General features: G+C 40.5%; 2 protein-coding genes across 9 annotated transcripts; both read right to left on the reverse strand.

Moving 5' to 3' along the window:
- Positions 1-3,742: 3,742 nt before the first annotated feature.
- On the reverse strand, positions 3,743-13,923 carry LOC105035005 (uncharacterized). 7 transcript variants are annotated; one of them, XM_073250723.1, is made up of 5 exons: positions 12,459-13,922; positions 12,211-12,349; positions 6,539-6,638; positions 4,352-4,440; positions 3,743-4,259 (listed from the first exon to the last, which is right to left on the reverse strand). In XM_073250723.1, the coding sequence occupies exon 1, from the start codon at positions 13,763-13,765 to the stop codon at positions 12,494-12,496; it is 1,272 nt and encodes a 423-aa protein (XP_073106824.1). In that variant the 5' UTR covers positions 13,766-13,922; the 3' UTR covers positions 3,743-4,259; positions 4,352-4,440; positions 6,539-6,638; positions 12,211-12,349; positions 12,459-12,493. The 7 variants fall into 7 exon arrangements, with proteins under 7 accessions (XP_073106824.1, XP_073106823.1, XP_073106820.1 ...); XM_073250722.1 differs by having other exon boundaries at positions 12,211-12,365; XM_073250719.1 differs by having other exon boundaries at positions 12,211-12,373; positions 12,459-13,921.
- An 18,493-nt stretch (positions 13,924-32,416) lies between these two features.
- LOC105035004 (SPX domain-containing protein 4) lies at positions 32,417-38,042 on the reverse strand. 2 transcript variants are annotated; one of them, XM_010910385.4, is made up of 3 exons: positions 37,416-38,042; positions 33,128-33,287; positions 32,417-33,043 (listed from the first exon to the last, which is right to left on the reverse strand). In XM_010910385.4, exons 1-3 carry the CDS (start codon positions 37,668-37,670, stop codon positions 32,574-32,576), a joined length of 885 nt encoding a protein of 294 aa, XP_010908687.1. In that variant the 5' UTR covers positions 37,671-38,042; the 3' UTR covers positions 32,417-32,573. The 2 variants fall into 2 exon arrangements, with proteins under 2 accessions (XP_010908687.1, XP_010908689.1); XM_010910387.4 differs by having other exon boundaries at positions 37,425-38,037.
- Between the last annotated feature and the right edge of the window lie 34,047 nt (positions 38,043-72,089).

The following is a 72,089-nucleotide window of genomic DNA, read 5'->3' on the forward strand; positions in this document are numbered from 1 at the left end:
TTTAGAGCTCCGACGAGCCTTAGAATCTTTTTCTTTATCGAACTTGGGAGAGGAGGCCGATTGTCATCGGCAGTCCTCTTCAAATTTTTTTTTTCATTTTTTTTACTTTAAGATTCATGTAGAAAGATTAAAAAAAATCTAGGCCATTACATTCTCCTCTTTTAAAATAATTTTATCCTTGAAATTAACTTGCTTGGAGTATAACTTTCTTAAAATAATTTTATCTTCGAAATTAACTTCCTTGAGGTATAACTTCAAAGTATACATCCATTATATCATCTTTGACTTCCCAAGTAGTTTACCTCTCAGAGTGCTTGCTTTACAAAATCTTGATATAAAAAAAAAATGTGGCATTTTAAAACTAGATTCTTTCATCCATAATATATATCAAATTATCTCGATCTCTCTCAAATGAATACTAGCATCTAGACCTCAAATAAAAATTCATAATTCTTTGCCTATGAAATGTATTGCTTTTGGTTAACTCCATATAGAATCAGGTTTAGCCCAATCTACTCTAAATAATTTAGAAGGTGACTTGAACATTGAACACTCTCCATGATCTATAGCTTTCTTTTTTTTTTTTGTACATGTGGCAGATTTGGAGGCTCTGCCAACACAGATGCCTCTAATTATATATATATATATATATATATATATATATATATATATATATATATATATATATAGATAGATAGATAGATAGATGATAGATAGATAGATCAGCCAATCTGTTCTTGGAGCTTACTTTTTGGATCTGATAGCTTCGGACTTTGGGTTGGATCTGAAAGTTTTTTTGACCAAATGGGCTGCATGAGAAAAAGACAAGAGAGCCCATGGGGAGAAGACAGACAACGGAGTGGAACCTTTCGATGGAGCGGGTGGGAAAGAAGGGGCTGAGCCGTCAATGAGCTCCTGGATCTCAACTCTCCCTACCCCTCTTTTCTCCTCACACACCTAATCATCACCCACTACCACGCACCCATCAGCTAAGATCACCCCACCGAATGACTCACATCCTCTCTTCCTTATCCTCTTCAAACCCCATCGCTCTATCTCTAGGAGGTTCGAATGCCAATGAGATAGGTCTCCCATATTTTAGCATTGGTATTGTTGTGTCAAGGGCTGGGATGGCTTGAATGGATTAGTCTCTACGCCCGTCTTGGCAAAATATTTTCACTTTGGCCTGCTGCATAATTTTGTCCTATGTAAACAGCATCTCACTAGGGAGAAAAAAGACTCCAATCCTACATAAACTAGAGTATCCCTTGACTCACAACCGATGTGGGACTAAAGGTGCCATTCTTCCACAACAGTAGCCTTCTCAATCAAGGAGAACTCTATGTGCGTCGGCGGGAGGTGGATTCCATAGACGATGCTAATATTGCGGTCAAATATTTGAATGGCTTAAATAGATCGGATGGGTCAGTCTCTATGCTTGTCTTAATGAGATATTGTCCGTTTTGGCGTATATTAGTTGTTGCATGATTTTGTTTTATGTAAAAGGCATCTCGTTAGGGGGAGAGAAGGCTCTAATCTCATATAAGTCAGAATCTCCCTTAACTTACAATTGATATGGGACTAAAAGTACCACCTCCCATAACAGGCATCATCACTGTCTTCGTTATATTAGGCTACATTCCCTTCAAATGCTTTTAGGTTGATGGCTACTATGACAATACTTATTGGGTTCTGTCCTTCACGTAAGCATTTATAGCTGTGTTATGAACTTTATCGATAGTTTTGCAAATGAAGCCAGAAAGAACTTGGGCTTCTACATTAAGGAACAGTTAGGTTAGAGAAGGCGATTGCAATGGAGGAGATTGAAGGATGGAGTGATGGCCCATGTTGATAGCATTAGAATGCCACCTTCCGAAGGATGAAACTCCAAACCCTAGTCACCATCTCCTTAATCAAGTAAACAGGGCATCGGATGGGTCGTGGCTATACACACACATATACATAATGCATAATGCATAGACTAGGGATTTTCAAAGTATATGACTTTTTGTATACAAGTAGTTTTGATGTAGTATATTACATCCAATAGTTTAGATCATCGATGTAAAATTCCTATTATTTAATTTTAGTTTGATTAGATCTGCATCCAAATTCGGTTGATCTTACTCAAATCTGCCTATATATATATATATATATATATATATATATATATATATATATATATATATATATATATATATATATATATATATATATATATATATTATCTCGATGGAGTAGGAGGCATCCCTATCGTCATGTCCCATTTCTATGGTAAAATGAGAATAAGATGGAGTGGGAACTCCAAAATCTATTCGCACAGATAGAGGAAGAAAAAGGAAAGAAAGGAAAGAAGAAATAAAAATGAGAAAAATGAATGAAAAAAATGAATGGGGAAAAAAAGAAAAAAAAGAAAGGAGGAAGGAAACAAAGAGAAAGAAGAAGAAAAAAGAAAAAAGAAAGAAAGAAAGGAAGGAATGAGAGAAAAAAAAAAAAAGAGAAAAAGAAAAGAAAGAAGAAGCGGACAAAAATAGAGGATATGTAGTGGAATATACGATCAAAACTACTATCCCAACAAGTTGAGATAGTGAGACATTTCATTCCATGAAGAAATCAGAACATCTTTGTCCCATGAAATTTAAAAATTTACATATTATATAATTTCAAGCTCAAGTTAGGCTCGGACTAACCCAATGCAAATCCTAATCAAATCTATTTAATAGATGGACTTAAATTTCAGACAAGGTCCGACCAATGGAACTTAAAACTCAGATCCAAATTCATCTAAAACTTTCTGGGCTAGAACGAGCCGCTCAACCTATCACTCAATGCTGCATTGTGCCGATCATAGGCACCTAGATCAACACAAATAGTGGGACAAAACCTCTGAGACTACAGCTACCAAGCATCGCGTCCTGCCAATCGCACGCACAGATAGGGCCACGGGGCATTAGCGCTGGCTGCAGCCACGACCAAAAGTAGCTCCCTCCAGTGGATGCCTGACTGGTTTGCTCTGGTTCCCCACTTTGGAACTCTGAGTTGTCATGACACCTTCCTGGGCTAAGCTGGATCCAGTCTTGTTTGGGAGAAATTATTGCCTGGACCACGCCTAAGTAGATCCACGCAAATCTCGGAGCACACGCACATAGATAACATGTAATCGGGAATTCGTGAAATACAAAGGTTAATGTGGCATGTTATCCACCTTGGGATTTGGGTGGTCTGCCTGCGAATGATCGAGGTAATAATTTCTCGTTGTTTGGACTGCACCTCCACAGACCTTATATGTTTTCTATAGCCATGCATATTCTGAAACAACTAAAAAAACCCCATTCCTGTGCTCGTTATTCATGACTTGCTTTAATAGTATAATATATCTTGTTTTATGCACGGCAGAACAATAATATCAAAGATAATGTAGAGACTAAAGGTACATTGATTTACATGCAGTAACTGAAAGCTTCAATTACCCCAACATCATCACGAAGGAATACAGCCAGTTTTTACGTGAAACCATCAAACCATTCCATTGAACTAAGTATTCTGGACAGCTTTTAGTTTTGAAAGCTGAGCTGAATGGATATTATTTTTGAGCTGCAAGTGGAAAAATTTTTTGTTTTGAATAACTCTGCCACCATCATTGGATAACTCCGTGACAATACGAGGCAACTGAAAACCTATCTACTCTTCTCTAACATTTGAACTGTGCTTCACCTCCCAACTATAATGGTAGTGTTGCATGTTTATCGAAAAGCAAACAATGTGACAAATCGAATAGCATCATTTGTTGCAAAACACTCTGGAGACTGAGCTTGACAAATCCCACCAGCCCTGCAGGAAATTTTATACTCTGACTGTCTGAACTGTTCTCATGTCAGAGTGGTGTGACCGCCCATATATATACCAAAAAAAAAAAAAGAAAAACCAAATATTTTGGACTGTCTTCGTTCGAAAGATTAAACAAAAATATAACAGAGGGGGGAGAGTTTTTTGCTCTCTCTTATCAAATCATCTAAGAACTTCAATCAGCCTAGAACTGCTACCTTTCCCATTACTCCTGCCTTGGACTACAAGAACTGAACTCTTTGCTAGGAAGTTGGTGTTTCTGATGCTGCTTACAGTTTTGCCACTAACTGGAGAAGATGAGTTAGAGATGCATAAAGTGGTATGATAACCGGTTGCTCATGACTGGGATCCTGCATTAAAGGATAAAGCAGCTTGAGAATATGCATATCTGGCAGAACCTAGCTTTCCCACACCTGCACAAGAACATCAAATAAGCGCTACTTCATTCTCCACCTCCAAAACATTATATTCTCTTAAAAAAATCGTGATATCAGCAAGCAATTACCTGCTCACCAACGTCGATAACGGCAAGGATATGACCAATCAATTCGACCATGGGTGCCTAACCTTCTCCTTGATACACGAAGAGAGAAACTGTCATATGCACCATCACAAGTCACAACATTATCTACAAAATACAAGATATAAGATTGCACGAACAAAAAGGAAACATTAAATAATTTAGTTATGCTTTATCAAGCTGTGAGTATGGGGTTGAGTGAAATACCCTCCAGAAAAAACGAGCAAATTAAAATAGGGGTTCAACGGTAGAATCTTATTCCCAAGATATAATAGTTTTATCGGAGACTTATCCAAGTTATCGGCAAGAAGAACCAATTCATAAATCACATTACTCTAGGTTTCCATGATTGGACCTAAGGTTTCCGAAACCAGTACTGGTAGCCATATCGGTCGGCCGACGGTACGGTATGGTATGATTCCGTACCGTACCGAACCGATGTGAACTGATGAAGGCATAGGACCTGAACCGGAAGAAGAAAAAAGAGAAAGAGAGAGAAATAGAGAGAGAGAGGGAGGAAGAAAGAAAAGGAGGGAGGAGTTAGAGGGGCCGCCGGACAGCCTCCGACTGGCCGCCATAGCCACCGGATGGCACAGTCCATGTGCGCGGCACCGTGGGCATAAAATAGAGGCGACGCCCCTGTTTCACGGCTATTTTTTTAAAAAAGATCGAAATAGTTGAAGCCGGCAATTAGTTTGCCGGCTTCACTAATTGCCGGCTTCACTGTTACCTTTTTAAAAAAAAATTTCAAAGTGAAGCCGGCAAATTGATTGCCGGCTTCACTATTCACCTTCATTTTTAAAAAAGAGCGATGAACAGGGGCTGTTGCCCCCATTCCGCAGCCGTGGCTTCACGTGCCCACTTTCGCCGTCCGATGGCCACAACGGCTATCCAACAAACACCGACGGCCCTTCCGCCGGCCTTCGTCGCTCCCCCCCTCTGAACTCTCTCTCTCTCTCTCGCTCTTGTAAAAGCCCCATCGGACGATAATCAGGCGCGGAAGCCCTCCGTCGGCCACAGTTGGCCTTCGGTGGTTGTTTCCCTCCCTCTCATCCTCCTCTCTCTCTCTTTCTCACTTTCCCTCTCTTTCTCCCTCCTCCGGTACACCGATTTCATCGGCCGAACCGTGCCGGTTCTCCGCCGGTCCGATACGGTACAGGGTGTACCGGCCGGTTCGGCATGGTACAAAAAATCTTGATTGGACCACTTATGAAGTAGTAAGCATGCTCAAGATCTAGTGCTGATAAACATGACATAAAAGTGAACAACAGAAGCTCAACACTCTAGCCTCAGAGGAGTTCAGCTCAACTGTAGATCATCATCTCAGCTTAACTATTGGAACAAAAAGCTTCAACTGTTGCTAGTGCTCTTTTCCATGATATTGATAAATAGTGTATCAATGAACAATCTTCTTTGTGCAAACTGAAGCTGATTTTGCAAAAATAAACGAAAAAAGACTATAAGGTTACTATTGCCTTTAAATAAACTAGCACTTGATATGTGTGATTCAGGTGACTGGTTTATGGATGACCATGATTCCTTCACATGCAATGTGAATAATGTGGCACCAGGATTGGGAAGAAAAAAAAAAGCTCTTGCTGACAATCATGATACTGTGGGTTTAAGTCCTAGAGCAGTCACTTTGTTGGGGGGGGGGGGAGGAAAAAGAGCAAGGGTTAGGTCTGTCCCTAGTCCACCCCTCACAGGAACCCAGGTTGCCGGAACCATAATTGGGTAAGGAGACCATGATCCCATCACATGCAGAAAAATGGTAAATTAATTTAGGGCGAGTGGTCAAGATTTGATACACCAGACACTGGGCTTTATATATGATTCAATTAGATAACTCCACCCCATCATAGATAGGTCAAAGGAAAAAAAAAGAAAAAAAAAAAAGAGTACCTTTACTAGCCTCCATTATATAAAAGGAAAAAGAAACACCAGCAAAGAAAAACATGAAAGTGAATGTGAAATGCTAAGCAGGAGGATGAATCCCTTATTCAGGTGGAGTTGGAGTCATAGATTCGTGTAAGAGTGTCCTTTTATACAACACAAATATGTAATGAACAATGAATGGAGCAAATTAAGATGAGTAAAAACTAGCCAACTATGATAAAATCAAACCAGTAGTGCAGAAAATATACAATTATGGCATGCAAAATCAGCACTTACCCGAGATATATTCAGTAAAATAATGTTGGAACATGAAACTTTGTTCGACAGTATAATCCCGACCCCATTTATAATCCAATTTAGCTATAAACTTTATCCCCTGCACAAGTTCAAGAGTATAATCCTGACCTCATTTAAAATCCATAGCTATATTACGATAAGTGGATTTGCATCACAGTCTGCCTCTAATCATTTATTTGATAAATAATGCCTGTAAATAGAAACTTAACAAACATCGATACTTGAGCCCAAAAGGGAAAAAAAGACATTGAATGTGAGTCCTAACATATATTATGGCTACATATCCCACAGAAAAAGCACTTCCTATTTCTTTTTCACCTTTTATAACCATCATTAAAATTTGTACTATTCTATGTGACTCGTCTACGAGCTCTAGTTAACAAAATAGGAAACAATAGATGTCTATAGTCGAATATAATTCTTGATTGCTACCTTCCCCAATATACTTTCTACAAAATCATACTATTTGCATGCTAAATAACACTACACACAAAGGCCAATATGAACAAGAATAAAATAGCTTCTTCCTTTGTGTGTGTGAGAGAGAGACGCAGTCTACTAATAGATAGCCAAATGCATGGTTTAGATTTTTCATGCAAAATATGCAATCAATAAAGACTTCCATTCACAGATGTATCACATAGATAACTCGAAGGCCAGATTTCTGTCACTAAATTCAGAAATGTGGGTTATGTTGCAAAAAGAAAAGCCTTTTTTTAAAAAAAAAGAAAGCCTTCTAGGCTTGGTATATCCTTTAGTTATTTTTATAACATTAACAAAAGCAAGGATCAATCTTGCACACAGCCACGGACAATTCTTAGTCCTTATCACAATCAAAACTCGGGTTATCTAGTTTAATAATTTGAGTTTTATGGTTCATAACTTAAATTAGATTGTCTATCCTATGTTTAGATTATATTACAACAATAGCTTTAAGCTGTATAACTTAAGATCCAAGCATAAGTTTTAACCATATTATATGTACTAAACAAGCTTGTTTTCACCGAGTTAACAAGTCTGAAAATGTGAGAATGGGATGAGGCACATCTTTTTTCTAAAAAAAAAAAAATCAATTTTTTTTACAAGGTTGTCAAAAGCCAAAGGTGCCTTTAACACATTGCCTGAGGCATGAGACACCAAAAGGTCCTCATCTCAACCATTGTTACCTAGAACTTGGCACAGATGCCAAGTGTGTAAGTGTCCCTGAGCATCTAACACAACAACCTCCCAAAATCTATGCACAAGTACAACACATATACATATGTATGTACACAACCTGAGATAGACTCTCCTCTTGAGAGGAGAGGATATCAACTCCAAAAGCAATAATGGGGCATCCAAATCAAAAATCCAAATTGTTGATCATGATTTATGCTACTAAAAATGTCTAGAAATCAAAATATGATGTGTTTTGGTGGTCTTTAACCTAAGCATGACAAAAAAAAAAAAAAAAAAAATCATTGTGGTAGCATGCTAAAATACATGAAAAAAGTATATAAATTGAGAATCTACATTATTGATCATGATCTACACATGTTAATATACATACATCCATACATACATAGACACATAGCATGCATGCATGCATGTATGCTATGAATAGAAGTATGTATGTCCGTGTGCTACAATCAACAAACTCCATCCAGCATTGTTCACAAAATTATGGGTCTAGAGGATGTATACATACAAGTCAACCGGCATACAAGTTGACTGATTTTGATGTATACAAGTCGACTGATTTTGATATATGTGCATACATGCATGCATGCATGCATCCATACAAGTCAACCGATTTTGATATTTACATCATAACAAAACAGTCTCATATCATTTTAATAGTTCAATTCTATGTCCATAAAATGCATAGTTAAGAGACCACCAAAATACATGATTTTGTTTATAGGCATTTTTAGTGATATAGATCATGATCAACAATGTAGATATTTGATTTGGATGTCTCATTATTGATTTTGGAGTCGAGGTGAGTAGATACATTCTTTTCTCGAGAGATGCAAATTCCATCTCTCTCTCTCTCTACATATATGTGTGTGTTTGTAGTTTATGGGTCTTTTCGTGTATGTATGTATTTTTGTTGTGTGTTCATGTCTTTTGATAATTATTCCAAAAAAAAAAGAACTTAAAATTTTAGATGCTATCTAACAAATAAATTAACATAATACCAATGGCTTCGCAAGTTTTTTAATTTGTTTTCTAAATTCATTTATGATGTGTTAGGTTACTTAAATCGATAACTACTTGTGATACATATAAATTTAAAATATAGGACATTTTGTTTAAAGTGTTCACATAACTATGATAGCTTTATATTAAAAATTAATTTTATATTACAAACATAAGAACCTTTGCTTGAGGTGTCTAGAAAAACTTAAGAACGTTTCTCGAAGTGTTTAGAAAACCTTAAAGACACTTCATTGAAAGCAGCCAACACGAATACTAAGAGTCTCTTACATGGCACACAAAAAAAAAAAAAAAAAGTCTCTAAATGTTGGACACTTTTTGCCCACATCAATAGGACACTTCAAAGTGGAACATCCAGCTACATTTAGTCGTGTCTTGCCATATTTAAGTGTCCAAAGGTGCCGACACTTCTAGACAGCTTAAAAATGAAGTTTCTAGATAACAAGATCTGAAGAAAGCAAATATTATCAGATTAGCTATTTAGATCTCAACATTCTAAGTCATAACCATCTTGAACATTAGATGTCATATTGTACATCTTTTGAAACATCATATCAAAATGCCACTTTTTATAACAGGTTATAAACAAAAGTCAATAAAAATAAGCCACTGAACATCCTAGAGTGGCCTTTAATTAGGGCTCCCATAGACCAAAATCGATATCCAAATAAATCTAAGAGATCTTTAAAGAATGATAAAAGAGGACAGGAAGAATATTGTTGGACATCGAAGAGGTGCTTGGTGGTCACCCCTTGTTTTGTCCCAAGCGCTCGCCTAGGCATCGCCTTACCAAATTTGCCTCTGTTGGGGATTGTTGAGGTGCTTAGGTGTTGCCTTGCCTAGCCCACACACCTAGGCAAAAATCTAGAGTGCCTTTGACTACATTGTTTCTTTGTTCATAAGTTCAGTACAAAAGGTAGGATCAACATATGTTTGGCTTTCTTCAGTTTAAGCAATTATCAAATATGCATGTAGGAGAAAGTTAAGCCCATATCTTAAAGAAAAGTTTTTGTCCTTTTCCTTTCTTATCCTCCTCCCTTTAATATGGCTGCAGAACATTTTAAACAAATCTATAATAAATTTCAGATAACCTTTATAGGCTTTTTTTGATTATCCAAGATTGGTTCCGCATTATCATAGGACAACATTTAGCCTTCAAAATTTTGGATGAACATGAGCTGACAAGGGATCCCAATCTTGTCATTTTCGTGCCTTAAAAAGTGACATATATAGTGTAAGAATATTACTTCAAGATTGATAAGACCATGAAACTTTCTACTTTTGCAACTAAGAAGAGAAGAAAAAGGTAAGAGCATCAACATGGAAGGGAAACAATAAAAAATAAGGTTAATGATTAGATATAAGTTCAAATTTTTAGACTCCGATACAATATTAAGAGTCCAAGTTACAAACATTAGAATAAAGAGGCTTGATTCAGCACTCAAAGCCATTTAAAGAGCAGATATTTAAGCAGCAGCAATCTCAAATAAGAATATATATGTCCAGAAAAGAAAAAGTAGAACATATAAAAACATACAAGAAAGTGTGTCCCTTAAGTTGGATTTGCACTTCTCTAATTAAACCCATGCATTCATCATGCTATTAATGACAAGGTCTGACAAGCCATGCCGAACTGGCTGATTTGGGCATACCAAATCATATTAGTCGATTATCGGTAAGATCAGAGGCTCGAATCAACAAGGTCACCCTCCCTCTCCCACCCAGCTCTCCCAACAGTTCGAATCCTCACCTCCCCTCTCTCTCTTTCCCTATCTCACCTCCTTCGATACCTCTCTTTGTCAAGGTTTACTCAAAGCCCTCATCATCGGATTTGGCCTCCCTTCTTTATCATGAAGCTCTCAAAGCCCTCCTCTTTATTTGGCCTCTCCTCCTTGTCACAAAGTCCATGAACCCTGTCGAAACCCTCCTCCAAATTCAACTTCTCTCCGACCTCTCTACTTCGTTGCAAAGACCTTGAAGCCTATCCAGATCTATCAAAGTTAGGTCAACTGAGCCCCCCCTCTCCCTCCCTCTCCTTCATCCTCTCCCCCACCCTCCTTCCTCTCCCTTCTCTCCCCTTATTTCGATATGCTTCAGTATGGTACAGTATGGACCGTACCATATTGAACTGATTGCTGGCTAGTAAGAGCTTCAGTACCAATCCAAAAAACCTTAATTACAAGTAATTAAGTGTACAATAAATGTCTTATGTGTTGTCTTTTATTAGTTTTTTATGTCTTTTGATATGTTGTACATTCATCCCTTTCATGTCAAGGATGAATTAATTATCTTCTTAATTGCAAAGAAGCATGGATATCCCATGCCTATGCCTAATGTAGTTGTACTTTCAAAATGAAATGGACAAGTTATTTGGAATTTAATTATCATCTTTAAGTTAAGAAGTATGATCTTCTGCGATTGCTCTTCTATTATCTCCTCTACTTCTCCAACGTCTGACATCAGAAATAGAATGCTACAATTTACTCATCACCGTGTCTCTTGGTATTGGTAACAGGGTATAACCTACTAGAGGCCAAAAGGTAGAAGTGCCAATAGTAAGTGGCTGACTTGTCTTATTACAATCTAAAATCATATGGGCATCGTATATCTATATTATGTCCTAGTTACAGTATAAGTTAAATAGTGCTATATAAAATATCACACAACATCATCTATTAATACAGATCTGCATCAACATGTATCAGGTCATATTAGACAGACGCACTTAGAAATCTGCCACAATTGTTATGCATAATACTGGCTCAATCATGACCCACCCTAGCGCATATCAAAAAATTGAGATAAACAACCCCACGATTTAACCTTTCCCCCCTTGAGTAGGGGCAGAGAGGATTGGTTATTCCTAAGTAATGGGCGAAATTGATATCACAATATCTTTCTTTTCAAGCTTGTTCCTTATTCTAGGAATTACAATTCTACATGGGAATAGAAAAAACAATCCTGTATTATACTCTTCTGCAATCAAATGCAACCTAGGACTTGGGTACTTGTTAAAAAAAAGTGTCTCTTGATACATGGTTATTTATGTGCTGATATGTGTGCATCCAAAATTCCACTTTGCATAGTTTCATATAGTTGGTGATACACGTTGGGGTGTTTATTTTTCAATATGTATACAACTTGCAAATCTAGGGTCTATGACACAGTTCTATGCTGACCCTTCTCAACATGCATAAGAACTTGAGACCATATCTAACATCCACATATAGAATTTGGCAATAAAGACAGAATAGTCAAATATATATTCGAAAATCAAAAAGATCCAGCCAGATACTAGGGTTGCTAGGATAATTTCAACAGGGCCTCTTGGAACTGACTTCCATTCTTAATTTTCAAACAAGATGGCAGTTTACAAACCCTGATATGGTCTACTTGATGAATTAACGAAGCAAGGCTCCAGTAAAATTAGAGAGGAGGGGGGGAAGGATTACAATGCATGCCCTTTGCAGTTCTCAGATTATGACAGAATAACTTAAACAGCCAGCTGCGTATGTCTCTATCGCCAGCTTCTTCCTGCTGCACTGACATGACCACAGAGCAAAAGAGTCGAGGACCACTCTTCTAGCTCCACTGCAATGAAAGAATTCTGAATACCTAATTGTTTTAGAAGCATGGTGTGCTTGATTCAGCCAACAAGCTAACTAAAAGAATGAAAACGAACAAGCGATAAGATGCTTACCACATCTGATCGGAGCAGCTTTGATATCCTTATAATTAGAAGGGGAAGCCTTTGTGCTTGACCGAGCGTGACGACTCTGCCAACCGTCCCGACCCCTTGACGCTGGCATAGTACTCCATAAGGGCCCCAGCGACGTCCTCCTGGTGGCACCGCACGAACACCTTGAGGAAGCGCGGCTCCTTCATCCTCATCGCCTGGACGAGGGCGGGCCCCTTGATCCGGGGCTCAAGGCCCATCTCCTGCAGCTTCAGGCCGACCAGGTACCGAGGCCTGAGCACCTTGTCGAGGTTGCAGAACAGGAGAAAGGGCTGGTCAAGGACGACGCGGGCCGGGAGCTTCATGGTCCCCATGATGTAGGTCATGTTCCGCTGGACCTTGTCGACGGAGAGGGTGAGCACGTTGGGGGTGCGGGCGAAAAGCCCCATCACCTCGTCAGGCGAGAAGCCGAACTTCTCGAGGTTGGCGAGTTTGGCGCGGAGGGTCTCGAGGCGGGAGACGGCGACGATGGAGAGGGCGTACTTGTACATGGCGGCGGTGGTGGGGAGGCGGGTTCGGTGAACGAGGTCGAGCTTCTCGTCGTCGAGGGAGGACCGGGGGATGATGGTGGGGCGGGAGACGAGGAGGCGGCCAAGATCGCGGCGGGCGACGCCGAGGGCCTCGTAGAGCTGGACGCAGGGGCGCATGGTGCGGTCGACGTCGTAGGTGAGGAGGGATGGGTTGCGGACGACAGCACGGCGGAGGGCGGCGTCGGAGGGGAAGAGGGTGCGGAGGAAGTCGAGGCGGGCGTCGAGGCCGAGGGCGAGGCTGCCGAAGAGGAAGCGTGGGCGGCAGGTGATGATGCCGACGAGGTCGGGGCCAAGGACGCCAAGGCCACGCAGTACCTGGAGATTGGACTGGAGAGCCGGGAGGCTCACGCGGCGGAGGGCGGGGCGGCGGCTCAGTATCTGGGACACCTCGGACTTGGTGCACCCCCACCGCCGGAACACATCGGTGGCGTCCGTGGGGGAGGAGGCTCCTCCTTCATCTTGGGACGGGTAAGGTAGGCCGAGGCCGTTGTTTAGGGTTTCAGTCTCGACGCTTTCACCAGAATCAGCTGGGTAGGAGGAAGCAATGGAGGAGAAATAAAAAGAGGAAGGGGAAAAGTAAGGGACGGAACCGGTGAAGAAGAGGAAGATAGGGCCTATGGATCCGTCGCCGCCGCAGCCGCTAATAGGAGGAGTGGGATTGGGGACGAGGATAGAGGAGCGGTAGCGACGGAAAGGGAGGCGAGCGAAGAGGGCGGTGGCTGCTGCTACTGCTCCCCCCATACCTCCTGCGGCAGCATTAGCACCACCACACCAGCTATTTTCGCGACCGGAAATGAATGTTGCTTGACGGGACACCGACACCTGAAACCTGTTCTTGCTCTTCGCTGGTCGCTACCATTGGATGTGGTGCGGCCCGAATTCAAACCTTAGTTGCCAACGTTAGGGCGCCAGACGTTAGCAATATGCCCGGCTACGGATAGGATTGACAATTAGGTTGGATCGAATCATAAATGAGTTAAATTAATATAAAATAAATTAAAAATAATTAATTTAAATTTAATTTATTTATTAAACAGATAATTCGATTCGATCTATTTAATTTATTTATTAAATATATTAAATTAAATTAAATGAGTTAAACAGATTAAACAGATTAGATTAAATGAGTCAGAAATAGATTAAATAGATTTTAAATGGATTAAACGAGTTTTAAATGGATTAAACATGTCAAATAAATTGGATTAAATAGATCAGAAATAGGTTAAACAGGTTAAATGAGTTATCTGACTCAACCCGATCTGAATATTAAATAGATTAAACAGATTAAACAGGTCAGATATGTAAAACCCAAATCCGACCTAATTATTAAATAGATTAAATGGATCGATGCGTTTATGATCCAAATCCATTTAACCTAAATCCAAACCTATTTATAGCAGGTCAAATATGGGTTTGGTTGGCGGGGTGGGTCATATTTTGCCAACTCTAGCTACGGATAGAAGCGACATAGATAATATTTATTTAGATTTATTTTTTGTTATAGATCTATACCTCGGTCTCGATCTAAATAATCTTGTCATCGTCGAGCAAGTTATAGCTAAGCTATACGAGATAGTATTTGCTAGATTGGACAGATATAGTGATTACCTAGTATAATTTATTGGATTAGTGGTAAGTCTTCTTCCTTAGTCTGATTCCTTTTCACCTCAACAGCCAACTCACTTCAAGTCAATCAACTTCAGATAGCAAGATCCTACATTCCTCGATCATGGTGACCTACCAGGTCAGTTTTTGTTGAGAAAGACTTACTAGATCGACCGTTGCCGAGAAAGATCTACTGGGACCGTCTTTGCTGAATTATTACATCTGTCACAGACTCTTCCTCTCCAAATCTGGAAAGTCCAAATAAGGTAGGATTTCTTTGCGATTAGATCTCCCATAAAAGAAAAATCTTTCTATGAATCTATCTGTCCGACAAATCTAAAAATCACTAGGATTTCGAGTTAAATACATCTCAAACTCTTCTCCTATAAATAAAGACTCTAGGACCCTCTAAGGTATGCAATCAATCAACTTCTAATTCTCTCCTCTCATCGTTCTTCATCTCTTTGACTTGAGCATCAGAGGGTCTACACCAGAGCCAACCCCCCGGTGTGGACTTGTTTTGTAGGTGTTCAAGTAAAGCTATAGTAAAAGATCAACATCGGTCGTGACTACTTCAGCATCCGACCTCAGGCTGGGAGATCGGCAGTAGCATTTGGCGCTAGAGGAATGGTCCTCTTCAACTAGTCTTGAGATTTTACTTTAAAGCTAGTCCTGAGGTCCTATTTCGAGAGGAGAGGAAGCCCATCACCATTCGTCAATCACCATGAGGATGCACAGAGGAACATCAAATGCGTTGTAGTGTTCCAATAGTCGACAGGCCAACAATGCTCCACCGACCAATGAAATACCACCGGCACAGGAGAATCCTCCACCCATTTCACTAGCAGCACCAGTAGCACCCTCGGCATCGGCCATTTCCCACGACCAATATAATAGCCTCGTTCAACAAGTATGTACCCTGTCAGCTATAGTGCCAGGGATACAACAAAACACGGAGCCTCCCCTCGTTGAAGAAGACGTACAGCTAGCACGAGGAAGATCGCCAAATCGGCTCCCTCACAGCCCAAGGGCAAGGACTAGTCATCATAGCCGATCTTCAAGTCCTCCTCGTCGCCGTCATAGGTCTTCTACCCCTATCTCGAGAAGGGATTTGATCCCAGGCCATGCTTCTCCTCGGTGCCGACAAACTAGGGAAGATGAGATGGAAAAGAAACTTTGGGAAATGCAATAATAGCTAGATGCACTTTGGACACCGAAGCAATCAGAAGATGACCTGAGATTCAATGTCGACCCACCTTTCACTCAGAGGTTGATGGATGAATCTTTTCCACCTCGATTTAAAATACCTCAAATGGAACCCTACGATGGAACAGCTGATCCGATGAATTATTTGGAGAATTTTCATACTTTGATGCTTTTACAAAAGACCAACGATGCAACTCTTTATCGAGTTTTTCTTTCTACTTTGAGGAAAGCAGCTCGTCACTAGTACTCCAACCTACAGTCGGGCTCCGTAGATTCATCCACTAATTGAGCTGACTCTTTGTTGCACACTTCATTAGCAGTCACCGACAACGACGTAATTCAAATTTTCTAGTCAGTATTAAGCAGAAGAAGAATGAATCCCTTAGAAATTATATAAGCCGGTTCAATATGAAATCTAGATCAGTCCGTGGTGATGACTACGTTCAAAACTGGACTTCAGCAGAATGACATCCTTTGCTCCCTCAATTTAAATTATCCAAAAGATTTTTTTAAAATATTGGAGCGAGCTGAGAATTATACTCAGGCCGATGAAGCTTGAGATCAGCAAGGAAAAAATTTTGCTCGGACATCTCATCAAAGCTCCGGATAAGAGAAAAAGAAAGATTCCCAATGAGTGCAGTATCAACATCCTGAACTTAAACCTCATCATTCTCGAACTCCACCTCGTAACAACCGACCTAGATCTCCTGCACCGCCTCGCCGATCTAAGTCCCCTCCTCAGAGATTTCATTATTTCACTCCACTGAATACTCCTCGATCTCAGATCCTAATGGAAATAGGCCGACAAGAAGACCTACCTCCTCTAAGAAAGATGGTTATCCCAACACACAAGAGAGATCCAAGAAAGTACTACAGATATCACCGTGATCATGGACATGACACTGAAGAGTGCCAGCAACTTAGGAGAAGATTGAGGCATTAATCTGGCATGGATGCCTTCATCGATATGTTGACAAATGACAGATCTCGAGAAACCCATGTGATGAACCTCCTCGATAAGAAAATCCCTGTAGAGATCAACCAGTTGCAGGAGAGATTCATATGATCTCTGGAGGATAGCTCGAATGACACACCCCAAGTCCTAGTCGAGTTAAAGGTAAGGAGGCAAAGAAGCTAAAGGTCGGTTAAGAAGTCACTTTCTCAGATGCCGACCTGGATAGAATAAAATGTCCCTATGATGACCCTGTCGTTGTTTCTTTAATATTGTTAATTATGATGTACATCGAGTTCTAGTTGATAATGAAAGTTCAGTTGATATTTTGTTTTATGATGCTTTTATTCATATGAACTTGGATTCTGAACTATTGATGAAAAGAATTACCTCACTGGTCAGATTCTTGGGTACTGTAGTCCCAGTGGAAGGCACCATCCTGTTAATTACCATAGCTGGACGAGCTCCAAAACAAGCAGTTGCACAAATAAACTACTTTGTCGTAAAAATTCCATCTGTGTACAATATTATATTAGGTCGATCTGGACTCAATGCACTTAAAGCTATAGTATCGATCTATCATCTGATGGTGAAGTTTCTTACTCTAGAAGGGGTCGGTGAGCTTCAAAAAAATCAGTCACTCGCGAAAGAATGTTATATGGCAACCCTGCAAGGAACAACACCTGTGGAACAATCGACGGATGAGCTAGATGTACGAGATGAGAAAACTAAACAAAGAGGACAACCAATAGACGACCTGATATCAATACCCATTGGTGAAGATTTGAGTAAAGTGGTCCAAATTAGCTCAAACTTATGTGTAGAAGATCATCTACATCTCATCTCTTTTCTATGGATAAATGTCGATATATTTGCTTGGTCGACTTCAGATATACCAGGAGTGGATCCAGAGATCATGGTACATCGGCTCAATGTGGATCAAAAGTATCGTCCGATCAGGCAGAAGAAACGTCCTTTTGCCCCTGATCGACAGAAGGCCATACAAAAAGAGATGGACAAACTTTTAAAAGTCAGATTAATACGAGAAGTATATTATCTAGAGTGGTTAGCCAATATCGTCCTCGTCCCAAAATCAAATGAAAAATGGTGTGCATGCATTGACTACACCAATCTCAATAAGGCATGTCCTAAGGACAGTTACCCTCTACCTCGTATTGATCAACTGGTGGATGCGATCTCGGGATATCAGCTCCTCTCATTTATGGATGCATTCACTGGATACAATCAAATCTGAATGGCCCTTGAGGATGAGGAGAAACCTGTCTTTATTACTGACCAAGATCTTTTTCGCTACAAGGTTATGCCATTCGATCTAAAAAATACAGGGGCAACCTACCAACGACTTGTCAATAAAATATTCAAGGCACAAATAGGTCGGAACATAGAGGTATATGTCAATGACATGCTCGTCAAAAGTCAGATTGCTGAACATCATATTGTCGACCTTGAGGAATCGTTCACAGCACTGCGATGATTTCGAATGAAGCTTAATCCCAGTAAGTGTGCATTCGTTGTCACCACTAATAAATTCTTTGATTTTATGATGTCTGAATGAGAAATTGAGACAAATCCAGAGAAGATTCGAGCTCTCCAGAAAATGAAGCCGTCAGAGATGATTAAAGAAGTACAGCATCTAACTGGAAGGATTGCGACTTTGAATAGGTTTCTTTCTAGGTCGACTGAAAGGAGCTTACCTTTCTTTTAAGCTCTCAAACAGGCGAAAAATTTTTAATGGTCGAAGGAGTGCCAAACCGCCTTCGAAGATCTAAAAAAATATCTTGACTCACCTCCACTTCTTAGCAAGCTGAACTTGGAGAAGTGTTGTTCTTGTACCTTATCGTCTGTCCTACTGCAATCAGTTATGTCCTTCTCTGTCAGGAAGCTAAGGTACAAAAGCTGATTTACTATGTTAGTCGGATACTCCATGTGTTGAGACAAGATATACGAAGCTTGAGAAAGTGGCCTATGCTCTCGTGATATCGTCCAAGAAGTTGTGACCATACTTCCAACCTCATACTATTGCCATCCTCACTGATCAGCCCATAAAATCAATACTCCATCGATTAGAGACCTCAGGGTGATTAGCCAAATGGGGCATTAAGCTAAGTGAATTCAATATTAAGTACCTACCTCGACCGTCCATCAAAGCTCAGGTATTGGTTGATTTTATCCTAGAATGCACTATCCCAGATGAGAAACAGAATGCTGGGGAGATCATCTCATCAACCGACGAATGTTGGATTCTTCATGTAGATAGATCCTCAAACATGATGAAGTACTTTCAGAAGGTCAAAATCTTACCTCCAGCTTCGGTACAATGAATATCTTGCAGATACTAGGGGCGAAAAATATATAGGCCGACCTACTTTCGAAGCTAGCAATAGTAGGTGCAGCTGACCTAAAGAGGACCTCATATCTCAAAACTCTTGAAAAGTCGAGCATCGAGGAGCATGAAGTGATGCAAACTGATCCTAAGTCGAGATGGATAGATCCCATATTATGTTATTTACAAGATGGAATGTTGCCTACTGATCGAGATGAAGTTAAGAAGTTGAAATATCTTGCTACCCAATACCTCATCTACGACAGAAAGTGGTATAAAAGATCATTTACCCTACCTCTGCTTCGGTGTCTCCATCCTTGAGAAACTGAGTACGCTCTACGAGAAGTTCATGAGAAGATCTGTGGTAGTCACTTGGGAGGTAAGGTCTTTGCTCATAAAGTGCTACGATAGGGATATTTCTGACTAACCATGTAGAAAGATGTTGACGACCTGGTGAACAGGTGTGACCAATATCAGAGGACTTCAAATATTCAATACTGACCCTCTACCCCTTTGGCTCCAATTATAACCTCTTGATCTTTCACTCAATGGAGAATGGACATCCTTGGATCCTTTCCAATGACAGCAGCACAGAAGAAATTTCTACTCATTACAATTGACTATTTCACCAAGTGGGTGGAAGCGAAAGTACTAGCGACTATCACTTCGACGAAAGTTTGTGACTTCATGTGAAAATCAATCATATGTCAATTCGGTCTGTCATGAGCGATTATCACCAACAATGGACAACAGTTTGATAATCTGAAATTCAAAGGGTTCTGCAATGGATTGGGCATCAACTATAGGCTGACTTCTGTAGCTCATCCTCAGAGTAATGATGAAACTGAGGTAACGAACAGGATTTTACTGTAGGGATTAAAAGCTTGGCTCGGTCAAGCAAAGAGATTGTAGGTTGAAGAGCTATACCTGTGCTATGGGCATATCAAACGACTCAGTGGCTTCCAACAGGAGAAACCTCTTTCAGACTGGCCTTCGGCACTAAAGTCATGATACCACTTTAGATCGGCTTGCCAATGCTACGGGTGGAAGAATTTGATATAGACGATAACTCCTTTGGGCTAAAAGCAAATCTGGACTTACTAGAAGAAACATGTGAGCGGACGTAAATTCGAATGGCTAACCATCAATAGAGGATAGCTCGATATTACAACTCTCGAGTTCAAGAAAAGTCTTTCTTGGTAGGATAGTTAGTCCTTCGTTGAGCTAAAGTCTCTCATCTGATGGAGTGGTCGAAGCTTATGCTGAATTGGGAATGTCCTTACTGCATTGTTGAAATAATCCGATCAGGAGTTTACCAACTTAGGCGGCTAGATGGAACTCCAATCCTCAGGACTTGGATCGCAGACAATTTATGTATGTACCACCTTTGAACTGTAATGATTCATTATTTTTGAATCAAATAATAAATTATTTTTTTTATTTTATTGAACTATATGTTCTTTTGAAAAATATATGTTCTTTGCCCACGAGCAGAATATGATATGTTCGCCATACAGATGTTTGAAACACACAGTTCTCGACTACGATCGAAGAACAGAACGTGTCCTCCATCAACACAACATGTGGTTCTCAAGTACGATCGAGAAACATAATGTATTCTCAATCAATATAACATACGGTCCTCGGCTATAATCGAGGAATGGAACGTGTTCTCTATTAGCATAACATGTGGTCCTCAGCTACGGTCGAGAAATAGAATGTGTTCTCCATTAGCATAACATGCGATCCTTGACTACAGTCGAAGAACAGAACGTGTTCTCTATCAACAAAATATGTGATTTTCGACTACGGTCGAGAAACGAAACATGTTCTCCATCAACATAACACACAGTCCTCGACTACAGCCAAGAAATGGAATGTGTTCTCCATTAGCATTATATGTGGTCCTCGGCTACGATCGAGGAACGAAACTTGTTCTCCATCAATACAACACATGGTCCTCAGCTACGGTTGAGGAATGGAATGTGTTGTCCATCAACACAGCATGCGATCCTCTACTACGATCGAGGAACGAAATATGTTCTCCATCAGCATAACATGCGGTCCTCGGCTACAACCGAAGAATGGAATATGTTCTCCATCAACACAACATGTGGTCCTCGACTACAGTCGAGGAATGAAATGTGTTCTCCATCAGCATAACACGCGATTCTCGGCTAAGGCTGAGAAATAGAATGTGTTCTCCATCAATACAACATGCGGTCCTCATCTATGGTCAAGGAACATAACATGTTCTCCATCAGTATAACGCATGGTTCTCAGCTATGGTCGAGGAATGGAATGTGTTCTCCAACACAATATGCAATCCTCGATTTCAGTCAAAGAATGTAACATGTTCGCCATCAACTTAAACAGACTATCCCCGACTGCGGTCGAGGAACAGAATGTGTTTTCCAACAAAATGATTTTTACTCATCATTGGGAGAATTGCCTACGACTGACAATTGCGATCCCAAAGAACTTAATGAAGATTGGTAATTGATTCCAATGATTGGTCAAGTAAAGAAAACATTTTCATTGAAAGAAAAAAATTTTTACAAATAAAGATCGATCCGTTACAAAATATCTCAGCAATAATCAAGGTTACGAAATGGTACCGATCAAAGAAACTCGAACATGCCCGAGCTGGGATATAAAATAAAAGTGAAAGCAAAAAGCTTCAAGCCTGGGGGCCAAATGGATCTTTGACCTCGGCTTGGTCAAAAAGAATGATAACAGTTGAAGGTGCGGTTGAAATTGCTTCCTCGACTCTCCTGTCCTCCTACTCTGGGTTGAAGAGATCTTCGACCCACAGACCTTTATCTCCGTCCTCACCGACCTCCTCCTCCTCGTCAAACTCCAATAGACTGAGGTTGAAATCCAAAGCCATCTTCTTGACCTTTTCTTTGAGGTCGATGATAGTCTGTGCATACGAGGCAACTCCAAAGTCCACTTTGATGCCATGGAACTCAGTTGAAGATTTGAAGGCCTCAACCACAACGATCTTGGTGGCCTTCAACTCATCCTTGTACTTTTTCTTCTTGATCGATAGTCGAGCTTTAGACTCGATCTAAGCTTTAGAGAGCTCGGATTCTAATCGCTTTATTTCCTCCTTTAGTGACTAATCCTTCTCTTTGGCCTAAAGCTTTGCCAGTTGGGTGTCATCCACCCTTCTGCTAGCCTAGCCAGCCTTTTCCTCGACCTCCCTTGAGATGCACTGAGCTTCACGCATCGCCTCGGTATAGTAGTCTACATGATGGGTGAGCTAAAAAAAAATTTAGTATCAAATATCAAGATCGATAATAATCGAGCAGCATGGGAAGATCATCACTTACCCGAAGTATAGAGTCATATGCATCATGCATATGGAATGCACTGCCTTCAGCATTGAAGGCTTCGATGTCGGTCAGTAGGAGGATCAACTGGATCAAGGACTGGGCAACTCAAAAATTATTTATATTCATCCTAATATCCTGGGCCTCAACATCTGAAGATGCTCCCATTGGAGCAGAAGACCCGACCTGTACATCAGCCGATCGTGAAGACATCTTCACAAAAATTTTGGACTTGTCCGAACTCCTTTGCGATGAAGATGCAGAGGCTTGAGGGGCAGGCCCCCCTGAAGTAGCTGATTGCAGTGGCACCACTGTCCTCACTAGTGCCGACGATTCCTCGAAGTTTCACTTGGCCTCGAGGAGCCCCCGATAACGGGCTGAGCAAAAATAGCCTCGATGCGGCCGCACTTTAGAGCTGCGGCCGTGTTTATCTTCTTTCTCTTCATTGCCCGATGAAGAGTCTCGACGTCCTTGGGGTCTATTTCTACATGACATACGAAGTCAGTAAAAATACAAAAAATGGTGAGCTAAAGAAGATTATGAAAAGCAACTCACTCTTTGGGTTGGCTTAACTTAACCCAATCCTGAACAAAGTGTCCTCAGTAAGAAACTCAGTTAGTGAAGGAGTATGACTGAAGATCCACTTTAATACCTCCTCCTCGACATCAAATAAAATTGGAGTCCTAATCGCCGACCTATAAGGTCAACCCTATGACGTGCAGAAGTCCCAAGGTTGCTCGATCAAGATGAAGAAAAAATGCTCCTTCCAGTTGTGAATTGAAGAAGGAGCACCTCGGAAGAGATGACATCTCCATCGAGGAGAAACATACTACCATCCATTCTCTGTGGGATGCTCGTTCAATGTGAAGGAGGCCCAAAGAAGATGGGAGGTCGGCTCGACCCCGAGGAGAAGGCAATGAGTGAAGAAGCCTATGATCTGGTGCCACGTGTTCGGTGCGACACTACAGAAACTTATTCTATATAATTTAAAAAATTTTACTACGAGATAGTGAAAGGACAGTCGAACTCTGACCTTTAGGACTTCCTCATACAGACCAATCTAGCCTGGATGAGGAAGAGCTATTCTTTCGCCCAGAGAGGCCACCTCTAGTTTGTACTCAGAAGGAATTTGGTATTTTAATTTGAGAACTTCTAAGTCCTTGTAGGAAAGGATAGAATCTACACTATATAGATCGAAGTCATCTTGGATCTTCCCGAAGAACAAGCTATGTCAGATGCAAGGTCTACATTTCTAATATTATCCCCCGAGCTTAACATCTCAGGGGTAACACTCCTAACATCGTCGTCCAAACTTGATGCTCCAGAGCTCGCACTCCTAAAGCCATCACTTGTGCTCCAGATGTCGATAGAAAAACTAGAATCACTCATGGCTGAAAGAAAGAAGGACTGACCTAAAAGAGAAGTGGCTGAGCAAATGGGGGACGAAGAACGGAGGAAGACTAGCTAGCTCAGCTTTACCCGAGCAAGATCGCAAAATCACCAAAGTGCCAGAGTTCCCTCCCTTTTTGAATAGTAGAAGCAGTAAAAAAGAAGTTACCGTGGTCCTATTTATAAAACCCCAAAATAATTTCGATCTACTGATGATTTACCTCCCCCGACTGATGTTCGATAAGTGTCGCCTGATAATTGGTCAAAGTAGGGCTTCTGCAGATCTGAGGAATTGACACTCCAAATTCAAAGATAATTCACCTCAGTCATTCGATTTCTAACATGTGTCCTCAGTGAATGGTGATCCTCTTAGCATCAATCTCAGATTAAGTACTCTCTTCGACCGACCTATTTGCAGCTTGAAATTGAGAGTAGGGGGCATTTATTGTAGATCTGTACCTCGATCTCAACCTAAACAATTTTGTCATCGTCGAGCAAGTTATAGCTAAGCTACACGAGATGGCATTTGCTAGATTGGACAGATACGATGATCATCTAGTATAATTTATTGGATTAGCGGGAAGTCTTCTTCCTCAATCTAATTCTATTTTACCTCAATAGCCAACCCACTTCAAGTCGATCAACTTCAGATAGCAAGATCCTACATTTCTCAGCCATGGCAACCTACTAGGTCGGCTATTGTCGAGAAAGACCTACTAGGTCAGCTATTGTCGAGAAAGATCTATTAGGATGGTCTTTGTTGAACTATTACATTTGTCTACAGACTCTTCCTCTCTAAATCTAAAAAGTCTAGATAAGGTAGGATTCCTTTACGATCAAATCTCTAGTAAAAAAAAATCCTCCAAATCTATCCATCAGATAAATCCAAAAATCACCAGAACTCTGAGTCAAATACATCTCAGACTCTTCTCCTATAAATAAAGGCTGCAGGACCCTCCAAGGTACACAATCATTCGACTCCTAATTCTCTCCTCTCATCATTCTCCATCTATTTGACTTGAGCATCAGAGGGCCTACACTGAAGCCAACCCCCCAGTGTGGACTTGTTTTGCAAGTGTTCGGATGAAACTATAGCAGAAGATTTACATCAGTCGTGACTACTTCGATGTCCGACCTCAAGCTGGGAGATCGATAGTAATATTTTTATATTCGAACCAATTCAAATATAAAAAAAAATTTGAAGATCTAATTAATACCAGTTGCTCGTGATCTTTCCATCTAAGATCGATCGTCGAAGTAGATGTGGCCGAGATGAAATCGCTATCGGAGCTTCACCCAAACACCTGCAAAGGAGTTCTCACCAGGGGCATTCTCCAGTGAAGACCCTCCGATACTTAAGTCAGGAGATGGAGAATAATGAAAAGAGAGAGCGAGAAGTCGATTACGTACCTTAGAGGATTCCGAAGCCTTTATTTATAGGAGAGGAGTTGGAGTTGTATCTGTCTCAGAATCCTAATAATTTTTGAATTTGTTGCACAGATTGATTCAGATAAAATATTTTTTTTATAGATGACTCGATCGTAGAGAAATTTCACTCTATCTAGACTTTTTTAATTTGAGAGAGAGATGGATCTGATTAGGAGCTTAGCTCAGCATCAGACGAGCTATACTAGATCGTCTGGTGTTGAGGTTTTGGAGTCCGTGGAGTAGGTGCTCAACCTCAAGTTGGCTAAGATTGGTTAGCCATTTATTAGCTATGGTAGATCGTTCGAGGATGAGGTGAACGAGGATCGGGCTGAGTAGAAACTGCTATCAATTTAATAGGTCGTGCCAAGTGATCTTCATATCTACCGCATACTTGCAATTTGATAAACATCAATCTCCCATAGATCCACAACAAGTCCCAATCTATGACGTCTCTGAGGTCGAAGATCGGATGAGGCCGAAGTTGGGGCCATCGAGGCTAAGGTCGGATGATGCCGAAGTCGGGAGAGTGTTAAATAGAGCATAGGAATTAATTTACTACCTACGAATCAGCTTCATGAGGTCGACTGGGTCCGATCTCCTTTGTCTTCAGTTATAGTCGAGGTACGACCTCTGGTTAGTTCGGTGTCATCCGAAGTTGCACAACACTGAGGCTAGGATGTACCCATAACAATACCGTATTCATATTTATATTCATCGAAGAAAAATAAATATGGATATGGATAGGCAAGTATTCGATCCATGTTCCAATACCAGAATCTATGCATAACCTTGTATAATTTTATATAGTACTTATTAATTTTTTTAGAAGAATATACAATCATATAAATATGTTATTAACTTGATTTATTATTTATTTAGTAATATCTTTAATTCTATGGTCATAAAGTTTAATTATCTAATTTATATCCATAATTATATCCACACTTTCAGTATTCGAATTGTATCCATATCCGTTTAAAATAAATATGGATATAAATTTTTGCATCCAAATAATATTCATACTCGTATTTGTGTTTGCTAGATAAAATAAATATGGATATGGGTATGTCGATATCTGATCCGATCCACCTTATATTCTGCAATATAACTTACTTTGAAACTGGCAAGGCGGTGCTGGATGTCCAACCTTTAGCTGTCAACATGAGGGCACCAGATGTTAGCAATGTGCTCTGCCATACAACTTAGAACCCAGCAAGGACAGCGCTGGATGTCCAAATTTTAGCTACAAAGAAAAGCGCACCAGATGTTAGCAATGTGCATTGCCATACAACTTACTTTGAACCCGAAAAGGACAGCGGATGTTAGCGATGTGCTCTACCATGGGATCATGATTCATGACTCGAGCCTCTCAAACTTGGTTAGCAAAATTAGGAGGCGAAGCCGAAAGGAATCTATAGGAAGCTACCCATGGCATATGTTGCAAGGATTGGAAGTTCTTCAAAGTTGCAATACGAAGAGGTTGGTACTTGTTGTGGATCTCCACCTTGGCCTCGATCAAATGCATCCTCGGTACTGATCGAGCTATAGAAGATAAATCCAAAGATTGCCGGATATGCCATATTGTACTGATAGTAAATGCTAGGACCTTGATCCTCGGCTTGCACCGAGAAGCTCATGTCGGCTTTGGATGAGTCATGTCAGGTCGGCCAGGATCGAGCTACAATCAAAAAATCTCCATTAACAGAATTTGTCTCTCTGCTAAATTGAGAAAGTCTGGATAAGGAAGAGTTCTTTCATGATCGAGTCTCCCATAAAAGAAAACAATCTCTCCGAATCAATCTACATGCCAAATTCGAAAGACAATTGGGACTCTAAAACATGTACGACTCCAACTTCTCCCCTATAAATATAAGAGCATAGAGACTCTCAAAGTAAGTTCTCTACTCTCACTCTCTCCTTCTCATTGTTCTTCATCTCCTAACTTGAGCACCGGGAGATCTTCACCAGACCAAAGTAGGTTCTCGGATGGAGCTCCAACAGTAACGACACCTCGACCACTCTCTTCGATGGTCCGACCTCAAGTGCAGAGATTAGAAGCAACATTTGGTGCTAAAGGAAGGGGTTCTAATTAGTTTTGGGGCTTCGAATTTGAGAAGGAGAACTGAGCAGATTCGCCATGAAGACACGAAGAGGAGCTTCGAATGCATTCCACTGCTCTAACGGAAGACGAGCTGCTAATGTCCGACCAGAGAGTGCAGTACCAACATCGATCCAAGAAAATCTTCCGCCAGCGGCATCAGTGCCCTCCCAAAATCAATACGATAGCCTCATCCAGCAACTACATGTCCTTTCGACCTCGGTGAGAGAAATGCAGCAGAACACTAAACCTCAAGTTGACTCGGAGATCTCGCAACTGGCTAGGCCAAGATCAGCAACTGACCTCCACATAGCTCCAGGGGGAATACGAGTCGCCTCAGCCGACCTCAAAGTCGTGATTGAAGAAAGCACAGGTGGTCGCTGACTCCCCTATCAAGAAGGGACTCGACCCTGGGCAACCTCTTTCCTCGTTGCCATCCAACTCGGGAGGATGAGGTGGAGAGAAAGCTCCAAGAAATGTAGTGTCACCTCGATGCATTGCAGGCTCCTCAGCACCAAGACCCGAAGCTCGGCTTCAACACCAACCTGCCATTCATGGGAAGGAAAATGGACAAGCCGCTTCCACCTCAGTTCAAGATACCTCAGGTGGAACCCTACGATGGGACAGCTAATCCAATTGATCATTTGGAGAACTTCAAATCTCTTATGCTGCTATACAGTGCCTCTGACATAATTTTTTATACAGCTTTCTCTTCGACTTTGAGAAAGGCTGCTCGATATTGGTATTTTAGTCTGCAGCCAAAATTGATAGATTCCTTCAATCAGCTGAGTAGGATGTTCGTCGCACATGTTGTCAGTAGTCACCGACAGTGCTGCAATTCAAACTTCCTCATCAGCATAAAATATTGTGAGGATGAATCACTCTGAGACTACATCAACCACTTCAACGTCACAACTTTGGAAGTGAAAAACTTGGACCAATCTGTAGCTATGACTGTACTAAAGGTTGGACTTATCCAAAATGATCTTCTTTTCTCACTCAACAAAAAATATCCAAAGAATTTCATCGAGATGTTAGAATAGGTAGAAAAATATGCACAGACAAAGAAGGCCTAGGATCAACATGGGGGAAACCCCGATGGATCACAGTTGAAAGATGGTCAACAAAAAAAAGATTATCGATGGGTGCAGTATCAACACATCATCCAAGTGCCACGTCGATCTCGATCACCACCTCAAAAAAACCGAGCTGACTCTCTAGCTCGGAGGCACCAATCTCGAACTCCCCCATGAAGGTTTCACTACTTCACCCCATTAAATACTCCTCAAGCTCAAAAACTAATGGAGATCGAGTGTTAGGAAGACCTCCTGAGGCCAAGAAGGATAACCACCCTGATGCGAGCATGGAATCCAAGAAAATATTGTAGGTATCATTAGGATCACGGATATGACACTGAAGAATACTGGCAGCTGAGAGAGGAGATACAAGCACTCATTCAACAGGGATGTCTTCGGTGCTATGTTGATGAATGAAGAATCTAGGAAAACCCACGGGATGATCCTCCATAGCAAGAAAATCCCCATAGGAATCAATCAATAGCGGGTGAGATTCATACCATCTCTAGGGGGCAGTTCATCCATGGCACCACCAGACTCAGCCGAACTAAAGAAAGAGCCAAGAAAGAGAAAGATCGGAGACGAAATCACTTTCTCCAAATCCGACCTGAATGGAATAGAATGCCCACATGATGATCCTATAGTTGTGTCCTTAAACATTTCAAATTATGATGTACATCAGGTCTTGATTGATAATGAAAGTTCAGTAGATATTTTATTTTACGATGCATTTGTTCGAATGTGTCTAAATTCTAGACAGTTGATAATGAGAAACTCAATTTTAATCAGACTTTTGGATGGTATGGTCTCTGTGGAGGGAACCATTTCCCTCACCACGATAGCTGGACGAGCTCTGCAACAGGTTATTGTTGAAATAAACTACTTTGTAGTAAAAGTCCATCAGTATATAATGTCATATTAGGTCGACCTGGGTTGAATATTCTCCAAGCTATCGTGTTGATTTATCATTTGACAGTACAATTTTCTACTCATGGGATCGACGAGCTCTAAGGAAATCAGTGGTTAGCAAGGGAATGTTATATGACAACTTTATGCGAAGCAACACCAGGAGAACAGTCAACAGATGAGCTTGACGTGCAGGACAAGCTAACTGAATAGAGAGATCAGCCAATAGGAGACCTTGTTTCGGTATCAATTGATGAAGATCCGAGCAACATTGTCAAGCTCGGCTCAAACTTATGCGAGGATCGTCGGCATCTCATCTCATTTCTCCAAACAAATATAGATGTGTTTGTCTAGTCGGCTTCTGATATGTCAGGCATCGATCCGAAGGTCAAAGTACATCAGCTGGATGTAGATATGAAGCACTGCCTGACTAGACAGAAAAAGCGCAGCTTCACTCTCGAGCGACAAAAAGCCATACAAGAAGAGGTCGATAAGCTTCTAAAGGTAGGATTCATCTGAGAAGTCTACTACACAAAGTGGTTAGTCAATATCGTACTGGTCAAGAAGACTAATGAAAAGTGACGTATATGCATTGATTACACCGATCTTAACAAAATATGTCCCAAAGATAGCTACCCTCTATCTTGGATTGACCAACTGGTGGATGCAACCTCAGGACATTAGCTTCTATCTTCTATAGATGCATTCTTCGGATACAACTAGATTCGGATGTCTCCCGAAGATGAAGAAAAGACCTTTTTTGTCATTGACCAAGATCTTTTTTGCTACAGGATCATGCTGTTCAGATTAAAGAATGCAGGTGCGACCCACTAACGGCTCGTCAATAAAATCTTTAGAGAGTAGATCGACAAGAATATGAAGGTATATGTGGATGATATGCTCGTTAAGAGTAGAACTACCGAACACCACATCACCGATCTTGAGGAGATGTTTACCACGCTATGGCATTTTCAAAAGAAGCTTAACTCCAACAAATGTGTGTTCGGTGTCACCTCTGAAAAATTTCTGGATTTCATAGTATCGCAACGGGGATTGAAGTGAGCCCCAAGAAAATCTAAGCTCTCCAAGAGACGAAACCCCTGAAGATAATCAAGGAGGTACAATGTCTGAATGAGAGGATAGCAGCTCTCAATACATTTCTTTCAAGATCGACCGAAAAAAGTCTCCCCTTCTTCAAAGCTCTCAAACATACGAAAAACTTCCAACAGATGGACGAGTGCCAAGTCACCTTCTATGAACTGAAGAAGTATCTCAGTTCACCATCTCTTCTGAGTAAATCGGAGCCTAAAGAAGTGATATACCTATACCTTGCGGTTTCACCTTCGGCAATTAGTTCGGTCCTTATTCGACAGGAGGGTAAGGTGCAAAAGCCAGTCTACTATGTCATCCGGGTTCTCCATAACAGCGAGGTTAGGTAAATGGGGCTCCAGAAAATGGCTTACGCCCTTGTGATATCCGCCAAGAAGTTATGCCCATACTTCCAGGCACATACCATTGCCATCCTCACCAACCAACCAATCAGGTCAGTACTTCACCGACCCAACACTTCTGGGCGACTGGCTAAATGGACAGTCGAGCTAGGAGAATTTGACATAAAAAATATTTTCCGAGATCATCTATCAAAGCTCAGACTTTAGCCAATTTTATTTTGGAATGCACCTTCCTATATGAGGAACGAGGCAATGAATCGGCAGCTCTAACATCTGAAGAATGTTGGGTTCTTCATGTGGATGGTTCCTCTGACACCACGGGCTCAGGGGTCGGACTGACACTTTGATCGAGTAGAATCATCAAGAGACAAGTATCAGAGTTTTTCCTCTCTAAACAGCAGAAACAGTAAAATGTAAAACTGTAACAGCCTATTTATAGGAGCTCATACGGCTCCGATCTACTGACAAATCACCTTTCCTTGCTGATATGCGCCAAGTGGCAACCCGCGATTGGTTAGAGCGGGGCTCTTGTGGATCTAAGGATCCAACGATCCAGATGCAAAGATGGTTCACCATACGATGCTGATCTTTGACACGTGTCGGCTGGAAATAGCTCGATAAAAGTGGTCTCGACCTCGAACTGATACTCTCTTCGACTGACCTTATTTAAGCCCAAGTTCAAAAGTGGGGCCATCTATTGTGCATCTTCACCTTGGCCTCGGTTAGATGCATCCCCGATACTGATCGAGCTATGGAAGATAAACCCAAAGATTGCCGGATACGCCATATTGAACTGGTAGTAATCGCTGGGACCTCGATCCTCTTTTTGTACCGAGAAGCTCACCTCGGCTTTGGATGAGCCATGTCAGGTCGGCTAGGACCAAGCTACAATCGAAAAATCTCCATGGATAGAATCTGTCTCCCTTCTAAATTGAAAAAATCTAGATAAGGAAGAATTCGTTCGTGATCAAGTCTCCCATAAAAGGAAACAATCTTTCCGAATCAATCAAAACGCAAAATTCGGAAAGCAATCGGGACTCCAAAACATGCACGACTCCAACTCCTACGCTATAAATAAAAGGGCATAAAGACCCTTAAAGTACCATTCTGTCTTTCTCATTATTCTCTATCTCCTGATTTGAGCGTCGGAGGGCCTTTATCATAGAACACTCCGATGGAGATTTTTTATAGGTTCTTAGGCGAAGCTCCAATAGTAACGACACCTCGGCTACTCTTTCTTCAGCAGCCCAACCTCAGGTGCGGAGATCGGGAGCAAAAATACTTTTTTACAAAGAGTTGAGCACAGTAAGAGGAAGATATTGCACGATCTGAACACAGAAAAGCGCCAGGAGAAACCTAGACAACACAACCAGTACCGACTATGAGAGTGAAGGAAAGCAAGAGAAGGTCTCGGTAACCAACTCCACAAATAGATGCATTGATTCTGCCTGCAAGGACCCCAATAAAAGGCATAGGAGCAAAAACAAATGGAATCCAAAATATTTGATAGTGCGACTTACCAAAAGCCTGATTCCACCTAATTCACTTGAAAACACATTCTGACAGAATTTGCAAAAGGAAACAAATAATAAGAAAAGAGGCTAACAGAAATAAACGTGCATCTTTATCGACAGTTGATGTCCACATGGAATTATTAATTTACGCCAGACACCTGACACTGTCCTTGAGTTATCAGGAGAAGCATAACACTGAAAGTGTTTAGATTGTTCAATGTCAAAAGATAACAACCTCCTAACTACTAGTCGCCAGAATGTACACTCTCCTGATCAACATCTTGATTCTGCGAGGTTGTCAGAGAGTTGGAAGCCGAGTTTTCAGCTGTAACAGCTCCAGAACCATCGTCGCCATCTTCGCCATGAAAGAACTGTGCAAGAGATAAAGGATTATAGGTGGAGCTCGCTCTGCGGAGGCCTTTTATTGCTTTCATTGCAGCCAGAGTGCTTCGATACACATCCATGGTATCCTCTTGAACAGATGAAGCCTCTAGGTTACACATACCATTTGATGTCTCCATCTTTTCTGGTGAACCTGATTCAATGACCTCTGCTTCCAATGGGAAGAGAAGTTCAAGATTGGCTTCACACTCATGGACTAACCGTGTGAGGGGTTCTGTTGTGAAGAAGGGTTGATGAAGTGCACGTTGAGTGAAAGGCAGACTCAGCAATCCCCCCGTTCTCTTGTCATACTTTTTTAATATCTTCACCAGTCCTGTTAAAAGAACGTAGCTTTGAGTCTTTTGGCTTTTCTCGATACACGACCAGCTGGTCAGGAATATGGAATATTAAGATGTACCTGCAAAATTAAGCGAGCTATAGTTCTTCAAAAGTACCATCTCCCCATGGATGGTCACAAAGGCTTTACGGATCTCCAACATCTCCTCACTGAATTCACTTTCAGATGCAAAAGCTTTATTCTTGCTAGCCCTTACCCTCTCAATCCTTTCCTTAAGCTCCTACAAGAAAGCATCAGAAAACAAAAAAGAACCATGTCAAGAGAGAAAAGGAGAGGAGGGGGGGAAGGATGTCTTGCTCCTTAAGCAAGAGTCAAGATGAAAATCCATGTCCATCACAGAGATAAACTGGAGCAAATAATGTTTATTTGCTCTGAAAATTTTACCAAAGTTCAAAATTTTGCAATTGCAAAATAACCTTTTCAAAAGGATGCATATGAAAAGAATTTCAGCTGGCATTGACATCAATGTCTGTAACAATAGATAAATAGTGAAACATCAATGCAATTGATATACGTGTATACTATTGACTGGCTACAGAGCAATGCTAAATCCAATAATGTGATTTGAATCTTGTCATCTTAACTTCAAAGGTTCAATGAGAGGATTGCCACATGAGGACACTTTTTGCCGCTAGGTGCAGGCTATCTTGACCCTTCAATCCTTTTCCAATCTCCTAGTCTATTCTTCAACCACTTTTATGGTCCAAATAAGAGAAAATCCAGAATGCTCTTGTTAGAAAGGAAAAAAAATCAAAGCTAAGGGAGAATATTTGGTGAGGTGGGCGAAGTGGCTATGCTCCTAATGGAAGGTCATAAAGTGGATAGGATAAGAACAATTCAATAAGAATTGTTTCAAGGGAAGCAATGTTGAAGGATAAGAAGGGATGTGCTTTTTCTTTTCTTTTCTTTTTTTTTTTTTGCTACAGCCGGCCAATCACACCAGTCTGGTGTACAGCCCAAGAAATCAGTCCGAGATATTTGTCCTCCTTAAAGGGAGGTCCCCAGAAATTACAGAACTTTCAAAATGGGATTAGGTTTTAAGGTGGGTTAAGCAGTCAAGTCAGATTCTTTGATGCAGCCCAGCTTCCATTAAGGATGCTTTCCCGAACATTTCTTGATTGCTTCTGAAAAACAAGTTACATGGAAAGGAAGATGAAGCAACCGTTTTCCTACTGTGTAGGGAACTCAGTTCAAGCAAGTGTCAATGAATTGCTTCATTGCTTTTGGTCCTAGAAGATTATGATTTGCCCTAACTAGTAGCCGGAATGTGGTTAAGAAGGTGGCAAATAATCGATACCCATTCCGATTTCCATTACATTTTAACTTGGACTCTTTATTCAAAGTGCATTTGATTTGGAACTAAATTAGACTAGATATTAGAAATGTATACTATCTGGACCTCCTATATGTTGTAGGTGTGCAGCATCAGCGTCAATATATTATTATTTGGCACTAAAAGAGCAGACCCTTTTTAATACGTGGCCATTTTTATTTTTAAATCTACTTCTTGTGCATGATATCATCGATGACAGAGCACTAATAAATGCATATGAATTACTTTAAATTAGCATGCCAAGTCCTTACCAACATCAGCTAAGATTTCCAAGATTATTCCACAAGCTCCATTAAAAAACCAGCAATTCATAAATTTGTCAGAAATCACATGCATCATAATTCTTAGGCAAGGGAAACGAAGATAACAATCAGATTGTTCTAAAATACAGTGCCATCACAGTACAGTTAAAAAGATCCCAACATCTCATCCATAAAATGTGAAAGAATGTTTGTAAGAATAAAGTACTATCATCTTTCCTCTTTGCATAAATGAGAATGCAATTTTCACTTTCCAGTGTAGGTTATCCTATGTTACATGGGCTTGGGAATGAGTGTTGGGTGCATGTACATGTCTTAAGAGTTGATTCTTTTAATCTTCAAAAATATCTTCTTGATCAATATGCAGGTGTCATACAGGTATGCATTTCTGAATGTCAGGTGCAAGAATTTTAGCATAAGCCAAAGGGTCTGGGTAACATAGATTGGTTTCCAACTGTCTATAATTTAGCTCAAGTCTCGACGACATCTTGCTAACACCAACATTCTTAATCATCTTTGAATTAAAACAAGGAAATCTAACCAAGAAATTTGTCTCCATTCTATCTCTTCTCTCCAAAGCCATTTCTCTGGCACCATTTGAATTATCTTTAAGTAACTCAACATGATACTCAGCAACTTATCATACCCATTTCTTCTTAACAGCACCCTGGTCAAAAATCTCATTACTGGATATTGCATCGGTATGTTATTAGTTCGGCATGATACGGTCGATAAAACAGTAAAGTACATATCCCATCCCTTTTCTCACCATTCATCATGGTATAGCTTGAAACCGGGAGGCACAGGTCGGTACGGCATGGTATACATACTGATTTCGAGTGGTATGGGATGTTCTTCTCGGGTTGGACTGGCATGAACTAGTTTGACTCATAAACCAAACTGAATCTTGGTATCATACTAGTGCCTTCCTGGTAGATACAATACAGTTGATATGGGAGACCTTGATCAGCACTATATCCACAACAGCGAAGCAACACACTAAAAAGCGACTATGCATCTTCAACAATGCCACCAAGAGAACAACAAGCAGACAAGCAGCCTTAAAACAAAGGAAAATAAACAATGCCCATGGTGCTCAATACTTCATCAATATATTTGACTAGAAAATTAATTTAAAACAATGCCATGGCAATTGGAACATACCACATATAATGATTTTTAACTAGCTCCTCCCGCAGAGAGAATATAAAATTTCCTACTCATCATTGCCATCCAAATCATGGCATCTTTTGGGACAAAGAAACAAGGAAAAAAGAAAAAAATAAAAATGATAGGATCATTCCAACATAGAAACTGTTGTACCTTAAAAAAGACACTAGGTAGTAATTTTCTTGAAGGATAAACTGAGATCTCAAACTTATCAGTGCCCAGCAGTAAAAGATAGGACAACATTGAGAAGGGTCGAAAAAGACAATTCTCCTTCACCCAACCATGCATGTAAAGTATCCATAAAACATTTTCAGAAGAAAATGGCCCATAATATGCAAATGAAAGAAATTGCAAAGTTGAAGATGGTTGACTTCCCTTCCTCTATGTTCAATGTCCAATGTAAACATCGTGACGCACGAAAGATTCTCCTCCACAATCTTACACGTCTTGTTATAGCAAAGTTCAAGCTTCCCTTTAACAAAGTTTCAATTTTAGCATATATTATAACAGATATATTCCCCCTTGATTAGTACCGAACGACCAAGTGACCACATAATTAATGCTCCAGGTAATTCTGATGACATTCATAACCAGAACAACTTCATTTAGATCAACCAAATCCAAATTTATGGTCAGAAATAGGCACTGGCAGACAATTTACATAAAAATCGGAAGCCTCTCTAATCTCTACTGCCGGAGGCATCCCTTGGCATCAAGACCAACCATCATGCGCTAGTGGAATACCAATTAACTCATTGTTCCCCTTGGGTCTGGAGATATCAGATAGATAGATATTCAGTTGCTGATCATTCTAATCCCCAGGTGAAGCAGGTAGTGCTAGAATCACATCAAGGAGAGGGACTGGAGATTCATCGGCTCATCTGCAACTTCACTCTAAAGCTACGATGCTTGGAGCCCTGAGAACCAGTGAGAGAAAGATTCCAACATAACTCTTTAAGCCAGATAATGCCGGGCTTAGATCTCTCAAGCGAGCAACTTCTTTTATTCCCGTGCACCGAGCTCTCACAAGTACCAGCCACTCTGAAATAATTCACCTCATCCAATGGACCTACCCCGCAACCTAGAGTAGCTAGGTGTGGAAGTCAAATCAATCCTTGTTCATACATGGAATATCTCCCCTCGAACCCTTTTTTTTTTTTTTTGGCCTTCTTTAAGAGGAATCCCCACCCCCTCTCCGACTCATCCTTGAATATTCCCCCACTATCAAAACCTATGGATTTCCTCATGACCCCAATCCTCTTATTGCTCCTAATGACGGAAACAGTAATCAACGATACAACCTATCTATCCCTTGATGATGCATCGATGATGACGATAAAATCGAACAAACTAAGCAAAATGGGATGGAAGAGTGGTGCTGGCTGCAAGTTTCTTTCCTTTTCCTTCTTGGAAGAATTTAAAGGGAGCAGGCGTAACATGTGAATTAAGACCGTCATATCATCTTCGTTCTCCACCCCTTCCTCTTCTCTCCTGATGCTACATGAGATTAGCTGGTGGCGGAGGAGCAGGGAAGGAGGGAGGGTGGACAGATAAGATAATTAGCCCGTAGGTAGGGTTGTGAGACCTGGCTGACCTGCAAGCGGATGACGAAGTCCTCCTCCTTGTCGACGTAGAAGTCGTTGAATTTGTCGAGCTCCTCGTTGAGGATCCGGACGAACCACTCCTCGAGGCCGACCCAGGGGCCTTGGGCGCCGGCATCGACGGGGTCGGGAGGGATGTGCTTGATGAGCTTCTTGAGGGGCTTGTAGCACAGGAACTTGTCCCTCCAATCCGGCAGCGTGTCCTCCAGATGGTTGCGGAAATCCTTGCCGAATTTCATCTCTCTCTCTCTCTATCTTTAAAGCCCTTTCCTTTTCTTCCTTCCTTGCCTTCGTTATCGTTATCTTTCTTTCCTGAAGCTAGCCCTAATTAATTCTGGTTCCGTTGCCTCGTTCCACGGAGAAAAGCTGTGAATTTCTTCCCGGAGACGAGATGCCGTGCTCCCTTCCCTCCGAGAATACAAATTAGTGAGGCTGGATTAGTCCTGACCTAGGACTAATCCAAGAAGAAGGTGTTGTTGGCTTTGCTTGCTTGCTGTTCATTTTCAGGGGAAGGGTATCGTGATTGGGGCCGCCGCGTGGGGTTGGGGACCGAGAGTAGGAAGGGAGGAGCGGGTATATTCCTCCTGCTTTCGATGCTGCCCGGTCCTTATCCGGTGCGACGGTAACATCAACGTGGGTATTTACGGAATCTGACCCTACAAAACGTCTCCTCGTCGTGCCGGCAGCCTTTTATTATTATTATTATTATTTAATATTAATCCATATATTAGATGCATTCTCTCTTCAACAACAGAAATTATAATTGAGTGGCTAATGGCCGCCTCCATCACTCCATGCCCGATCCAAAATGCAAGCACAAAATATAATTTCAACTTTAAAAAATAATTCATTTATTGCACCCCAAAATGCGGTCAAGAGCGCAAGTCCAGCTTCGAAATACGTTTAATCGCACTATTTTTTATGGCACCGCCGCATGCAGGTAGAACCCAAAAAAGAGAGAATGAATGGCAGCCATGAATCTGATTGTCCTTGACAAATCCATTTCTTAGGTATCAACGTCCCATTTTATCTTCTTCATGGAAATATCTCGTTTTATTTAATAACTTGCTTCTTCATTCTGGTCAACCCCCATCTACAGACCAAACAATCTTCTTGGGATTTATTTCACAAAGAGAGATTATCTAGTTCTTTCACACTTTTATCATTTTGATTATGCCTATCCCAAACGTACTTAGATTGCCGATCATATTATTGAGACAATTTAACCGATCCCAATTTCGACTCTTAATCGGCATCGTGGACACAAAATGCCGACTAACAATTAATTGGCCGACCTACAGTCGGCCGTTCTCAGTCATCGATAGACAACCACGATAACTCGGTTAATCTCAGACCGATGATCATCGACATATCAAAGTTACCGACCGATGCTCATTCGGATTCTTCGACTACGGACATATGATCGACATACTATTATTACCGACATATAGTCGGTTTATCTGAAACTGCCAACGCAGAAAGCGCATGATGGTCAAAACATGATCAATGGTGGGTATAACCATCAATTCCACGATCACATAATACCGGAACATGCAGGACCCATGTGTCTAATCATTATAAACGGTTATCAGATATTCATCTATAAAAAGAGGTAAATAAATAATACTTGGTAAGGCACTTTTGGGCTGAGACTGCTATTTTCAAAATTCTATTTGCTGTTCACCACTCCCCACTGACTTAAGCATCAGAGGATCTCCGTCGGATACAACTTCGGTTAGTGCAGACTTTTTTTGTAGGTGCTCTTCTCCAGCAATGAATGCAATAGGAGATTGGCCGTAATAGATTGACGTGCCAGATAGAGGGGCAAATTCGAGCAACTATGGCTAAGACCAGAGCTCAGCATTCAACAAGATCAGCTAGGCAATCTTCTCATCGGAAAGATATTCCTCCTCTCCCATTGGCAGAGCCTAGCTCTTCGCATCCTGTAGTTACTACGGACGCACAAATTGCTATCTTGATGTAATAAATGAAGGTATTAATGGAGGCAGTTCACAGCCTTCAACAGCAACAAACACAACAACAGTAGCGATCGTCGGTGGAGGAGCCAGTGGCTCATTCAGTGTCGTCTAGGCACAGCCGCCGTCCTCCACGACGTTCACCCTCCTCATCTCTAAAATGATGGCCATCTTGGCACTCTCATTGAGTCGAACAACCGCATTCTCGATATTCCCATCACACTGCTCATCCTTCATGGTGATCTTCTTGTCCTTCTTATGTACATAGTATCAAGAAGGAAAAAAGGCTATGTGAACCTTCTCCATCTCCATCCTCAAATTCTTCAGGGGACTCTACCCCCAGATTGTCTCAGCAACGGCGGCTCGATGACTACAAGCGCAAATTCAAAGAGATCGACCGCTAACTTGCCCGACTTCAGATAGAAGGTCAGAAATCTTCTAATGACTATGACTTCCACACCGCTCAACCTCTCTCTCAGCGCATCTTAGATGAACCGATTCTGTCTCGATTCAAAATACCACAGATGGAGCCATACGATGGCTCCACCGATCTAATTGACCATTTGGAGAGCTATAAGGCTCTTATGATGATCCAGGAGGCAACTGACATCCTTTTATGCATCGGCTTCCCGATGACTATTCGGAAAGCTGCTCAAGCTTGGTATTCTGGGCTGTAGTCGGAGAGCATAAACTCTTTCGAGCAGCTCGAACATTCTTTCGTGATCCATTTCAGCATCAGTCGAAAGGTGCCGCGGACCTCAGTCAGTCTCTTCTCCATCAAGCAAGGTGAGACAGAGACGTTGAAAGATTTTATGGCTTGCTTCAACGCGGCCACACTTGAGGTCAGGGACCTCAATAAAGATATGGCTATATTGATCATGAAGAGGGGTCTGAGGGGATCCAGATTTATCTACTCTCTGGACAAGACTCTCCTCGGATCTATGCTGAACTCTTAGAGCGTGCATACAAGTATATTCGTGTGGATGAGGGCGCTTCTGATCGGTGTCGGACAGAAGGAAAAGATCAGAAAAAGAAGCAGAAGAAAAGTGAAGCCTCGATCGAACCAAATTGGTCAATTATCAATAAGCGAGCTTCACCTCGATGACGGAGTCCAAAGCCGAACAGCTATGGTAGGTATGACTCCTATACTTTTCTTTCTACTCTCCGTATGCAGATCTTAATGGAGATCGAAGGAGAGGAGTATCTTTGATACCTCCCACCGATGAAAGTACCATTGAAGAGTCATGACAGAAAAAAGTACTGTCAGATTTATCATGATCACGATCACAATATCGAATAGTACATTCTACTCAGGGATGAGATAGAGGCCCTGATTCGACTACCTAAAAAAATTTTGACAAGATCGTCCGACTCAACCTCCCACCGACTAATAGCCTCAGCCACAAGCTGAAAAAATGATCAACAATCGACCAACGACGGGAGTAATCAATATGATCTCTGGGCGATCGAAGGACTGGGGGGCAACTTCCAAAGAAGAGTCGACGAAGAAACAATGACTTGATAATGTAATTTCTTTTTCAGAAGATGATGTCCGAAAAATATACTCTTCATGATGATGCTGTCATTGTCTCGATGATGATAGCAAATTATGATGTAAAAAAAAAATAGTTGATAATGGAAGCTCAACTGATGTTCTTTTTTATTTGATTTTTTTTCGAATGTGACTACCGACTGACCGACTCAAAAGAATCTCTATGCCATTAGTCGATTTTACTGGAGATGCAGTTATCGTGAAAGGAGAAATTACTTTCCCACTAGCTACGAGAACAGATCTACAATAAAGTACTGTTCTCCTGATGTTCACAGTCGTCTGAGTTTTATCGGCTTATAATGCCATACTTGGATGATCTGGACTTAATACCCTGAGAGAAGTAATTTCAACATATCATTTACTAGTCCAATTTCTAACAAAAAATAGAGTCAGAGAAATACGTGAAGATCAACAACTTGCTCGATGTTGCTTTCTGATCTCTATAAAGAATAATCAGTCTGAAGACTCTTTGTCCGTTGATAAATTGGATCAAAAAAAATGAAGAAAGGAGTGAACCAACCGAACAATTGATTTTCATCCCGTTAAAAGAAGAAGATCCTGTGAAGATGGTCCAAATTGGATCACAGTTGTTTGATCTGAAGCGACAACAACTGATGAATCTACTAAGAGCAAACACCGACATTTTTACTTGATTGGCAATGGATATGCTAGAAATTCCTCCAGAAGTAATAACCCATTGGCTGAACATTAATTCTAAAGTTAGACTGGTGAGACAAAAGAAAAGATCTTTTGCTCTTGAAAGGCAGAAGATCATCGATGAAGAGGTCGACAAGCTCCTCGCAGTAGGATTCATCAGAGAAGCTAATTATCTCGATTGTCTCGCCAATATAGTGATGGTGAGAAAAGTTAATAAAAAATGGAGAATCTAAATTGACTATATAAATCTAAATGAAACTTATCTGAAGGATAATTTTTTTTTATCAAAGATTGACCAACTAGTTGATGCAACTTCGGAACACCGACTCTTAAGCTTCATGGACACCTTTGTGGGCTATAATCAGATTCGGATGGCATCTGAAGATGAGGAGCATACTGTCTTCATAATCGATAAAGGCATCTATTGTTACAAAGTAATGCCGCTCGATTTAAAAAATATCAGAGCAACTTATCAATGGCTAGTCAACAAAATATTCAAAGCATAAATTGGATGAAATATGAAAATCTACGTGAATGATATGCTGGTAAAAAGTCTCCAAACTTCTGATCATGTTCGAAATTTGGAGGAAGCATTCGGCACACTCCGACGACATCAAATAAAATTGAATCCAACTAAGTGTGCACTCAGAGTAACTTCCAAAAAATTTTTTGGATTTTGTGTGTCACAATAAAGAATTGAAGTCAATCTCAAAAAAATAAAGGCTATCATTAATATGAAGCACCCAAGCTCCAAGAAAGGGATACAACAACTAAATGGAAGGATCACCGCACTTAGTTGATTTATCTCAAGATCGGTAGAAAGATGTTTGCCTTTCTTCAATATCTTGAGACAAGTAAAAGACTTCTTACGGTCGGATGAATACCGACAATCCTTCGAAGATCTAAAAAGATATATGGCATCTCCATCACTACTTTCAAAATTGAAAGTGGGAGAAACTTTGTATCTCTATTTGGCGACTTCGACAGAGACAGTTAGTTCAATACTCGTCCAAAAAAATAAAAATCAAATTCAACGGCCTATTTACTATACTGGTAAGGTACTTCATAATATCGAAATAAGATATTCAAGAGCAGAGAGGATAATATATGCTCTAATTATATCATCATAGCGACTTCATCCATACTTTCAAGCACATCCCATTATTATTTTGACAGATCAGCCATTGTATACAACTTGATACTTCAGGTCGAATGATAAAGTGGGCAATAAAACTCAGTAAGTTTGATATTCAATATCATCTACGTCCATCGATAAAGACATAAATTTTGATCGATTTCATCACCAAGTGTACCATATCTGACAATAATTCTGAGAATGAATCTAATAATAAAATAAAGCAAATTGAAACTCTCGAGCCTAACTTAACATTGGTGTGGGTGCTACATATTGATGGAGCATCCAACGTATAAGATAGTGAAGCTGGTCTTATCCTCATCAATTTCGAAGAGATTGTAATCGAATATGTCCTTTAATTTAATTTTAAAGCTTCAAATAATCAAGCCGACTATGAAGCTCTCCTAGTCGATTTGAAAATTATCAAAGAACTTGACATAGAGAACCTGAAGGTCTTCACTGACTCACGGTTGATTATCAGACAAGTCAAGGGCAAGTTTGAAGCTTAAGATCCCATTATGATGAAGTATCTTCAGAAAGTGAAAGATCTTACATCAACTCTAAAATATTTTGAGATCTCTCACATTTCAAAAATAGAGAATGCTCAAGTTGATGTACTTTCTCGACTTGCAACCACTTCATTCAACTCGCTGGATCGGACGTTCATCGAATATCTCGAATAGTCGAGTATTAACAAAGTTGAAGAAGTGCTACAAGTTAATAACGAGCCAAGCTGGATGGATCTTATCATCCAGTATCTGACTGATGAAACTTTATCTGCAGATCTTTTAAAAGTCAAAGGACTAAGATGGATGGCCTCACAATATATTTTAATGAATGGCCAACTCTATAAAAGATCATTTTTTCTTTCCTTACTGAAGTGTTTGAGACCAGCGGATGTCGACTATGCATTCTGAGAAGTTCACGAAAGAATTTGTGGAAATCACTTGGGGGGCAGATCTTTGGCTTATAAAATCTTACGACAAGGATATTATTGATCCATCATGAAGAAAGATATAGCTGAACTTGTCTGAAGATGTGAACCATGCCAAAAGTATGCTAATATACAATATCAATTGGTCAGTCAGCTGACATCAATTGTTGCACCATGACCCTTCGCACAATGAAGAATCAACATACTCAGTCCTTTCCCTCCGGCATTTGGTCTGAGAAAGTTCATTGTAGTTGCCATCGATTACTTCACCAAGTGGGTAGAAGTTAAATCTTTGGCACAGATTACTGAAAGTAAGATGAAATACTTCATTCAAAAATCAATCATATACAGATTTGGTCTATCACATACCATCATCACTAACAATGATCAACAATTCGACAATCAAAACTTCAAAGAGTTCTGTGTGAAATTTTATATTACGTACAAACTCACATCAGTTGGCCATCCATAATCTAACGGTGAGATGGAGGTAACCAACCGAACAATCCTACATGATCTTAAGATTAGACTAAATGAAGCTAAAGACCTCTGGGTGGAAGAGTTATATTTGATTCTTTGAGCATATCGAACGACTCTACGAATATCGATGGGAGAATAGCCGTTCAACCTAACCTATGGAACAGAGATGATAATTCCACTTGAGATCGGATTGCCATCAACAAGAATGAAACAATATAATGAGCTGAGCAATTCAGAATGTCAGAGAGCTAATCTAGACTTACTTCCGAAAGTCTGACAGCAAGCTCAAATTTGGATGGCAGCATATCAGCAAAGAGTATCCCGATATTATAATGTAAAAGTTAAGCCGAAGGTCTTCCATACAGGAGATTTGGTCTTAAAAAAAGTAAAAGTTTCAAAGCTTTTGGATTAAAAAAAAATATTTTCAAATTGGGAAGGATCCTACAGAATAATCGAGACACTTCGACTGGGTGTAATCGGCTAGAAACTCTTGATGGAACAACTATTCCTCAAACTTGAAATGTCGATAATTTGAAGATGTATTATCAATAAAGTTGTTCACATATACAATGTTCAAAATGAAATATTAGAATTTAGAATCATGAAAGCTTCAGTCAACTATATCTACAAAATGACATTAGGCCGATAAATAATCAATCAATTTTTATCGATCATATCTCAATTTTCTACTATAAAAATCAACATGCCGACTATATTTCAATTTTTTATTATAAAAATCAACTCCAGTCGAATGACTATTTATGCCCACTTAGTTTTAACTAAGTGAAATATCATGCTGATTCAACCCCGATCGAATCGAGAATACATCGACTTGACTACGGTCAGTCGAAAGATATTCAGCTTACCATCGTCTATCAAATATCTAAACATACCGACTTGACTACGGTCAGTCAAAGGATATTTGACTTATCACCATTTATCTAAATACCTAAAAAGCATATAAGGTATATCAACTGACACTCGACTAATGAACAAATGCTACTATAATTATTATTGAACATCCGATTCACAAATGGATAATTGGTTGTCTGACTATGATTCCACAATATTGAAAATACAAATATGAAAAGAGAGTTTGTATATAATTTTTTTTTCATTCATTGAAGAGAATGTTACAAAATTGGGCTCAAGATCCGATTACAAAATTTGTCTGATTACAAAAAGAAGAAAAAAATGTTACATCGATCACCAATCGATTTCTTCATCATCTTGCTCTGGTACAGCCTCGGTAGTTAGAGCAGGTCCTGGTGTAGTCGGTGCATCTCCTTTAGCTGGTGTAGCACCCTCTTCAGCAACCTCTTCTCCTGAACTAGGAGGAACGATGCTGCTCAAGTTCAAGTACAGATATAATTTTTCGACCGCATCTTGATCGTTTTCGTATCCGACACAGTAAGAGGTGAATCCACCCTCGAGAATCTCCTCCTTGAATTCTTTTGAATCCTTGAAGTTCTTGATAGCCAGACTCAGGGCACCTTTCGTCGACTCAGCTTCAGCCTTCACAGAGGTTGATTCAGCATTGGCCATTGCCAACCTCTCCATGGTGACCCGATGCCTTCCGTGCTCTGCTTTTAGCTCCTCAATACATCTATCCCTCTCTCTTCGAAGCCGACTGATGGAGTACTTGTTGCTTCTAATCCAATAATTGAGAGATGTGATGTTCTGATGAGCTGACTCAAGCTCGACTCTAGAGGACTGTAGGTCAGCTGTCATACGGGAGATCTCTTCCTGAAGCTTCTTCTCCCGTTCAATTGTCACTTGGAGTTGTTCGACCGCAGCAGTCTTTTCGACGTTGGCGGTCACTACCTTATCCATCCATGATCAATGAAAGTCGGTAATTTTTTGATATCCTCTCTCTAAAGCGTGCATATCGTGCATCCACAGAAAAGGAAAAATAAGTCAAGTCAGATCAAAAAAAAAAGAGAAAGAATGTCAAAAAATTATCCCAAGTATCGTCGGATAAAAGGAAGAAAATATCTCGGACACCATCTGATTCTTCCTATTCTCTCTATCAGTTAAGAGAAGAGCAGCATTGATGAGTCGTCTAGCCGATAATGGATTGGCTAGCACCGACTCACTGACAGGGATTTGGATGTCGAAGAAGGTGGAAAGGCCTGCAGATGACCCATCATCGACAAAGATTGCCAATGCCTTCCCTCGGTCTCTAGTCGGCAGTCGCACACTTGAGACTGTCATGAAGTCATTGGTTGACTGCGCCCGAGACCGTTCCACTAGAGGAACAGCTGGCGCAGCAGTAGATTGTTTGGGTTCGATCGTGACTACTGATTCGGTCTGAACCCCCTTTGATGGAGCCACTGATGGTTCTGTCGTGGCTCCTTCATCTCTCACCATCCTGACTCTAGCGGATGGTGCATCAGTTGGAGGAAGCATTGTCAGGGCCAACAATGCTAGGACCGGTTCGGGAGCTGTCTCCAATGGAATGTTGGATTCCCTACCAGTACCGATGGGGTGTCAACCTGACTCTTTCTCGATGGCCAGAAAGATCCAGCGTCAGTCGCTGTCCTCTTTTTAGTAGCATATGAGCAGATGTCAGCAGTTGAAATTTGTGCCCTCATCCGGATAGCTGCAATCAAAAAGAAATAAAAGTTAGTTCAAAATTTAAAAATAAATAAAGAAAAAAGTGAAGTGACCGACTATGTTATACCTAAGAAAGTTATCGAACTAAGTCTGGTATCATAGAGAGCTTCTTCGGTCAGCAGCTCTCGTTGTGGTAGAACGTTCATATCTTTTAATCAGAAGAAGTCTTTTCGATCGACAGAATCCACCCTACTATTCTTGTTGGGGTCAGTTCTTGGATCACCCCAGCACGAAGGAAAGCCTTAGGGAGATGAAGAAAAAGTAAAGAAAAATTGGTTCTTCTATCCATGAATGGATGATAGAAGATCGGAGATAAAAGAAAGACCTTTTCTCGGATTGAAAAACCACCAACCTTTAGCCTTAGGGTGAGAATGGAGAATTAAGAAAGCACGAAATAAAGAAGGACGAGGATCAGTCAGAATAAGCTGACATAACAAAGCAAAACTAATAATCAGCTAGATAGAGTTTGGAGCCAGCTGAGCAGGACAGAGACCGTAATAAGCAAGAAGATTTCAAATGAACTCCAAAATCAAAAATTGAAGACCAGCCTGAAGATCTTCAACATAGAACGTAACCTGATCCGAAGGAGGAGAATTCACCCGATTATCTGAACCAGGAGCAAAAAATTGATATTGCTCCAAAATATAGTACTATTTTTGGAGCTGTTCAACATTGGACCCAGATAAGGAAGAAACTTTCGTCTCCGGACCTGAAGGAGAATCGTCGGTCGGATTCTTTGACTGACTATCTCGAGAGGATGAAGCTTTTTTACTTGCCATTGAAAATGAGAATCAAAAAAAAAAAACCCTAAAAAAAAGAAAAGGAAACTCGACCTGGAACTAAAGATGACACAAAGAGGAAGAAAACTCGAAACGCTCCTAACACTTGGGTAGAACCTTCTATTGCAGGGGAGAGTGATGAATGCAAAAGTAAAAAAAATTAAATGAAAGTGATTATATATATATATGACTCCTCAACGGTCCGGATGAAGTCACTCAAATCAGAATCTCCTTAGATGTTGACATGTGGCTACATCAAGATTGACCATTAATCAGACGGTTCGATGCACCTACTCTCAGATCACGCCACCTCACCATTATCTACATGAACAGCACCGAGCCAATGACATCCAAACACGTGGTCAAAATCTATCAGTCAGAATCAAATCATCTGGATTCTTCGGACGTCGAATTATCTTTCCGAAATGATATCTCAATGATGATCTCATATTATCGAAAAGACAAAATAATTGGACACTTCTTGTATTTCAAAAATTATTAACGCCTGCAGTCGAATTGGAGCTCGAGATAATACGTGACAAACTCTCTTCATCCAACGTGACAAACCACATGACAACATGTATGTCGGACTACTCTGAACTTGAGAGTAGGGGGCAACTATTGGGACAATTCAACCAACCCCGATTTCGACTTTAAATCGACATCATGGATACAAAATGCTGACTAACAATTAGTTGGCTGACCTACAGTCGGCTATCCTCAGCTATCGATAGACAACCATAACAACTCGATTAATCTTAGATCGATGACCATCGGCATATCAGAGTTATCGATCGATGCTCATTCGGATTTTCTTGACTATCGATATATGATTAATATACTATTGTTACTGATATATAGTCGGCTTATCTGAAACTGTCAGCACATAAAGTACATGATGGCCAAAACATGATCAGTGATGGATATAACCACCCATCCCAAGATCATATAATGTCAGAACGTGCGGGACTCACGTGTCTAACGATTACAAATGGTTACTAGCTATTCATCTATAAAAAGAGATAAATGAACAGCACTTGGTAAGGCACTTTTAGGCTGAGACTCTGCCACTTTCAAAATTTTATTTGCTATTCATTACTCTCCACTGATTTAAGCATCGAAGGATTCCCGTCGGATACAACTCCGGTCAGTGTAGATTTCTTTTGCAGGTGCTCTTCTCCGACGACGGGTGCAACAAGGGATTGGCCGCAACACATATAAATTTGACTGGGTTAGCTTTGTACTATTGAATTTTAATCATTCAAAATTTATGCACTTTTATTGTTTTGATTATGTTTACCTTAAATTTTATATTGCGCTCCAGATGTTGGAGCATGCCTAGAGTTGGATCATCAATCATGTATATTGATTTGGTTAGCTTTGTGTTATTAAATTTTTATCATTCAAAATTTATGCACTTTATCATTTTGATTATGGCTATTGTTGGGTATAAAGCACCCACGGTCGAAGTTCTCAGCGGGATTGATCCTTGCAGTCTCCGTCACCAACTTCAACTGCTGATAAGCTCCGTTCGGACTCCTACGGGAGCCGGACTTCGCACCTGACTTTAATTGCAGGAAGACTCCGCCCGGACTCCTACGGGAGCCGGGCTCTGTCCATGACTCCATCCGCAAGGAGGACTCCGCCCGGACTCCTACGGGAGTCGGGTTCCGTCGCCAACTTCAACTGCTGGTAAGCTCCATCCGGACTCCTACGGGAGCCGGACTTCGCACCTGACTTTAATTGCAGGAAGACTCCGCCCGGACTCCTACGGGAGCCGGGCTCCGTCCGCGACTCCAACCGCAAGGAGGACTCCGCCCGGACTCCTACGGGTGTCGGGCTCCGTCACCAACTTCAACTGCTGGTAGGCTCCGTTCGGACTCCTACGGGAGCCGGACTTCGCACTTGACTTTAATTGCAGAAGGACTCCGCCCGGACTCCTACGGGAGCCGGGCTCCGTCCATGACTCCGACCGCAAGGAAGACTCCACCCGGACTCCTACGGGAGCCGGGCTCCATCCACGACTCCAACCGCAAGGAGGACTCCGCCCGGACTCCTACGGGAGTCGGGCTCTGTCACCAACTTCAACTGCTAATAAACTCCATCCGGACTCCTACGGGAGCCGGACTTCGCACCTAACTTTAATTGCAGGAGGACTCCGCCCGGACTCCTACGGGAGCCGGGCTCCGCCCACAACTTCAACCGCTGGTACACTCCATCCGGACTCCTACGGGAGCCGGGCTCCGTCACCAACTTCAACCGCTACCGGACTTCGCACCTGACTTTAATTGCAGGAAGACTCCGCCCGGACTCCTACGGGAGCCGGGCTCCGTCCACGACTCCAACCGCAAGGAGGACTCCGCCCGGACTCCTACGGGAGCCGAGCTTCGTCTCCAACTTCAACTGCTGGTAAGCTCCGTCCGGACTCCTACGGGAGTCGGACTTCGCACCTGACTTTAATTGCAGGAGGACTCCGCCCGGACTCCTACGGGAGCCGGGCTCCGTCCACGAATCCGATCGTAAGGAGGACTCCGCCCGGACTCCTACGGGAGCCGGGCTCCGTCCACGACTCCAACCGCAAGGAAGACTCCACCCAGACTCCTACGGGAGCTGGGCTCCGTCCACGACTCCAACCGCAAGGAGGACTCCACACGGACTCCTACGGGAGCCGGACTCCGTCACCAACTTCAACTGCTAATAAACTCCATCCGGACTCCTACGGGAACCGGACTTCGCACCTGACTTTAATTGCAGGAGGACTCCGCCCGGACTCCTACGGGAGCCGGGCTCCGCCCACGACTTCAACCGTTGGTACACTCCGCCGGGACTCCTACGGGAGCCGGGCTCCGTCACCAACTTCAACTGCTGTCGGACTTCTCACCTGACTTTAATTGCAGGAAGACTCCGCCTGGACTCCTACGGGAGCCGGGCTCCATCCATGACTCCGACCGTAAGGAAGACTTCGCCCGGACTCCTACGGGAGCCGGGCTCCACCCTCTGATGTGACTTAAGGGAGACTCCATCCGAACTCCTGTGAAAGCTGGATTCCAAGCTCCTCTTAGACAAATGGCTAACTACCTCTCTCTGCCAGACACTCCCGCCGGACTTCAGCCGGTAGACCTTCGCCCCCTGGTGCGCTGCAGTAACGACCACGACTCTGCTCCACCCCCTGCGGCAGATCCTGCGTAGCCCCATTACTCCCTGACAGGCCATATTAACGGCCAGGACTCTGCTCCACTCCCTACGGCGGATTCTGTGCGATTCCACCACTCCCCGACGAGTCATGACAGCAGACGTCGCTCCACTCCCCGTAACTGATTCCACGTGGCATGCCCCGGCAATAGCCACGGATCCACCCCACTACTAGCCGCAACAAACTTTTTCTGACCATGGGCGGCCCACTATCAGACGGTTACAGGCGTCACCATCAGTTTGTTATCCCCTCTGTTCTCCTAGATTGATTTTGATGATTACAAAGCAGATTGAAGGGATACAAATATTTTTATTTGAAAAAGTCTTTATGCTCTTCAGGGGCAAAATCGTAATTTTACTAAAATCCTGATTTGATAGTATCATTTGGTAGAACAAATGATTTGTAATCTATTGGTGAAAATTTCATTGTTTTTGGTCTTATATTTTTGAAGTTATGAATATTTGAAGTGCATGAGTCGACTCATGAGTCAACTCATGGCACAATGAGCTGCTTGGCACGCTAAAATTTCTCTTGGCACGCTGATTTTTTTTTGGCTTGGCACGACCTGTGAGTCGACTCATGAGTCGACCCACAAGGCATGAGTCGACTCATGAGTCGACTTCTGCTGTTTTGGGCCAAAATATCCAGAAACCCAAATCTCTGGTTTTTGCAACAGAGGTCGACTCATGAGTCGACCCCTGAAGCATGAGTCGACTCATGAGTCGACCCCTGCGACGGGAATTATCCGCAACGGCTAGTTTTTTGCCCGTTTTAGTTACCTTTAATGCTTACTTTAAATGCTCTAACGGCTCTTTTTCTGCCTAAAATATTTTTCCTTGTTTCTTAAATCTATAAAAGGTTTCAAAAGGTGAAAAACAAAAAGGGGGATCTACAATATACACGAGAGATACAAGAGATCTACAATATACACAAGAGACATACAAGAGATTTTGAAAGAGAAAAGCAAGAGCGTTCAAAAGGGCATTCAAGAGCATTCAAAGAGAGGGTTTTTCAAGCCAACTTTTCAACCTTGATCAAGAGCTCTTTCAAAGCCTTCAAGAAGCCTTCAATCAAAGCTCACCTATTCCTCAAGCGTTCATTCAACTCTTCATCCACCTTGAGGAAATCCAAAAGGGGATTCTTCATTTGAGTAAAGTGCATTTAATGTTATATTCGCTCATTTAAGGAGCTATTCTTGTACTTATTTATGCTCTAAACTGTCTTACTCTTTGTGAGTAATTGTTCTTATTTTTGGAGGGTTTCTAAAATAAGGGAAGGTTGATCCGAACCTGAAATCGGAGTGTATTGGGTGGACTTGTACCCGGAAAATAAGTGGACTAGCTTGGGATAGCTAGTGTCGGAGGTTCCGACGTTTGTATTCGGGTTGAATACAAGTATAGTGGATTGGAATTCCCAAGTAGGAGCTTGGGGAGTGGATGTAGGTGCAAGGTTGGCACCGAACCACTATAAATCCTTGTGTTTGTGGTGTGCTTTATTATTTCTCTTTATTTCTTTATTATATCCTTGCATTCTTGCTTTAGGTAATTAATCTTGAACTAAAGTCTTTCTCCTCATTCATCAAGCTTTTAACAAATACTTTTCATAAGTAATTAGTTAAGCTTAAATTTTTTTAAAATCCAATTCACCCCCCCTCTTGGGTTGCATAGCTGGGCAACAAGTGGTATCAGAGCCCGGTGCTCTAGTCCTTCTTTGATCTAACAATCAAAGAGCCAAAGATCTATGGCAACCCATGTCGGTACTTCTCTAGCCGAGGGGCAATCTACCAACCGACCTCCACTTTTCAATGGGTCTAATTACACCTATTGGAAAGCTCGGATGAAGATATTCATACAAGCACTCGACTATGATATGTGGAGTATCATAGTGAACGGTCCTCACATACACACCAAGATTATAGATGGTGAGGAGTCAACCAAATCCGAGAAAGAATGGGATGAGGTTGATAAGAAATTGGCACAATTAAATGCTAAAGCTATGAATGTTCTTTATTATGCACTTAATGCAAATGAATTTAATCGCATTTTTACTTGTGCATCTGCTAAAGAAATATGGGATAGGTTAGAAGTAACCCATGAGAGAACAAATCAAGTAAAAGAGTCTAAAATAAACATGCTTGTGCATAAATATGAATTGTTTAAAATGGAGCATGATGAGTCCATAACTGCTATGTTTACTCGTTTTACTGATATAATTAATGGTTTGAAGAGTCTTGGCAAATCTTATACTAACAGTGAGCTTGTAAGGAAGATTCTTAGGTCATTGCCAAGAACTTGGGAAGCCAAGGTGACTACCATCCAAGAAGCAAAGGACTTGAACACTCTACCTCTAGAAGAGCTTCTTGGATCCTTGATGACTCATGAACTTAGCATGAAGCAACATCAAGAGGATGAAGTCAAAAAGAAAAGAACCATTGCCCTCAAATCCACAGCTTCGCCTGATGATGAAACGGATGACACTGAAGATGAAGAACAGGATGAAGAGATGGCACTCATCACCCAGAGATTTAAGAAGTTTCTAAGAAAAAGGAAACAGGGGATGAGAAAGAAGTCATTCACAAAAGGAGAACAAAGCAAAGAGAAAGAGAAAGATCAACCCCTTATATGCTACGAGTGCAAGAAGCCGGGACATTTCAAATCCGAATGTCCACAACTGAAGAAAGATCCCAAAAAGTTCAAAAAGAAAGCAATGATGGCGACTTGGAGTGCGAGTGATGACTCAAGCTCCGATGAGGAAACCTCAACAGAACAAGCCAACCTGTGCCTTATGGCACACGAAAATGAGGTAACTTCTGAATCCCCTAGTGAATTTACTTTTGAAGAATTGCATGAAGCATTCTATGATTTAATTGATCAATTAAAGAAACTAGGGATGAAAAACAAAGAACTGAAATTGAAAAATCAGTCCTTAGTGAAACAAGCTGAAAACCTTTCAATTGAAAAATCCACCTTGATTCAAGAAAATCAAAGCTTAAAGAATGAAATTAACAAGCTGAAACCTATAGTAGATAAGTTCACCTTAAGTTCAAACAAACTAAATATGATTCTTGATAATCAAAAAGCTGTATATGATAAGGCTGGACTTGGCTATAACCCCTTGAAGAAACAAAAATTTCTGAAGAATATTTATGTAAATTATTCAAGTAACAAGTCTACAAATATTACTTGTTTCAAATGTGGTAGAATAGGACATAAATTATACACATGCCTTATTAACAAATCTGCAAACACAACTATAAAGAAAATATGGGTTCCAAAAGGAATCATTTTGACTAACCTAAAAGGACCCAAGAAAGCTTGGGTACCTAAGACTTGACTTTTGCTTGCAGGTGTGTCTAGCATCCCAAGGAGGATACAGAAAATGGTATCTTGACAGTGGATGCTCGAGACACATGACTGATGATGAATCACAATTCATCACGCTTGATGCTAAGGATGGAGGGATGGTCACCTTTGGAGATAATGGCAAAGGAAAGATCATCGGGATAGGTAACATTGGTATCACTCCATCCAAATACATTGAAAATGTTTTGTTAGTTAAAGGTTTAAAGCATAATTTACTTAGCATTAGTCAATTTTGTGATAAAGGGTATAAAGTTATTTTTGAATCATCTGTTTGCATTGTGACTAGTCCTATTAACGATGGCATTAAATTTATAGGACATAGGCATGGCAATATTTATATGGTAGATTTGAATGATTTAGCCAAATTAGACATGCAATGCCTAGTATCCTTGAATGCTAAAGTTAATGAGACTAGTTGGCTGTGGCATCGTAGACTTGCACATATTAGCATGCATTCTCTTTCAAAATTAATTAAGAAAGAATTAGTTCTTGGTTTGCCAAAACTGAATTTTAAAAAGGATAGAATTTGTGATGCATGTCAATTAGGTAAACAAACTAGAGTTTCATTTAAATCCAAAAACATTGTTTCAACTTCTAGACCTTTAGAGCTTTTGCATATGGACTTATTTGGACCAACTAGAACCACTAGTCTAGGAGGAAAACGATATGGTTTTGTAATTATAGATGATTACTCTCGTTTTACTTGGGTTTTCTTTTTGGCACACAAAGATGAAACTTTTCATATTTTCACTAAATTTAATCGAAAAGTCACTAATGAAAAAGGGTTTTCAATTCAAAATATTAGAAGTGATCATGGAACTGAATTTGAAAATCAAGACTTTGAAAATTTTTGTGATGAAAATGAAATTGGCCATAACTTCTCTGCTCCTAGGACACCCCAACAGAATGGGGTAGTTGAAAGGAAAAACAGAACCTTAGAAGAAATGGCCCGTACCATGCTTTGTGAAAGCAACCTTCCAAGATATTTTTGGGCTGAAGCAATTAACACAGCATGTTACATTTTAAATCATACTTTGATTAGACAATTTTTAAAGAAAACCCCCTATGAACTTTGGAAAGGAAGAAAACCAAATATTGCATATTTTCATATTTTTGGTTGCCGATGTTTTGTATTAAATAATGGCAAAGAAAGACTTGATAAATTTGATGCAAAATCAGATGAAGCAATCTTTCTAGGTTACTCCTCCACTAGTAAAGCATTTAGAGTTTTCAACAAAAGAACTTTAGTAGTTGAGGAGTCCATACATGTTATTTTTGATGAATCTAACGATCTTCCTTCAAAGAAGAATGAGGGTGTTGATGATGCAGATCCACTAATAGAAGGTATGAAGGAGATCACTTTGAAAGATTCAGCAACTCCAGAAGACAAGGATCAAGAAGACAAACAAGATGAGAGAGGTGAAGAAATTCAAGAACAACCTCAAGGTACAAATGACCTACCCAAGGAATGGAGGTATGTTCACAACCACCCTAAGGAGTTAATTATTGGTGATCCTATGCATGAGGTAAAAACCCGTTCTTCACTTAGAGATGTAGTTAATCATTGTGCTTTTGTATCTCATCTTGAACCTAAAACTTTTGAAGAAGCTGAAATGATCATAATTGGATTAATGCAATGCAAGAGGAACTTAATCAATTTGAAAGAAATAATATTTGGACCTTAGTATCAAGACCTAAAAATTATTCAATAATTGACACAAAATGGGTCTTTAGAAACAAATTAGATGAGCATGGAAATGTAATTAGAAATAAAGCAAGACTGATTGCTAAGGGATATAATCAAGAAGAAGGAATTGATTTTGATGAAACCTTTACACCTGTTGCTAGATTAGAAGCTATTAGACTTCTACTTGCATATGCTTGCTTTATGAAATTCAAATTATTTCAAATGGATGTTAAAAATATATTTTTAAATGGATATATTGCTGAAGAAGTATATGTAGAACAACCCTCTGGATTTGAAAATCATGCTTTTCCTAATCATGTCTTTAGATTAAATAAAGCTTTATATGGATTAAAACAAGCACCTAGAGCATGGTATGATAGGCTAAGCAAATTTCTACTAAATAATAGTTTTTCAAGAGGTAATGTAGATACAACCCTCTTTATTAAAAGAAATCAAAATGATATGCTAGTTATACAAATTTATGTTGATGACATAATTTTTGGGTCTACTAATGAATCCCTTTGTCAATACTTTGCTAAGCTTATGCAGGGGGAGTTCGAGATGAGCATGATGGGAGAACTCACCTTCTTCCTCGGACTCCAAATCAAACAATCAAAAGAGGAAATCTCCATCACCCAAAGCAAGTACACCAAGGAACTACTCAAAAGATTTAGAATGGAGAACTGCAAACCAATTGGCACACCAATGAGTCCCTCATGTAAGCTTGACAAGGATGATGAAGGTAAATGTGTAGACTTAAAATACTATAGAGGTATGATTGGCTCATTATTATATTTAACTGCAAGTAGGCCTGATATCATGTTTAGTGTTTGTTTATGTGCTAGATATCAATCTAATCCTAAAGAATCTCATTTGAATGCTGTTAAAAGAATCCTTAGATACTTAAATGGTACTCAAACTCTAGAGTTATGGTACTCTAAGGACTCACAAATTGATTTATTAGGATATTCAGATGCTGATTTTGCTGGATGTAAATTAGATAGAAAAAGCACAAGTGGAACTTGCCAATTTTTTGGAGTTAACCTAATCTCATGGTTTAGCAAGAAATAAAATTCGGTGGCACTGTCTACGGTTGAGGCCGAATACATTGCAGTCGGAAGTTGTTGTGCTCAAATCTTGTGAATTAAGCAACAACTCGAAGACTTTGGAATCAAACTTAATGAAACACCAATAAGATGTGACAACACAAGTGCCATAAATCTATCTAAAAATCCAATTCAACACTCAAGATCCAAACATATTGAAATAAGACATCATTTTATAAGAGAACATGTTCAAAACAAAAATATAATTCTTGAATATGTTTGCACTGAAAATTAATTAGCTGATATCTTTACAAAGGCCCTTAGTGAGGATAGATTCTGTGAAATTAGGAGAAATCTAGGAATTCTAGATCCATACGCCTAAATTTTTCTCAATTTTCAAGAATTGATGTCAAAAATTCTTAGAGCTCAATTTCCAACATCTATCCTGATCCCAAAAGCTCAAGTTTATCATTCTAAAAATTTATCTTTGAGAAAAACTCCTTTTCCCAAAATTTCAAATTTTTTTGGAATTTATTCATATTTTTTTTGAATTTCTGAACTTCATGAGTCGACCCCCATGAGTCGACTCAATGGCAAACTTGTTATTTTCTCAAACTTCCCACGGGCTCATTATTTTTATATGGGATCCTGTTCGTGAGCCGACTCATCCTTTCATCTTCCTCCTTCCAAAAGCCGACTTCTCCATTTCCTTTTGCTCCAAATCCAAGGATCTAGCTCGAGGCACTTCTCCCTCCTCCTCTCCATCAAAAATCACCACCTTGGAAAGGAATTTTTGTGCTTTCTCCCATTGTTTGGCACGGTTGGAGCGTGCCTTAGCACTCCACCATTCTTCTCAAATCCACCTCTTTTCTCCACCAAAATCCCTCTTCACTCTCTTGTGATCCCTCCTCCACTCATTCACTTGTTCCTCCAAGTCTCCTTGCCTGCTACTGTAGTGAATATGGCTCCGAAGATGAAGCTTCCCCAAAGAAGAAAGTCAGTCCGTGAGCTTAAAGAAAATATCCGAAAGAAAAGGCAAGCTGCTCAGTCTTCCACTGCTCCCACTCCAGCTTCAGTATCTGCTCAAGGTCCCCCTCAATCCTCCCTATGCCCCAGTAAGAATCCTCTATCTGATAGAAAAGTTGAAACATGGAAGAATATAGATTTTCGATTCTTTGAAAAAGAGGGTTTTACATTTGCAACCAAGATTAAAAACCAAGGATGGGGTTTCTACTGCTCCCTTAAGGAAGTCACCTATGTTGACCTAGTTAGAGAATACTACCAGAATCTACATTATGGAAATGGGTCAGTGACTTCAACAGTCAAGGGTATTGATATTTGCTTGAATTTTAGTATATTGGGAGAAATACTTCATTTGCCTAGTGAGGGTTACTCTTATATGGAACTCCCAGTAAAAGAAGAGGGGATCAGTGTTATACTAGGGGGAACTTACTCAGGGAGTTTAAATAAATTGGAAGCAAAGATTTTATCCATTGAGATGAGGATCCTGCATCAGATGGTAACGAAGCTCTTCTTTCCTAGGAGTGGTAGGCATGATTTACTTTCCAGCAGAGATGTTTGTATCATGTTTCATGTCATCACTCAGACCCCCCTGAACCTCCCTGCACTTATGATAGAGGCTATGAGAGAGACTTTGAACAGATCCAAGGCACACTTGCCTTTTGGTATGGCCCTTACTCGAGTATTTAGGAGGTTTGGAGTTAGCTGTGAGGGGGAGGCATCTACTAAGCTCTCTCATGTGGACACCTTCAACCAACACACCCTGCACCGAATGGGATTTACAAAGACTGATGGTGGTTGGATCAAGGGATCTGAGGAGAGAGCTGAGGAGAGAGTTGGAGAGAGAACTGAAGATAGAGCTGAAGACAGAGTTGAAGACAGAGTAGAAGAAGAAGGTCCATCATCTCCTATCCATGACTTCAGGGCAGCATCACCAAATATCCAGTTCATTCCTGATACAGAGGCTGGCCCTTCAGAGTTTACTAGGATGCCCACACCAGTGTATCAGCCAGAGAGCAGAGCACCTCAATCAGAGTTCAGACTGGCTGACGATCAGATCGAGCAGATATCACAATGTGTGGCCTCTTTGCTATCTAGTCAGTGGAGCAGTACTACTTTTGCACCAGGAGCCACTTCTTCTGATCAGACCATGACTCCCCACATATCCACTGTGTTTCAGATGATATCAGATCAGTCCATCCGGATTCAGCAGCTTGAGGACACCGTCTGGAGACTGACTGGCAGAGTTCTTGACTTGCAGGGGCAAGTCCTTGCTTTGGCCCATCCTCAGCCACAGGAGTCCACTATTGAGGTCACAGACCTCACTGCAGAGGCTGGCAGGCTCAGAGGAGCACTGGAGGGTGGATATGAGTTACTGAGGAAAGAGATCCAAGGATCGAGTGAGCATGCATCCACTCAGTTCACTGCTCTACTTCAGTCTGTTTCCAGAGCACTGAACGTACTTGATTCCATCAGACTCACCCTTTCTGTTCAGTCCTTAGCCTCTCAGCGTTCTCAGCCACCCAGTTCATCTCGCTCTCCTGCTCGTGCCAGAGGCAGACGGGGTAGAGGACGCACTTCTGATCGAGATCCATCAGCTCCTCATCCCATATCTGATGACTCCGATCCATGACTTGTCATGATCATTACTAGATCCTAGGTGTTAGTGTCTTGTTCTAGGATCTGTATTTTGGGGCCATGTATTGACAATTAGCTGGTTGACTTTTATATTATGAACTATGTATTGAAACAATTATGGTTTTATGGTATCATCTTTTACTTATATTTCTACCTTTTGTAATGATGTCGATCATATTTTGGTTATATATATTCTCCTTGTTGAAATATTGTCTTCTCTTTGTTGTTGTTTGCTGTTAATAATTCTGTATTAAGGGGGAGCAAACATCTGTGATAAACTCTAAAGGGGGAGAAATTAAAGAATGTTTCAGAAAAAGGAGGAGTTAACCATGTTTGATGATGTCAAAAAGGGGGAGAAATTAAACAAAAAAAAAATCCATCAAAAGCAAAACCATAAATTATGAGCAATTAAAGAAAAAGTAATCCATCAAAAGCAAAACCATAAATTATGAGCAATTAAAGAAAAAACAGCCCATCAAAAGCAAAATTACAAATTATGAGAAATTAATGAATGAATTGGAGAATTTAAAGAACAATATCAAAAGTACAATGCTAAGTACAATGCAAATAAGTAACTTTTAAATTACTTCTTTACATATGCTCTGATTTGCTTTAAAAATTTAAATATGCTCTGATATACTTCAAAATTCCAACTTGCTCTGATACATCTTTTGAAATTTTATTTACCTTGATACATCTTAAGAAATTTAACTTACTCTGATACATCTTAAAATTTTTAACTTGCTCTGATACATTGTAAAATTTTTTTCTGATAACATTGTAAAATTATTTTTCTTGCTCTGATACATTGCAAAATTTATTTTTCTCTTGCTCTGATACATCTTAAACTCAAAATGATCTAATACACTTTCCAAATCAACTCTTAAACATGCTTTGGCACACATAATTATTTTTTGCTCTGATGCTAAAACTAAAATTAAATGAGAATGAGCAAATTTTCAAAATACAGCTTGATCTGATAACAAAAATAAGTTTTCTACTCTAACACCAAAATCACATAATCCAATGAGCATATCTTCAAATCTTTAAGCAAATGGGCAAACTATTCTTGCATATGACTATTTATATCACATGCCAAAAGATTCATACTCTTTTCAAGCATATAAATCTATAATGCATTCACATAAATGCTTTTGTTCAAGTATTTTATCATCATCAAAAAGGAGGAGATTATTGCTCCTAGATTGATTTTGATGATTACAAAGCAGATTGAAGGGATACAAATATTTTTATTTGAAAAAGTCTTTATGCTCTTCAGGGGCAAAATCATAATTTTACTAAAATCTTGATTTGATAGTATCATTTGGTAGAACAAATGATTTGTAATCTATTGGTGAAAATTTTATTATTTTTGGTCTTATATTTTTGAAGTTATGAATGTTTGAAGTGCATGAGTCGACTCATGAGTCAACTCATGGCACAATGAGCTGCTTGGCACGCTAAAATTTCCCTTGGCACGCTGGTTTTTTTTTGGCTTGGCACGACCTGTGAGTCGACTCATGAGTCGACCCACAAGGCATGAGTCGACTCATGAGTCGACTTCTGCTGTTTTGGACCAAAATATCCAGAAATCCAAATCTCTGGTTTTTGCAACAGAGGTCGACTCATGAGTCGACCCCTGAAGCATGAGTCGACCCCTGCGATGGAAATTGTCTGCAACGGCTAGTTTTTTGCCCGTTTTAGTTACCTTTAATGCTCACTTTAAATGCTCTAACGGCTCTTTTTCTGCCTAAAATGTTTTCCCTTGTTTCTTAAATCTATAAAAAGTTTCAAAAGGTGAAAAATAAAAAGGGGGATCTACAATATACACGAGAGATACAAGAGATCTACAATATACACAAGAGACATACAAGAGATTTTGAAAGAAAAAAGCAAGAGCGTTCAAAAGGGCATTCAAGAGCATTCAAAGAGAGAGTTTTTCAAGCCAACTTTTCAACCTTGATCAAGAGCTCTTTCAAAGCCTTCAAGAAGCCTTCAATCAAAGCTCACCTATTCCTCAAGCGTTCATTCAACTCTTCATCCACCTTAAGAAAATTTAAAAGGAGATTCTTCATTTGAGTAAAGTGTATTTAATGTTATATTCGCTCATTTAAGGAGCTATTCTTGTACTTATTTATGCTCTAAACTGTCTTACTCTTTGTGAGTAATTGTTCTTGTTTTTGGAGGGTTTCCAAAATAAGGGAAGGTTGATCCGAACCTGAAATCGGAGTGTATTGGGTTGACTTGTACCCGGAAAATAAATGGACTAGCTTAGGATAGCTAGTGTCGGAGGTTCCGACGTTTGTATTCGGGTTGAATACAAGTATAGTGGATTGGAATTCCCAAGTAGGAGCTTGGAGAGTGGATGTAGGTGCAAGATTGGCACCGAACCACTATAAATCTTTGTGTTTGTGGTGTGCTTTATTATTTTTCTTTATTTCTTTATTATATCCTTGCATTCTTGCTTTAGGTAATTAATCTTGAACTAAATGAAGCGAAAATTTAGTGCAGGGGCAAAATGGTAATTTTAAAACTTTTTTAAAATTACTATTTTACAGCAAAATTATTAATTAATCTTATTAATTAATACTAATTAACTCTACACTAGGATCTAAATATGATACAACAGCATGCATTTAAATTTGAAATTCAAATTTGAATCAGTAAACGTTTTACAGTACTGTGTTCAGAACACATCACCTTTTGCGGGTAGTCGATCACCGCAATCTGATCACCGTCGGAGGGCTCTGATTGTCACGTCACAGCCACCCAACTGTCTGGCCTCTGCAGATCGTCCACACGAAGCTCCCGTCTGATCAGCTCCTCACGAATGCTAGTTCGTGATTTCATCCTTTTGATGGCAGATGTTGATCGAACTCCTTCGATCGATGTGTGCCAACTTCTCAGATGCTCTGGATCATCTGCATAGTTACTTGAGAGGCTGATGGATCTCTCTCTAAAATTTGGTGGACTCACGACACTCGTGGCACACCAATCTCACTTCCCGAACCCTAGGTAGAAACCCTAGGGTACACACCAAAAACCCTGCGCCCAATTTTCTCTCTTTTCTTTCTTTTTCTCTCGGAAGGTTTTGGACCTTCACCTTATGCAGAAGCCTTCCTCACGCCCCAAAGTTTCTCTCCTAATTTTTCTACGCACGTCCCACCTTTCTCCTCTTTTTAAAACAACGTCAAACGTGTCTTATCCGCGTGAGAGGATAAAGACAAGAGGTTACACATTTGAATTCAAATCAAATTTGAATTCAAATGAAAATCAACTTATCCCTATCCTTTTGGGCATGAGAAGAGAAGGGGCGTGGCTCTTTGTGTGTGAAAAAGTTTCACGAGAAACCTTTTCTCGTGTAAGTAATGTGGCGCACAAAATGGATAAGGATGAAAGGGCAAGTGATAAGTTATCCATTCAAATTCAAACATGCTTTGAATTTGAATGGCTAACTAATTAATTTATCCATCCATATGGCGCACAAATGAGGATGTGGGGAAGGGTTTTATGTGAGAAAAATTTCACGAGAAGTTTCTTCTCGTGAATTCAAATGGGTGCAAGGAAGTTGGGTGACGCAGGAAATTTAAAACAAGGTGGTTTGATTCAAATTGAGCCAACCTAGTTTAAAATAGGTTGAGCACAATTAGACCAAATTAAACCCAACATAATTAGGCTTAATTAGTCTTAATAAAATTTTAATCAAATCAGGAATTAACTAAACCTAACCCCTGATCAAATCAGGGACTAAACCACCTTAGCGATTAGGTCAACATTTAACCTAATCGGGTCAATCCAAACTGAATCCAATTCAATTGGACTTGATCCAAAAATAATTACTCAATCAAATTGAGTTAATTAGTGATTAAATCACTAATTAAATCTCTCATAAATATTGAGTCCAAATCCGATGGGCAATCAGGCATCAGAGTCCATCGATATGAAACCCTGATCAAAGAGTTCAAATTTCAAATTCAAAATTCGAAATTCAAAATTTTGACCCCGGTACCCAAAATGTGTGGAACTCATGATTAGAGAATCCTAATTCTCAATCATAGAGTTCCAGATAGATAAGACTCATAATCAGCCATCAGATCAGAAAGGAACCTCTAATGTGTGTGACCCCGCAGGTTCGAACCTAAGCCGGTAGCACAGGAACCAATTTCTGTACTAATCGAAGTGACCATCTAGCAATGGTACCCGAGGACCGGATAGGTCGAATAATCGCAATCGCAACATTCAAAACCTACGTGAATATGGTTACCGTATAATTCATCCCTTTTGACCCCTGTGTTTAGGATGACTCAGGGTTAAACTGTCAACCCTGATGATATCATCCGAATCGTACTCAACTCAATTAGTCCTGTGACTCCTCACTAGGACTACCCTGGCCAAAATTTTGCTAAATTGAAACACGACTGTACACAGCTCCTAAACTGGAGTGGTCAATCCCATCTTGACACACGCACCGACAAGTCAAGTACTTGACTACACCCAGCAACCTTCCGTCACTGAATTAGAAATTCAGGTAGTCCAGTGCCTAAGTGCAGTGAGTTGCTTGCAAGTCACCGTGGCGGTCTCAGGTCGGAGGGACATTTATACCCATATCCCATCGGAGCAAATCTTGACAGCAGAAATAGCTCCGGAGTTGGTCACGTTCAGTGCAGATGTACCATTACATCTCACCTGTATGCCATACCAGTGTCTCCACACTCTTTGGTTATGAGGACAACCAACCCATATGGCACACAACGACCTATGCTCGATAAATATTGTCGTCCTTGGTAACAACGTATCATTTGGTCGCGAACATGTTTAAGGACTAAACGACAAATCCTCCTTTGTCGAGTCTAAAAAGTCCTAAGGACTTCACCACAACACAGGAGTTCATTAGAAGATAAAACATTTGTGATGAAAAAATACCAAAATAACTTTTATTTATTTATAATTCATGTACTAATACAAAAGGAGCACAACCGTCAACAGGCTGACGATTGGCTTTGGGACACTATTCCCAACAATCTCCCACTTGGCCTAAAGCCTATCGGTGCAGTATCTAATACCCATCTTCGACTTGTAGTCGTTGAACTCCTTCACCGCAATGGCTTTAGTGAATGGGTCGGCCAGGTTCTCCTTCCCGTCGATCTTCTGAAGGTCGACGTCACCTCGATCCATGATCTCCCGGATGAGATGGTAGCGGCGCAGAATATGCTTCGTCCGCTGGTGTGCCTTTGGTTCCTTCGCCTGAGCAATGGCTCCAGAGCTGTCGCAGTAGAGCAGAACTGGACCAACAAGGGAGGGTGCTACTCCGAGCTCGGTGATGAATTTCCTCAGCCACACCACTTCTTTGGCAGCATCTGATGCAGCAATATACTCCGCCTCGCATACTGAATCAGCCACAGTGTGCTGCTTGAAACTCTTCCAGCAGACAGCCCCACCATTAAGGGTAAAAATAAATCCCGACACACTCTTGCTATCATCTCGATCAGACTGGAAACTAGAGTCTATAAACCCTATAAGTCTCAAGTCCGATTCACCATATATAAGCCACTGGTCCTTAGTATTTCTTAAATACTTCAGGATGGTTTTAACAACCTTCCAGTGATTCTCTCCTGGATCAGATTGGTATCTACTCACTACCCCTAGTGAGTATGCCACATCTGGTCGTGTACATGTCATGGCATACATGATAGATCCCACTGCCGAAGCATATGGAATCCTACCCATACGCTCTCTCTCTTGAGGTGTTGTCGGACAATCCCTCTTCGAGAGAGAAATTCCATGGCCTATCAGTAGATAGCCTTTCTTGAAATTTTCCATGCTGAACCTTTTCAGCATAGTATCAATGTACGTGGACTGGGATAAGCCAAGCAACTTTTTGGATCTATCCCTATAGATCCTCATCCCTAGGATGTAGGAAGCTTCTCCCAGATCCTTCATGGAGAACTGTGACGATAGCCAAATCTTTATTCCCTGTAATGCAGGGACATCATTCCCGATTAAGAGAATATCATCCACATACAATACAAGAAATACTACTGCTGGACCATTAGCCCACTTATAAATGCAGGGTTCTTCTCCGTTCTTAACGAAGCCATACGTTTTGATCGTCCTATCAAAACGTATGTTCCAACTCCGAGATGCCTGCTTAAGTCCATAAATGGACCTCTGTAGCTTGCACACCTTAGACTCATCTGTGGATGTGAACCCTTCAGGTTGTATCATATACACCTCTTCGTCCAGCTCTCCATTTAGGAAAGCTGTCTTCACATCCATCTGCCAGATTTCATAGTCCAGATGGGCAGCTATCGCAAGCATAATCCGAATGGATTTGAGCATTGCCACAGGAGAAAACGTCTCGTCATAGTCTATACCATAACGTTGACGATATCCCTTGGCAACCAGACGGGCTTTATAGGTCTCCACCTTTCCGTCTGCGCCCCTCTTCCTTTTGAAGACCCACTTACACCCTATGGGTTTTACTCCTTCGGGTGGGTCAACCAATGTCCACACATCGTTGACCTTCATGGACTTCATTTCGGATTTCATGGCCTCTAGCCATTTCTCAGAGTCAGGTCTCTGCATTGCATCCATGTAGGTGATCGGATCCTCATCGTTTTCATCAAGTTCGATAGGATCACCATCCCGGACCAAGAAACCATAGTATCTGTCCGGTTGATGTGGTACTCTACCAGACCGCCTTAAGGGTGCATAATCAATGGGCTCCGGATCTGATCTAATCAAATCCGGTTCAGGTTCAGTAACATGTGTCGGATTTTCCACCTGTCGAACTTCGTCAAGTTCGACTTTAGAGGCAACAGTTCCTTCACTAAGGAACTCCTTTTCTAAAAAGATTGCCTTAAGGCTGACAAACACCTTTTGCTCATCAGCAAGGTAGAAATAATATCCTTTGATCTCTTTTGGGTACCCTATAAAATTACACTTGTCAGACCTAGGTTCAAGCTTGTCTGTAATTAAACGTTTAACATAAGTCGGACACCCCCAAACCCTAAGGTGCGAGAGTACTGGCTTACGTCCTATCCATATCTCATATGGCGTTTTGGCTACAGACTTACTCGGAACTCTATTTAGAAGGTAACAAGCCGATTCGAGCGCATATCCCCAGAGGGAGATCGGCAGACCAGCAAACCCCATCATGGATCGAACCATGTCTAACAGGGTCCGATTCCTCCTTTCAGACACACCATTATGCTGTGGTGTTCCAGGAGGAGTCCACTGAGAGAGAATCTCATTCTCCCCTAGATACGTCAGAAACTCATTGGAAAGGTATTCACCTCCTCGATCAGATCGAAGAGTTTTAATACACTTCCCAGTTTGTTTTTCTACCTCATTTCGGAATAGTTTGAACATTTCAAATGATTCCGACTTATGCTTCATTAAATAGACATACCCATACCTAGATAGGTCGTCTGTGAAGGTTATGAAGTAGAAAAATCCACCTCTTGCACTTGAGCTCATGGGTCCACATACATCAGAATGTACCAGACCTAAGAGTTCACTGGCTCGCTCACCTTTTCCAGTAAAAGGTGACTTGGTCATCTTTCCAAGAAGACAGGACTCACAGGTTGGAAGTGATTCACAATCACTAACTTCAAGAATTCCTTCTTGAGCCAACCTGTTTATCCTATTCTTATTGATATGACCTAGCCTACAGTGCCAAAGGTAGACTTCTGACACATTATCTATTCTAGAGCGTTTACCGAATTTTTGAACCACATTAACAGGCTGTGATAGTAAGTAAATTCTATTATTTAATTATCCAACAAATATTGTAACACCATTCAAAATGATATTGCAAATATTTCTTTTTATTAAAAAATCATAACCGTACATGGCCAAAAGGCCTACAGAAATAATATTTAATAAAAAACTTGGACAATAGTGACATTCACTCAGAATTACATTACGAGAATTGATTACAAGACTCATGATTCCTAAAGCTAGAACTGAAACTTTACTTCCATCTCCAACATTCAGGAACCTCTCGCCTTCATCAAATCTCCTACTGACCTGCAGACCCTGCATCGAATTACAAATATGATAAGGGCTTCCGGTATCCAATACCCAGGCAGTAGTATCACAAATTGAAAAGTTGCAAGGAGTTATCATATAATTACCTTGCTTCTTCTTTGGCCTGTTGGGGTCCAGGGAGGCAATGTATTGAGGACAGTTCCTCTTCCAATGCCCGTGCTTCTTGCAAAAGAAGCACTCCGCCTGGCTCTGGTCATGCTTGCACTTCTTGGTCTGACCCCATGCTACTGTCCCAGCATGAGATTGCACCTTCTTATTTTTCTTCTTCTTGTTCTTCTTCCCCTTCCCAAAGGGTTGACGACGAGAAGAAGACCCTCCCACTACATTCACCGACTCTTTATGGAGTTGGTGATCCTTCTTAAAGTTCTGCAGCAACCCCAACAATCCGTGGTAGTTTACTGCAGGCTTTGTCATTCGAAAATGAGTAAGGAATGGGAGGAAGGACTTGGGCAAGGAATTAAGGATCGCATCCTTACCGAGCTGCTCGTGCAGAGGAAAACCCAATTTGCTTAGGCGCTCAATCATCTCGATCATATACAGTACATGATCAGTGACTGAGGCCCCATCCCTTATCCGAGCATTGAAAATAGCACAACTAGTTTTGTGCCTTTCAACGTCGTCAGGCGTGCCAAAGGAGTCGTTCAACATTTGAAGCATCTCCTGTGGCTGGGCGTTCTCAAACCTTCGGCTGAACTCGTCATTCATTGCTGCCAGCATAATACATCGAACGGTGGTGCGGTCATTGAGCCACTTCAAGTAAGTATCTCGGATCGCTTTACTAGCATTCGGAGCTGGCTCCTCAGGTGCTGGATCCGTTACTACATAAAGGATCCGTTCATGCTCAAGGACGATTTTCAATTTTCGATACCAGCTATCGAAATTGGGTCCCATGAGCTTGTCATTATCTAATAATGACCGGAGCGACAGGGTAGTGGCCATAGCTGCTTAAAGGAAAACGAGACCTCTATTAGTACATAAATTAATACTAAAGACTTGGACTTTAGTCTAAAGTTTTTCCCAATATTTTTATGAACTGGTAGCCTCATCCTCCAATTCGAGGAATTACTTTAATTCCTTAATGGGTACTAGAATCCACACAGACTACACACGAGCCCAACTTTGGTTGGTCAACCCATGTGCATCTATGGGTAGGTTCTTAACCAGTTGTTTCTCTAAACAACTTCTAGTAATTGATTTTGCTCTAGAACCTAATCAGTAGGCTTTGGCCTCCACTGAAAAGATCTGGTTAGGTCCAACCATTAACATGACTTAATTTAGTGAATCGGACCAATAAATGATCAGGCCCGACTTTGGCCGGCCAACCTAACCACCATCAGAAAGACTCAATCAAATTATCATATTATGAATAATAATTCCATTGGCCAATGAGCACCAGGCCTTTGGGCCTCCAATGATATTGAACTAATGGACTCATTATCATTCACTTAATGGGAGGCTATGACTTAGTTATCATTATAACTTAATCATTTTAGGGACCTAATAATTTTGAGGATTTTATTAAAGAATAGTAGAGAAGAAATCATCCAGCCAATTTCAATCCTCCCACTGACTTCACCAAGTCAGATTAAAAAGGATTTAATTAAAGCTGGCATTAGGAGCACCTAAATCAGTCTTACTGATTTACCTAATGACATGGGTGAGCTCTAATCACCAAGTGATCTAATCAAAATCTAACTTACCAGATTGGCCAGGTAAGTGAGATCAGTGGTGGGGATTTGTCATTAACTCGTCAATGATCGAATCAATGCGAGTAGCTCCCGCTTAAGAACCACTGGTCAAAACTGCCGAACTTACCTTAGACACCAACCGGTTCATTAGTTTTAATTTTGATCAACTTAGTAAATAGAGCTCCACCGCGTAGCCATGAATTAAGTCTATCTTGGTCTAGTTAAAGACATGGACCCATTCAACTACAACTATTGAAGTTGAGTCTAGAGTATCCTTGACCTAATCTAATTCAACTTTTGATTAGATTTGACCAATTACTCCAATTCGTCCACTTTTTAAACTAACCTTAGGTCTAACCCAATTATGGACCTAATTCATCTAACCTATTGACCCAAAAGTTTATGCAATTGTCTTAGGTCTTAATTCATAATTCTAGACCTACTAGACAACACTTAATTCCTTTAATTAAGTACTTGGGCTGATGGATCAGGGTTTGGCATTTCAAAAATAATTTTTAAATTTGAAAAATTTTATTTTCTGTTCACCAAATGTGTTAACTCATTTCACAAACGGGTCAGCACATTTCATAAACAGTAATTCTATTGCTCATTTCATAACAGAAAATAACTCAAAATAAATCATAAATTTTCTTTTAGATCTAATCTAACATATTCACGATAAATTTCTTAATTAAGTCCTTTCGCTGCTTCATCGGCATGGGATATAATTGCATCGGCACCCCTACCGCCATAGGAGACCCCATCGAATGAGAAAAGAGGGCCTTTAAACCCTACTTTTCTCCTATGACCGGACGGCCATGGCAACCAACCCAATTAGATTACTTGCTACTTGGATCAAGTATATCTAAATATACAAATTTCAAAATTTAAATTTTGAATTTCAAATTTCAAATTTCAAATTTCAAATTTTAAATTTCAAATTTGAGATTTCAACCAAATTTCAAATTTCGAATTTTCAATCTTTGAATTTTAAATTTTGAATTTTGAATTTCAAATTTCAAATTTCAAATTTCAAATTTTAAATTTCAAATTTGAGATTTCAACCAAATTTCAAATTTCAAATTTTGAATTTTAAATTTCAAATTTCAAATTTCGAATTTCAAATTTCAAATTTCAAATTTAAGATTTCAACCAAATTTCAAATTTCAAATTTTGAATTTCAAATTTGAAACTTCTAACAAATTTCAAATTTCAAATTTCAAATCTTTTTGAATTTCGAATTTTGAATTTTGAATTTCAAATTTAAACTTATAGATTACACCTTAATCTACGCATGCATATGTATATCATATTCTAGAACCTGCTCTGATACCAATTGAAGCAAAAATTTAGTGCAGGAGCAAAATGGTAATTTTAAAATTTTTTCAAAGTTACTATTTTACAGTGGAATTATTAATTAATCTCATTAATTAATACTAATTAACCCTATACTAGGATCTAAATATGATACAACAGCATGCATTTAAATTTGAAATTCAAATTTGAATCAGTAAACGTTTTACAGTACTGTGTTCAGAACACATCACCTTTTGTGGGTAGTCGATCACCGCAATCTGATCACCGTCGGAGGGCTCTGATTGTCACGTCACAGCCACCCAACTGTTTGGCCTCTGCGGATCGTCCACACGAAGCTCCCATCTGATCAGCTCCTCACGAATGCTAGTTCGTGATTTCATCCTTTTGATGGCAGATGTTGATCGAACTCCTTCGATCGATGTGTGCCAACTTCTCAGATGCTCCGGATCATCTGCACAGTTACTTGAGAGGCTGATGGATCTCTCTCTAAAATTTGGTGGACTCACGACACTCGTGGCACACCAATCTCACTTCCCGAACCCTAGGTAGAAACCTTAGGGTACACACCAAAAACTCTGCACCCAATTTTTTCTCTTTTCTTTCTTTTTCTCTCAGAAGGTTTTGGACCTTCACCTTGCGCAGAAGCCTTCCTCATGCCCCAAAGTTTCTCTCCTAATTTTTCTACGCACGTCCCACCTTTCTCCTCTTTTTAAAACAACGTCAAACGTGTCTTATCCGCGTGAGAGGATAAAGACAAGAGGTTACACATTTGAATTCAAATCAAATTTGAATTCAAAAAAAAACCAACTTATCCCTATCCTTTTGGGCATGAGAAGAGAAGGGGCGTGGATCTTTGTGTGTGAAAAAGTTTCACGAGAAACCTTTTCTCGTGTAAGTAATGTGGCGCACAAAATGGATAAGGATGAAAGGGCAAGTGATAAGTTATCCATTCAAATTCAAACATGCTTTGAATTTGAATGGCTAACTAATTAATTTATCTATCCATATGGCGCACAAATGAGGACGTGGGGAAGGGTTTTATGTGAGAAAAATTTCACGAGAAGTTTCTTCTCGTGAATTCAAATGGGTGCAAGGAAGTTGGGTGACGCAGGGAATTTAAAACAAGGTGGTTTGATTCAAATTGAGCCAACCTAGTTTAAAATAGGTTGAGCACAATTAGACCAAATTAAACCCAACATAATTAAGCTTAATTAGGCTTAATAAAATTCTAATCAAATCAAGAATTAACTAAACCTAACCCCTGATCAAATCAGGAACTAAACCACCTTAGCGATTAGGTCAACATTTAACCTAATCGGGTCAATCCAAACTGAATCCAATTCAATTGGACTTGATCCAAAAATAATTACTCAATCAAATTGAGTTAATTAGTGATCAAATCACTAATTAAACCTCTCATAAATGTTGAGTCCAAATTCGATGGGCAATGAGGCATCAGAGACCATCGATATGAAACCCTGATCAAAGAGTTCAAATTTCAAATTCAAAATTCGAAATTCAAAATT

The sequence above is a fragment of the Elaeis guineensis genome, chromosome 1, assembly GCF_000442705.2.
Source record: "Elaeis guineensis isolate ETL-2024a chromosome 1, EG11, whole genome shotgun sequence".
Lineage (NCBI taxonomy): Eukaryota > Viridiplantae > Streptophyta > Magnoliopsida > Arecales > Arecaceae > Elaeis > Elaeis guineensis.

Bases quoted from the DNA above. Each gene is read 5' to 3' on its own strand.
- LOC105035005 (XM_073250724.1), bottom strand. From the start codon at position 13,765: ATGGGGGGAGCAGTAGCAGCAGCCACCGCCCTCTTCGCTCGCCTCCCT.
- LOC105035004 (XM_010910385.4), bottom strand. From the start codon at position 37,670: ATGAAATTCGGCAAGGATTTCCGCAACCATCTGGAGGACACGCTGCCG. The intron at 33,288-37,415 runs GTCTCACAACCC...GCTTTCTTGTAG, and splicing joins TCCGCTTGCAGGTCAGCCAG to GAGCTTAAGGAAAGGATTGA. The intron at 33,044-33,127 runs GTACATCTTAAT...TTCTTTTAACAG, and splicing joins TAGCTCGCTTAATTTTGCAG to GACTGGTGAAGATATTAAAA.